The sequence below is a fragment of the Uloborus diversus genome, chromosome 8 (genome assembly GCF_026930045.1).
Source record: "Uloborus diversus isolate 005 chromosome 8, Udiv.v.3.1, whole genome shotgun sequence".
NCBI classification, from domain to species: domain Eukaryota; kingdom Metazoa; phylum Arthropoda; class Arachnida; order Araneae; family Uloboridae; genus Uloborus; species Uloborus diversus.
Window position 1 is genome coordinate 85,631,593 of NC_072738.1, and position 60,170 is coordinate 85,691,762.

Below are 60,170 nucleotides of genomic sequence, written 5' to 3' on the forward strand. Positions count from 1 at the left end.
ATATCTGAAAAGCAACGGGATCCAGTGGCAAAACTGCACAAGTGTTGCACCAACTGAGCTGCTGCAATAACAGGACATATCCTAGGGTTCCTGTCGAATATGAAAAGTCGTAACCCAAGTGTTCAAACCATACACCGTTTCTTGATTGAAAAGCGATAGCTCTGTGCAGGTAAATTGGATAAAAGTGAAACGTTTAAAAGCACAGAAAAGACAAAAACTTTATAAAAACGCAGACATGTTTCGGAGGCAATAGCCTCCTTCCTCAGTGCGAAATGTACCAATGGATGAATCAATGTCAGTGGGAAAGTTTAAATTGCGTAACCGGAAAAACATTGACCAGTCAGCTATCAGCGAGTGCTGAGGCAAAATATGACGTATTCTAACATGTAAGATTGAATAAGATTGGAGAAAAATGCGGAACAGCAAAAGACTCATTGCAAAGATTATTTAAGTTTTTATGAATGTAAAAGGATTCTAGAAAATCTAATTCACCTACTGTTGTAGGTCTGCAAATGATCTTGGCTTCCGAAAAGAGAAAATTGTGCCCTGTGTCCCAACAATGTTTAGCAATTGAAGATTTGTTCAGTTCCTGTTTTTTGACATGGTTTTCATGTTCTTTCAAACGAAATTTAAGTGAAAGCCTTGTCTGTCCCACGTAACCGATATTACATTGACAAGGAATGTGATATATGCCCCACTGATCAAGTGGTTGGATTGGGTCCTTCAGTTTGGAAAAAGAAAGTTTATTTATGGGTCTGTAAATTACGCGAAAGTCAAATTTACTAAGAATTCTAGAAATACGAAAAGAAATATGTGGATAAAACGGTAAAACCACAAAATTTGTTGAAGAAAAACTATGTATGTTGGAGGTTTTATTCCGGGTTGAAAGTTTGCAAAAAGCTCTGTCGATGACCTGAAGAGGATAACATTTTTTCTTCTTACATTGACAGTATGACTGGATTCACGATTGATTCCCTTCATTTGCGGATACATCAGTTAAAGGCCGTTCGTTGAAGGAATTTATAGACCTCAAGAGCAACCGCACTCTTAAACTTAAGTTGAGCAAAGTGCCTCTGAATGAGTTTCGGTTGCTGGTTAAAAATGAGTATCCCACCATTTCTTGTCTTGCTATTGATGTACTGCTACCATTTTCAACTATATATCTTCACAAACTCAGCTTCTCAGCCCTCCACACTTAAAAAAAACAGCAAAAGATCATATGTAAGGAGCCTGGATCAAGAACTTCATGTAGCTCTTTACAGCTTAGAGCCGAACATCAAGCGTCTTTGCTCCTCAAGACAGGCTCAAGTATCTCATTACTGTCAAACAGAAGTCAGGTAGTACTTGGTTTTAATTTCTTGCTTGCTTCTTTCTTAAAACATTTTTTGATAATTCGTTTAACTGCAGTGTGCACTTAAATGACATGTTTGACAGAAATGCTTTGAAACATATGAAGCATAATTTTCTTGATATAGGTAGTTTTGTTGTTCATTATCAACCTCAATACATTCAAAATATTTCTACTTTCTAAATAACTTCAAATATACTACGTTAGTTATAGTTGTTTTATTCACATGAAAAAAGTCCCCCCCCCTCTCTTTTTACTAGTGAATAATAAAAACATTTCTATATTACCATTGCAAAATTAAGTTCAGTATGCCCCGTTGATCTAAAAATTTCTTATGTGTGCTGCAAAGTAAAAAAGATTGAGAAGCACTAATTTTTTTGACCCATGATGTCAAGTGCATATGATGCATTGATGTCATAACTAACTTCCTGTCTGTATAGGAGGGGGAGAAGATGCCAGGAAACAATTGCCCCGGGTGAAAGCAGCTCTTCAGACGATTTTGCTACAAGGTATAGTTGCAATTGCAAAGAGAAGACACTAGAGAGCAGATGTTCTGTATGGGTTTGGCTAGGTTTTTTTTTTAAATAAAATTGCATGAATGAAGGTGTTTAAAGAAATAACAATGTAAACAAGAATAAATAAATATATTTAATTAATTTTAAATAAATACATCAAATAACAAATATATCACAGCAAAATAAATAAGTACTACAGGGAAACTCCTATGAGCAATCATCTCCATCAACCTACTTTTTGAGGCACTGATTTTTCATCTACTCAAAGTTAAATGCCCTGGAAGAGACCATCGGAACCTCTTCTAACCACTAGCAAATTGCATAACTCAGACGAGGTAAGATGAGAAAACAAAAAGAGAGATAAGAAAAGGAAAGCAATAAAACATTTTGGTCGGGACGTACACCTGTCTTCTCTTGCTCATAAAAGTGTAACCCTTTTGCCTCAAAATGTTACAAAAAGGGCAGGGCCGGATTTAGGGGAGGGCAGGTGGGGCTACTGCTCCTGGGCCTCCACAACAAAGGAGCCCCCACAATAAAATTTTTACAAAATATCTTAACTTTCACGGGTCAAAAAAAAAAATCGAAAATATCAGATATATACATATATATCAAAATATTCGGATATATATCAAAGTATCAGTTATTTTCGAAAATATGATGATCTTTTCGAACCCTGATTAGGGGCCTCTACACTTCCAAATCCGGCCCCGAAAAAGGGTGTACTTTTTTGCATCTTTGGGAAGCTAAAGTGACACTTCAATATCTCACGTCGGGTCAGGCGTGCGTCGGTCATTGTGAGAACTTGGACAAGAACAAATAGGTTTTCAAAAGGTTGTTCGAGAAAGTTAGTTACTGCTTATGAATAGAACGGGGGCATTCCTAGATCATTTTAGTGATCAGAATCTATTTTTAGCTAATTTGAACAGGTAATAAATAGATAGGCTCATGTTGTATTCAGATTGCACTAATGAAAAGGACATTAATATTTCATTTTTGCGCTAGAAACAAACTTTGTTGAGAAAAAAGAATCTGTAGCAGACAAAGCTCTTTTTATATTTTTAACGAACCCGTTCCTAAATTCTAATCAATTTATCCTTTACATACTGTAAACAGAGCATTAATAATTTCTGATGTTACTTTTACTGTTTTTTGCTTTTTCAAGAGCGATCAACCTCCATTAAATACCTTCTTTTTTCAAGAATGGAGAGTGGTTGCTTCAAAGAAGTTTCACTGTATTTCGTCAGAAAAATTTTTTTTGGTTTTGAAAAAAAATTGTTTTAACCTTGTCAGGAGCCATATTTTGTGAAAATTAAAATCAAACTTTCATTCCTTATGCTAATTCTAGGCACAAAATTTAAGCACTGCATCTTTTTGTTGTTTTCTTTTGGCATATCAATCTTATGTGCTTCACAAGTAGCAAGGCTGTAAAAACTTAATAAATTCCGAATTTGATTAATCTATGTAAATGCTCTTAGAATAAAATATTAGTTTCCCTATATGGTTTATTTTGGAAAAAGGAGAGTCCTAGTTTTAATTAACACCAAGCCTACAATGTATTGGCATTAAAATCAAGTCAACAATAACTTGCTGGCTTAATTTCAACAAGTTATCTCCATACTGCCGTGCAAAGTACAAAAGTCGCATCTGCACTTTTTATCAAAACTGAGTGATGGTCACCAGGTAGTTCTTAATCACATAAATTACCTAAATACAATGTTTTATTGTCATTTGTCAATGGGAAATGTTTTTTAAAAAAATATCAAAAAGGTGCATCTGAATCAAATACACAGAGACAACTTTAAACAGTGTATGTTTGTGATTTCTCCATTTGAACTCGCCTACAGGTAAGGCTTTTGTGCTTAGTAAGGCAGCACAGGACAATTTTTTAAACTGGTTGAATTTCAAAATAGTAGAATGCATTTTGGACTGCATGCTGGGTGCAAGAAATAGACTGGTCATCACTACAATTGTTGCTTGCATCCTTCAGTTCAAACTTTTTCGCATGGGGAAAAAAATCTTTGTAACCCTCAAAGTGTATGTATGTACTATATTTTGCAATTTTATGCCTCACAACATTGTTCTCTCACATTCAGTTTCCACCCAGAAGTAAAATTTACCACCCCTTTAACATTTTAAAATTTTTCTTTGGGGGGGGGGGGGGCATAAGTTATGATTAACATTTGAAATTGGGAGAAAAATAAGTCAGGTAACGGCACCAGTAACACAGTCGAAAGTTTGGGTTTAAATAATAATTTTAGGCTGGTAAAACTGATCTTGCTGTGACGCATGAATACACAGTGCAACCATCTTACGTTATCAGAGTGAATTTTATGAGCCAGTTGGCATTTACAAGGCAGTGGTGGAAAATATGAACAGCCACCATGAGGCCTGCATGTGTTTCATGTTCATTTGAATTTAAAAAGGTTTTAGACCTAAAAATAAAGAACTTGTGCACATTTTGAAGAGAAAAATGGAATTCTGTCCATTACCCATCCTTTCCTCATCCTATCTGTTACTGGGTGTCGGTCCATTTTTCGAAATTGAGCAAATAAAAATATAATTTAGTAATTCAGAGGATCCAGAAGCAGGCAAATGTTACATGAGATGTAGTTGCATGAGAGAAAAATAGTTTTAAAAGTCTAAAATACATTAAAAGGCTCAGAAAATTGAGTTAACTCGAGAGCAATGTCTTAAGCATGTCTGTTACTGGTGCCATTATCCTAGACATAGAGTTTAATAAATAGTACAAACAACTACGAAAACTACTCAAAATACAGGAGTAGAATTCTTCTCCATTCTGCAGTATACTGGAAAACAACTGTAAACGTTTAAGTAAGTTTTAGTAATTGTTTGACATTTTGCAGTTCATTTTGTTACCGAAATTCAAATTCATAGTAAATATAGATTTGTGTTAATTGTATTTAAATGTTATAAGGGTGAGTGTCGACTGCTGTTGAGCATTCCATGTAGCAGAGGAATTACTTTGATTGCAGAAATGTCAGCCAGGATATTCTATAAGGTGAAAAAAATAGAAAGTGAACAACATTATTTATTTTGATGAGGTTATGTATAAGAAAAGATGAGTTATTTCTAAAATAAATAATAATAAATACAGTAAAGTCCCGATTATCCATGCCATAGGGTGGCACCATAACCCTGGATAAGCAAATACCGCAAATAATCCCAAAAGTACATAAGAATCTGTGAGTGTATATAATAGCTAAAAAATATGAATAAAACTCACACATACATTTAAATTATAGCTAAAAACGATAACATTGAATATAAAATCTAACAACAAACAATAACACAATCATAAGTTTAAAAAACATTTGATGACTATAATGTTAGTACATATCTTTAATGTTTACAAAAATGTCGGTTGGTTGTAAGTCATCACTGTTAAAAAAAGTATGAAAAGAGCCGCGCGTGCAGATAATCCGACCTCCTATAATTGGTAGTTTACTGTATGTATTTTAGTTTGAAATTTATCACTATTTCAGACTTGCCAACTTTTACGGATTTTCCGTAAAACTTACGGATGTCACTTAAACTTTACAGGCTTACGGATCTACTGCTGATTTTTATGGATTTTATCTACGGTTCACTTTGGAACTGTTTTTTTTTTATCAAATCATAACTATTTGTTCAAAAAAAACTTCCAAAAAATGAAAAAACTCAGATTTACTTGATGAGTAGCTAAATAAAGCATTTGTTCCGTTCCCCCAAGCTACTTCCTAAACACAACTGGCAATTCCTTAGCCGGGCTGATGAGTGCTAATAATATATGTATATATATATTAGGGTGGTCCTTATTTTTGAAGTTGTAGATATTTTACACGATGCCCCCTCAATTTGTTCCATTATACAAATAAATGATCCATGCAAAATTTTAAGTCAATCCATGAATATTAACACGTGCCCCTAGGACCCCATTTTTTGAGTTTTGAAGAAAAATTTACGGATTTTCTCATTTTTATGTAAAAATATTCCTAGGTTTCATATTTAAAGTAATTTTGAACCTCAATAGATGTTGCTACTTCCAGACCAACTATTCTCTCACTTTCATTCTGTAAAATTTTACATATTACATAGGGTACACCAATGGCCTTGGGACAGGCATACCGCTATTCGCGCTCGTTTCAAACCAAGCAGCAGAGGAACACTTCTTTCCACCAAGATGGACGCAAGAGATTCTAAAGGCTATTGATGAATGGCCTAGGCCATTAATGAATGATTTTTGACAACAACAAAGTGTCTCCTTCATGCTTTGGGGGTGTTGATTTAGAAAATTTTCTGTGTATGTAATAGGTGGGGCAACTAGGGTCACTAGGTTTCCATGCTATAAATATAAGTAATGACAATTATATTTTAATTCGCTGTTCTTTAGTTATGTACTTAAATGTTTATGCATTCTTATAATTTAAATTTTGAAAAATCCTTGATTACCCTACCATAAAAATAAATAATATCTAAAATATAAATTTAAAAAAATTCCCAATCGGAATAATGTAAAAATCTGTACTTTAAACTGTCTTCTATTTCAGTACATAGTCCTTTATTATCATCAAATTCCTCTTGCAATTCACAAGATTTAGAATCCGAAATGGGTATCTATCCCAACCTGTTGAACCTTTTTTCTATATCTGGTCTACCACAACGCAAAAAAGCTTGACAACTATTGAGATCTGCTAGCATTTCATCAATGTTAGACAAATGTCATATTAGGGACAAAAATGCTGCTCATTTAGTAACAGCCTATGTAGATGCAGTAAATTTAAATCCAAATAACCTTATGATCAATTGTACATCCCTTAAGAGAGCAAGAGAAAATCTTCGAGAGTTAAAATCAGATTTCATGAATTTAAATTTAGGTTTTTTATTTATTCCCTGGGATACAACGCTACATCCAGATGTAACTGGGAAAAAACGCCCGATAGGCTTACCATGATAGCTTCAGGTTCCAATGTGGAACAACTACCCATAATTTCTGAGATTTTTCTTCAGTTGTATACATATCTTAGATGATTGCTCTTTATTGCTAACTGTTCAAGCTGTAGTGTTTTATACAGCGGCTTACAATACCGGCCGTATGAATTGTAATTTTTTAAAACAAAAGCTGAACGGTGATATATTGCATTTGTATTGCTATCATCATGCACTTGAAATCGTACTGCAGAGTGTCTTTAAAGAAGTTCTTGCCTTTCTTAGTTCTAGACTCGATATTCCATTTTTTAAGCGCTTCAAAATTCAAAAATTACACATACCACTTAAATTCTAAAAGAAGAATTTGATGACATATTATTGTTCATATAAAGCGGAATTAAGAAATATTACAGAGAATTCTCATAACGTGTAATAATATTTCTTGGTGAAGTCCTCCCTCCTACAGGGATATGTTTTCGGCAACCTGGAGCTTATCTGTGAACCAGATAGGTGGCAAAAGGAATTTATTGTTTGAATATTTATATATTTAGGAAACACGTTAAATTGACCTTACATGAAGAGATTGCCCGTAAATGCTGTTTTACAGTTAAATGTTGTATGAAGATTAATGTGACCAGATTTTTCAAGCTAAAAATCAGGACACATAACGGGGGGGGGGGGGGATAGAGTAGTTTTTTTTTCACAGGCTTAATATTTTACGTATCAGAAAATTAACAGCTCCTCCTCTTCAATCCAAAGCATGGTGAAGGTAGTTCAGCGTATTAAACATTAAAGAATAACATTTTACATGGCATTCTTACGTTTACTGACAGCAAAAAATCGAAAAAAGTGTTTAAAAAATCTAGATTGTATGTTATATTTCTTGTGTGACGGAATTTAAACAAAAAAAGCGGGACTTTTTCGACAAAGCGGGACAATTTGGCGGGACAGTAAGACAAAAAAGCGTTACTGTCCCGCCAAAAGTGGGACGTCTGGTCACATTAATGAAGATATAGTTTTTTGCAGCAATCCATTCCAGGCCTTTTAAATTAATATAAAGTCTAGTGTCTAAAAAACCTGCAGCGTACAAAATGATGACAAACATGCAGCAGAAGAGGTGATTGAAAAATTTATAAATCACTAATGGTACTTAGGGGATGAACTAGTAGCTTTGTCCGTATTGGATGAAGGAATTAACTTTGAAGATAGGAAAAGACTACTTCAAAAAATGCTTGTTGAATAGGAAGACGTGTCTGATGACTGTATAAAAAATTTCAAATTACAGTAGATGATTTGATGGAATACTTTCTTAGTAAAGATCTTCCTCTTTATAGAATCAATTACAAGTCAATAAAACTGTTTGATAAGTTACAAACACCAAAAGATGTTTTCCTATTTGATCCTGATTCATGGCAAAATGAAGGAAGCTATTTAAAGGGAAGACATCGTTAAAATGCCGAAAGTTGTGAATGATACAACTGAAAGAGGAGCACAATTAATCGAAGAATTTCACAATCAATTTGCCAAATATGAGTCACAAAAGCAATTTAGTATTTTGCAGACACTCCAAGACTATCGGGGAAAAAAATGCACACAATTGAGATACATTGAGAAAAGCATATGATTAAGGTAAAGTTTCTAAAGAAATATTTCATTCTTATTCAATGTAAAATCTTCAGACAATATGAAGTAATTAAAAAGATTAATTTTAGTGCTACTTCGCTGTAAAAATATTTTGCAAACATAGGAGAAACGATGTACGTGGTCTGAAGTAAAAACTCGAAGATTTGTGGGAAAATTATCAAAAGTGTTCAAGTTCAACGTCCTAGGGGCACATGTTATTATTGACCGATCGAGTTCAAATTTTGCACCGATTACTTTTTATTATAGTGTCACAAAACTAGGGAGCGTCACTTGTTGAATTCTGAAAAAAAAATTTTCCCATATAAATAAGGACCACCCTAATATATATATATATATATATATATATATACAGGGGCAGACTGGCTGACTTGGCCCAGTCGGCAAAATAGTACTTTGGCCCACCTCCGTAAATTAAAAAAGTTAAATTAACCAGTACCGGATCTCGATTTTTCCGAGTCAAGCAAATATATTAAACTACCGCTCGTTCCTATTTTCCGTTAAGTTTCTAAATCAAGTTTTAAAGTTCTAAAAAAAGAAAAGTGTGAAACGTAAAATAAAGCTAACACTGACACATTTTTTATGTGCCTTCAAAGAAGGATACTAATGATTTTAAGTCTGAAAAGGCACATCTTTAGACTTCTATACTAATAACATAGGAAAGACGAGAGGAAAGGGAGGAACCAGGTTAATTCCCCCGGAATTTTTTCGAAATTGGTTGATCTAAAAAGGTCTAAGGAGAAAAGAATCAGGAGAAGGGGTTCTAGTTCTCTTCCAAGCGTTATTTTCAAAGTTGATGTCAAAAATCGCAATTTTACAATTTTCGGTAAAGTTGAGGAGAGTGAAAAGGAGTTCCCCATAATTTTGTTTTCTAAACTTTTTCTTTTTTCAGATTTGAAGTCTATTTCAGTTTATCTTTGTTTACAATAGAATGTGGAGGGCTCTTCTCAGACATTGTCCGAAATGAGAAGTTTTAGAAATGCAATTTTAGGTTACCCTAGGTAAAACTAATGGAACAGGAAAGCATCGGGCAAGGCCGTAGCCAGGATTTTGTTTCGGGGGGGGGGGGGGGGGCAAAAATTTTTGACAAAAAGACGAAGAAGTCACCTGCTGATATGATTTTTGAAGCATTGCGCATTGGTAGACATATGGCAGTAAGGGGGGGGGGCACACAGCAAAGTGAAAAATTTTTTGGAAGCAGACGTTGGAGACTGATGGCGGCGATATTATTGGTTGTTTTTTGGAATTTTTCCTTTTGAACAGTAATTTTACTGAATTACCAAGAGTTAAAGTTACTTTATCAAAATGTGAACAAATGTTTTCTCAGACAATTTAAATTTATTATTGTAATATCATTTAATCAAAATTTAATAATGTACAAGTTTTTTTGGTTCAGAAAAAGATGTGTGGTGTCATAAATGTCGCAATTGCGAAAGATATCAATGACATAAGGACCTTTAATTCGCGCTCAAGTTGGACATGAAATTGTAATGTATACCACCAATCACTTTTCATGAGCTCTGAGAATCAGGAGCGCCCAAATGATTATTTGTAAGGGAGGAGCAGACCTAGGAGTATTTTTAATATTTTGAAATTCATGCCTAACTGACCCTTGGTTTAGTATCTCATTTTAGACGCAATTTCAAAAAAAAATTTTAAACGCAATTCAAGCTACATTTGGTAGTAACGTAAGGGAAATGATTTGGCTTGCAGATAGTCCCTTGGAAATTTTTGAAACCTTAAAAACGAAATTGGGACTGTCCCCGGAAATTTTTGTTATTGAAGCTGTAAAAACGCATTTTGGGATACATGTTGACATGTTAGAAGAGGAGGTGGTTGCTCTAACTTGGAATTTTTTTTTTTAAGTTATAAGACTTACACTTATGACGCTGGGGGTTCTCAAAGTAGAAGATGATTCGGGAGTTCTGAAATTTTTTACAATAAGACTAAAAACGTCACTACAAATTTTCTTTGGATGAGTTTACGGGAAGGAGAACATTTAGAAGTTTTCCCTTCTTAAAACACATTCTAAAGTTCTCTTTGGCAACATTAGACAAGGAAAAGAGGTTTCCCAAGGAAAACTGTTTGCAATTGAAGTCTAAGAAACATGATTTTCTATTTTGTTTGGTAGGACGACATAAGGAGCGGGTAAGTGGCTGCTGTCCTCCCGTGAATTTTCGAAACCAATATTCTGAAAATGAACTCTGAAACTTTGCCTCCCCTTCCCCCTCCCTCAGAATTCAGTCCTAAATCCGCCTATGTTCAGGAGCTCTTTCTTCTAAATCGAAGTTTTGTCCTGCTTCAGATTCAGTTAATCCTAGTTCAGACTTGCTTTCCCGTTTGCGATTCTGAGATAAAAATACTCGTATAGCGATAATTAACTATAGATCAATGAAATATATTGCCAACTGACAGCATTTAGTTGAATCTGTCACAACCAGTGACCTATGAGCGTGCTCAGAAATTTTGGGGGCCATCACAAATGACTTTTATGGGCCCACCTTTATATCTTGTTTATCCCTACGTCCCTACATATATTTCACCCCTCATTTAAAAAATCTCGGATCGGACCTCCTTCCGGCTCAGAACCGAGTCAACGGATGCTCCCTCTCCCCCCCCCCCAAAGCATGGCCGACGCATTTATAGCTGGGCTGGGGTCGTTTTGTCTAATGGTGCAGGCCCCTTCAATTTTTGTTAATAGACGTACAAGTATAAGTTTTTAACGCTCTTTATTCGTCCCAGGCCCTCTTTCAGGCCTCCTCGGACACCAATTTTTCTGGCCTCCTCTCGTTTCCTCAACGAGGAAGCCATGGCCCACAGAGCTCTTAAAACTAGAGAGAATGTTGATAAGAGAGGAAAGCATTCGCACGTGTGGACTTCGGCTATTTACACTTTGGTCCTTGGGCTCAGGATGGAAAAAAATAAAAAATAAACCTGTTTCCAAACACTTTTTTCACATAGAAAGTATGTGCATTACATGTTTTTTTTTTTTTAATTATTATGATACTTTAAAAAATGTTATGTGAATTTAAAATGTATTAAGTTCAATAAGAAAAATTGCTTGATGTGCCCCACTCGGTGGTTGGCCCAGTCGGGGATCCCCAACTAGCCACCTGGCCAGTCCGCCCCTGTATATATATATATTATATAAAGACAAATATTTGTTAAAACGTGTTTCGGGGTTACAAGAAACCCCTTTCTTCTTTCAAAAAAGATGTGAGCTTGCGGATTTAAAAACTCCACCGGAGTCAATTATCTCTGCTCACATCTTTTCTGTAAGTCTCTTAAAAGGAAACAGTTCTTCGTGACTTCAAAACACAGATCTGGGAGGTTTTTCAAATTGATTATTTTATACTTATTTATTTATTAATTTTCATTTTTACTTTCAGGAAAAAATTTCAAACTTTATACATTTTATGATATTTACATTATTAAAAACTATGTAATAAAACTTATTTGTTTTTATATTTTCACTGCATTTTCCTTGTAGTGTTATTAATACTTTTTAATTAATCTTGAGAAAATTTTATATTATCACGAAATAAATTCTTTTTGTGTTATGAATTTTTGTTGATCATTTTACAACGTCTGATATTTTTCATAATTACGAACAATCTAAAATGTAATTGTTTTATCCTAATGATTTATTTCTTTTTTATTCATTGTGCAAGAAAGTGAGAAGTGAAAAATAAAAGTTCATTTTCCGTTTTGATTACTTTTAAAATTTTATAAATACAGGGTGTCCCAAAAGGTCGTTTACAAACTTAACATGCTGGCCTGTCATATCATGATGAACAAGATTAACATAGTAACATACATTCGCAAACACAATGCTGGCGCACTAAATGCACACAAAGTCAGACACTAACGGATGCACAACATGTCGCATATTTATCACACAAAGCCGATTTTACACAACATTTTAGTTTTGAAGGAAGATTTATAACTGTTGTTGAAATTTGCTGCCTTTAGCTGTCATACACGCATCGCAACGACTAAATACCGACCGTCGTAATAATGATCCATTCTGACAAGATTTCACCGATGCTGCGTTGTCGTTGCAACGTGGTTATGAGAGCTGGCAGGCCGCAAATTTTAGCAACTGTTTTAAGCTTTGCTTAAATTCTAAAATGTTGTGTATAAAACCGTCTTTATGTAATAGATATGCAACATGTTGTGCATCCGTTAGTGTCTGACTTTGTGTGCATGTAGTGCGCCAGCATTGCGTTTGCGAATACATGTTCCTATGTAAATCTTGTTCATCATAATATGACAGACCGGCATGTTAAGTTTGTAAACGACCTTTTGGGACACCCTGTATAAAATACCTTGTAAATTTTAAAACATGAAAAAGTCATATGAAACCATATGTTTTCTTTTTCTTTTTTTTTTTGTGAAATATAAAATATTTATATGTATTTTAGAATTATTATTTTTTTTACATTTCTATTTATTTCAATTAAATAACTTAAGCATTAGCTGCTTTACTCATTTTTCTTTGCCTGACTACCATTACCAATTATATACAGGTCAGAAATAAAAAATATTCACTAGTCAGTGCACATTCATAGACATATTTTCCTTTTTTCTGTGCAACTTTTACTGTTCAACTAGACAGCTTTAATCTATATTAAGATTGTTTTACTAATAATTTTATAAATATAAAATAGAGAAGGAATATTATATTATTTACATTACATAAATGATATTTTAATATGCTTTATAAATATGTAACATTACTTCTGATTATTTTTAATTATAAATGAGTAAAAAATATGATTAATACATATAATTTTAAATTGCAAATGTGGTACTTCAAAAAATAAATATCAAAATATCATGATATTTGCAAAATAAATATCGGATATATATCATGATATACATCGGAGAACCCCGATGTTTAATATGTAAAACATTCATTTACTTTGAGCCCAAGTGATTGCATTACCTCAACTGTTGCTTGATTTTCCGCCTGCAGAAGAATCCTTTTTCTCAGAGACATAATACCAACCGCCAAAACTGTAAAGAGAGGATAACTGTCAGAAAGATAAATTACAGGCTCAGTGTTAAAACAAGATGTTCATTCAGAACTCACCGAGTAACCATTTCATGTGTATCAACATTACTTTTGTCATTATTCATGTCTCAAACAAATGAAAAAAAAGGGGGGTTCAACCGAACCAAGTACTGCGACCTGAGTCTCAAAGATTTCAACATTTTCCAAAGGCAGTCAAAGATTACATACTCAATGAAATAAAACCAAAAAAAAAAACATGCTCACTTATAAACACATTAATTTATCAAAGGTGGTGGGAGGGTATTCAATTGACCCCTCCTGAACAGCCTAAATGAAGGGCCTGTATTTCAATAAATAAATTTCAATTTGTTGATTCTATGTTGAATTTACTAGAAAATTCTTTTTTTTTTTACTATAGCCCGAGCAAACCTAACCTGGCAGCATTGTGAAGGCTACGCAGATCCTAATCTCAATATTACATCACTGCCAGGTTAGGTTTGCCTCACATAATGTAGCATTTGTTTTTTAGATTGCTTATAACAAAAACTAAAAATATATTAAGATTTTTTTTTCATGAAAAAATTATTTTTAGTAAACCTTACTTTTGTTTAAGATCAAAAATAAAATTTGGGTGCTTACCAACAATTATTTCTGTTGAATCATATGCCAAAATACAATCCCACAGTTGCAGAATTTGGTCTGTTGCTAACCAACCAGAGAAGGCTTTTATAATCCATTTCATAGCAATTTTTAAACTGGAAAGAAAAGAATATGATATCTTCAACTTCCTTCTGGATTTATGAAATATTATTTTTTGTGACCGAAACATTAGTGATCTGAAAACTGAAAGATTTTGCAATTATAAAAACTTGATTACCTCAAGTGACTCAGTTGTATTTTCCACTAGATGTGACTTTTTAAAAAGAGGCTTATTTGCTTTAATTTCAGAAAAAAAACTCATAACATGAAAGTTCTGCATCAGTTTTAACATTTACCTTAGGTTTAACTGTAGGAAATAAAAGACTTACCTCTTTCAGGAATCCATATGTTCCCCATAATTCAAAAAACCCTCTCAATTAGAGCAAATGTTCTCAGTAAACACAATGCAAAACTCAATTCTTCTAGAGATATTGACACAAAAAAGTACCAGTGTTTTAAAACACTAAAAAATTACTTGCTACTTCTCTTCAGTTTTTCTGGTACTGTGGTACTTTTTCAAAACCTAATCCACATCCTAGCTTTTGTTTTTAAATTTACTAGTTCACTTACTTAGGTTCATCGAATAGGTCCTCAATATTATGAAATATTTCATAACTTCAATAACAAACTGTACAAACATTCTTTTTTAAACTAGACCAGGCAATTTCAGTCCAACATATAGTAGAAAATAAAATCCTTGCCAGTCATAAACTCTCCAAAGTACTTAAAAACTCTGAGCTGTTTGAGTTGATCCCCAACATACTGTAAGCCTATTTATAGACCTCTAGAAGGCCAGATGACAGCAATCAAAGAAGGAACACTAGATGTTGTACAAGTTGACCATATGTGGGATCCTGACAAAAAAACTAGTTGAAACTGATTCACGGCTGATCAAAATAAAAAATTTGATCAAAATTTGAGTGGGAAATTTTTCCTAAATCATAAAATTTCCATAAAAGCATCAAATTTTAAGCCTTTTTTTAATCAAACAAATTGACATGAATTACAGATCGTTACAAAACGAAGAAACTGAATATTTTCAAAAGCACAATAGATTCTGAAGATATGGGGGAGGGGAGGCTGAAAATATGCACATTTTCAGGGTGCAACAAATGGTTTTACAAATGCTGCAACATTTTCAGGGATTGGCCTGTCAACAGTTCACTAAATTAGATCCCTTTAATGGATTTTGTTCTGATTCAAACAAAATTTTCAGAAGAAGTTAGTGTACTGCCACTTGTGTGGTGCAATCTGATTTGGTATGGCAAAAATGATTAAAAATTATGAAATTTTTTATGATTTTTAGACAATTAATGCTGGTCTAGTAGATGAATTATTTAATCATCCTGCTAATGGTTTTGAAATTTAACAAAAGAATAGAGAACTTCCAGGATCAGGACCAGGGTTGTAGCAGTTGGGGGCCGGGCTTTTCCTAGTCATATTAAGTTAATAATTGCAAAAAACAATACAACTTTAATGTAAGCTAGCTGCCATAGTGATGATTTGGCACTTGTAGTGCCTCACATAGTGAAGACATTACACCTGCTTTGTGAGAAATTGAAGATATCACCAAGTTGGCATCATTTTTGCAGATAAATTTACTCAAAAATCGCCAAATATTGCCAAATTTGGAAAAATTTCAAACTTTGTACAGCATGACAGTCATGTTATGATCATCAAGGTCATGTGACACCCAACAGCCAATCAGAAACTACCTTTAGTCAAACATAGATAGATAGACAAAATCAGATTTTAGTGGTATAGATCGGTATCAAAGCACCTTTTTTCTAAAAGAAGTGTTTGTAAATTGTAATCGATGTTGAAATTATAAACTAGTTTTTTTTTTTTTTGACCAAGTAATGTCTCCTAACTGCTCATGTTTTAAATGCAACAGAAAAGAATAGCAGGAAAAAAACTCCCTTCTTACATAAAATATCTTATTGCATTTTAAATATACATGTAATTTGAATGAATAGAGCACTGTGTAGTCCATCTCTCTCAAAAGTTTTATTACATATTTATCAAAATATAAGTGTAGCTTAAGATGTGGGCAAGGGGGGAGACGGAGATTTTGCAGCTAACTTTTAAAAATAATATTCAGTAGAAATTTCATGGCAAAAAATGTTTTACTTACGGATAAATGTCATGTGTTGCAAAATGGTAAGCTAGTTGTGGTTCAATTTCTTCCAAAAGTGTTTCAAATGATGATGCTAATGATAAAACACCCTGTAAGAAAAGTAATTTTCTTATTTTGAAAAACAAAAAATGTATTTTTTGTTTCTACAAAAAAATTCTCATTCACTCGGAAAGATGCAATAAAATGAAAACTAGTATGTTGTGGCCATCATGAAACTTTCTTCAAAATCTTTCTTATGAATTACGATCCCTTCCTATGCTTAATAAAGAAGCAATATTCCCAGCAAAAAAAATTATGATCAACAAACAACTATTTACAAAAAATTGACGACCATCCCAATTTCCGAGACGACCATTCCAAAGCAAAGAGCGAAACTTGAAAATTATTTTTAAAACCTTGCTTGAATTAATAAGATATTTTATTTGTTAACAAACAATAAGATGGCAACAGTTTAAAATTTTAAATCATTGAGATAATAGTTCCGATTATTTCCCAGCAAATAAAATCACATGAAATATACAGACGACAGTCTATTGCGATTTATCTTTCTTATCGTTGCATTTATAAAGCTATTTTTATTCACACACAAAAAAAAAAAAGAAATCAGCCCCTCTTGGAGCGATTGGCGCCAAAATTGAACTAATACCTATTTACATATAAGTTCACATTTATTCCAAATTTCATCCAGAAGGAGCATTACTTCTTGAGATATAGCACTCACAATGAAAAAGAAAGAACATTTGATTGCACCACCCCCTTTTAAGCTATTGACGCCAAAATAAAATCAATTCTTGTACCCTCTAAGGGCTACTTGGTGATAAATTTGTGTTGGATTCCGCTCATTGTTTCTTGAGATATAACAGTCACAAGTGGCTACAAAAAATGTTCTCTAGCTCAGCCTTCGTTCGAGCTATTAACACAAAAATTGAATCAGGACCTGTACATGTCAGGGGCAACATATGGACCAAATTTCGTTCAATTCTGTGAGTTACTTCTGGGGGAACAGCAGGCATGCATGACTAAAGAAACATTCTATTGTCCGCCCTCCTTGGAGGAATTCATGCCAAAACCAATGGGCACAAGTTCACATAGGGACACATATTTGTGCTAAATTCCATTCAATTTCATGCCGTTGTTTTTGCTGTACAGTAGCCACAAAAAAAAAAAAAAAAAAAAACGGTCACATAGATATGTTCCAAAAATGGTTGAAATGGATTCAGCAGACCTCAAAACGTTCAAATCCGTTGAAATTCGAAAATATATAGAAGAAAGTAAAAAGAGAGGGAAAGTGTTTATAACAATATATCTCACTGGAAGCCTGGATGTTTAAAAATCTATTGATAACCATGGTTTATTTCAAAATAACAAGATAAAGTAGCTATTATGTCTTTGTGACTCGTGTGATTTTGTACTGCTCTACCCATAACATTGGGGTATATATTTAGTGCTACCTTCTTCCCTTGGTGAGTAATCTAGACCTCTATAAATACCTCAATTGAGAATAGTTGACATGTCCTTCATCCTATGTTACTAACAATTAAATAGTTTTTCATTATTAAAACAGCATGAAGTGGATTAAATGTATTAAACTTAATAAGTAAATTTATAATTCTTAACAAGCATTTGTGTTAAGAAAAATCATGATCCGAGACATTTCTTTGAAGTTTTTTGACATTTTGAAGTGACATATCAACGGTGCTTCACTGTATTCAGGGTTCATACACTTTTGGTTAAAAAAAGTTCCCTGACTTTTCCAGGTTTTCCAGGTTGTTTTTTTAGAAAATTCCAGGTTACTTGCTTCATTCAAAATTTAAGTTTAAATAGTAATATTTTCAAAATAATTAAAATTGTTTAAAGTAGCAATGCAGAAGAACTGAAACTTTTCCCCTTAGATTTAAAAAAAAAAAAAACTTGGAATTTTTTTTCCTTTGTTTTCTCTGTCAAAATTTTAAGTTTTTTTAAACATTTTGTTCAAAATTGTTTTAATTTGTTTACTATTTGTTGAAAACAGAGTACTTTCAACTTATTTTTGCGTTTCTTTGATGTCACGTATAATATTATAGCGTTTTGCTGTAGTCCTGCAGCAACCTTTTAGCATCCGCTTTTGGTTTACACTTCTTTTTATTTTCTTATTAGTAGGTTACACAAAACATATTGAGCAAAATGCAAAGCTAAATTTCAGTATAAATATGATTAACTTGTTGCATCAATCGGCATACCATGTAATGCATAGTAACAAAAATCAACATCCGCCAATCATAGGTCAATGCCAATAATCTTTTCTTTTTTTTTTTCACAAATTAAAGGACGCTTACATTAAAATTTCAAATTTTCTTTTCCAGAAAGTAATAGTTAATTTTCAAAAATTCATAACTTTTTGCACATTTAAGGTTATTTTCAATAGTACACATTGATATAAACATCCAATTCTGTTTCTGGAAGTTTAAGTCTACTTCTATTGTGCAAACGATCAAATATGGCGACAGAGTGAAAAATTTAAAATAATAAGTAGATTTTTGGATTTGTAGTATAAAAGTAGTAATAAATAATTAATAACCCTTAAAAAACTACAATAAAAGCAAAATAGTCAGTATTTAGCACAGAAGAGTCTAAATCAATTAGAACAAAAAAATGTTATGAAGATTAAATTTTGCATTTTTCCAGAAAATAATTACAAATTATCCGGAAAAAAAGGGCATAATTTGTGTTGTTTTCAATAGTTTGCATTGCAATTAACATCCAATGCCGTTTTCGGGAACTTAGGCACTTAAAAAGTCTTGTGTACTTCCATCTTGGGAATGACCAAATATGGCGGCTATGCCCCAAAATATGAAATAACTTTTTCAATTTGTCGCATGAAGACAATTAAAAAATAATAAATCTTCATCAAACTGCAATTCATTGAAAAGTTTTTATCACATTTGCGTCCGAGGCAATGAGGATAAGATTAAGTTTTAAGTACAAAATTTTTCATTTCTCAAGGAAATTATTTTAAATAATAATAATAATAGAAAAACAATTTGCAGACCATTTTTTGTTATCTTCATCAGTTTTCAATTAAAGAAAACATCCAATTCTGCTTTGTTTTTAGAAACTTAGGCATTTTAGGATCGTATCTACTTCCATCTTGTGAATGACCAAAGATGGCGACTACGTTTCACACGTAGCTGAAATGATTTTCCGATAAAAAAAAAACGATTTTCCCCGATCGACCCTCCCATCTACAGGTTGTGCTTCCGAAGCAGTAAATTGTCTTCTCTCCAATTGAGTTTGTGCATAATTCCTGTTCACTTTATTTTTTTTTCTTTGGGACACTAACTACTCAGAGCCAAAAATGGCGGCTGCTGAAGATTTTTTGGGATCGCCACTTTTTTCATTGCTTTAAAATTGTTACAATTTTTTTTTATATACATTGGTAAAAATGAAGATTAGATCTCATAAAACAAAATTCCCTGGGAAAAAATTGGCAAAAGAAAAATTTTGGGGACACGTTTGGAAAATTCCCTGACATTTTTGACTATGTCATTTTCAATGATAATTTCAGGTTTTCCCGGAGCGTACGAACCCTGAAACGAACAGAATGTTGTGGCAATCCATCTAAAACTTCAGGCAGTAGAAAGAAATGCGTTCCCCTCACTAACTCCATGCAAGAAAATCTTCGCTCTTTTGGCGCATTTTTCGTTGTGAAAAAAAAAAGCGTTCATTTTTCGATTGCAGTTTTTAAGTGCCAGCGTTGGTTTAGATAAAAATTTACAATTTTTTTCGTGAAATCACAATAAAAACGAAGACTAGATCTCATGGTACTTAATTCCTTGGGAAAAAACTGGAAAAAAATTTTTTGGAGGACAAAATTTGAAAACTCCCTGACTTTTCCCTGACATTTTTGACAGTGTCATTTTCCCTGACAATTCCCGGTTTTCCCGGAATTCCCGGAGCGTACGAACCCTGCTGTATTAATGAAAGGTCTTAATAGTGCTATTTGATCAACTTAATAATAATTCTTAGAGAGAAAAAAAGGTGTTGGAAATACCACAACTTAAATTATGTAAGAGAAAAATTACAACAGGAATCCATGGGACAATATTAATTAATCAAAAAAAAAAATAATAAAATAAAATAATTCTTTTAACACAATCCAACTGAAAAACAAAATTATATTTATTATTTTTTGGTTTATTTTACACAGTTTTGATTATACACAGTTTAAGATTTGACACCATTATTTTATTTTACGCGGATGAGTTTCAATTTTATGCAGATGCAGCAATGCAAACGGATAAAATTTTCCTCTCTTTCAAAATCCAAACTCCTAAAGATTGCAGATTACATGTATTAAACTGCATTTTTTCGTGCTAATAATCAAGCTTGGGCCACCGGAGACATTTTAAGCATTTGGTTCCAAAGCTCTTTCCAGAAGTAAAGTTATTAAACTCACAGTTCAGAACTCACTGGAAGAAGAGCTTTTAGAAGTGACAAGGGATTCCAAAACCAACGAGGATACCGACACCGGTGACACACAACCAAAAACGTTCACATTGAAAATTTTGAGCCATTCCTAGAAAATAGAAATGATCTTTCTGATTTGTTAGTGAAGGAAGATTCTAGCATGGAAATGACGAAAGTGGTTATGGATGTGTTAATGCTCAGCAAAGAATTACAGAGAAAAATTCTTAAAGACTGTCGAAAGACTATCATTGCCAGCTCCTCTTTATAAACAGAACACGAAATTAATTTATGTTTTCTTTGTGCATGTTATGCATAAAAATTGATATAAGTATATATTAAACTTATTATACAATTAGTCATCACTAGAATGAAGGAGTTTTTTTATCTACGGAACCTAACTCCTATTTTAACACTACTATTAAGTCTCAATATTACGCGGTTTCAATTTACGCGGCAATTGTGAGGAACATAACTTCCACGTAAAACGAGGGTTTACTGTAGTGAGTATTGTATTTAAGGACATCCGGTCAGGGCCAAATTTAGCTTCATGCCGCCCATAGGCATATTTGAAATCTGCCGCCCTCTCCACTTAAGTGATTCATACAATGTCAATTTAAATACTGAAAAGCATTTATTTTCACGAGGCTGTAATTTTCACGAACCTGTTGAAAAAAAGAAAATTTAAGACTCGTGAAATATTTCAACTTTATATATTATAATCAAAATTTTGATTCTGTTAGTAGTAAATTCACAATGTATTCAAAATGCAAAATCACTGATAGCTTTATTTTTCCCTTTTAAATATTGCAAGTATTTTGATTGCTAATAAAATTCACAATCAAAAACTTTTCAAGCAATTTGAAAGGCATGCAGAATCTCTATGGGCTTTAAATCTACACAAGGCTTAGAGTTTTTTTTTTATTCCTTTTAGTTCGTTTCAAAAGCGTGATGATTTCAAAAACTATTTTTTACAATTATATTCTGCCTTTTAGTATTTGTGTGTCTGAAATTTTGCATTCGATTTTAAACACTTTCAAAATACAGTGACAACGGCATTTAAATTGACAAAAACAGAATTTAGTTCACTTTTTTGTTTACAAAGTAGCCGCACAAAATTAACTGAGCAATAAAAAACACTATAATTTCAAATCATTTGGTTCACTTACTTTGTCTTTTCAATATTGAAATAAATTCCGTAAAATCCCTGAAAGTGCCCCCCCCCCCCATTTTCAAAACAAAACTTGTTAATTTCAAAAGGGGGGGGGGGGGGTTGTAATCGAGATTTTTTTGAAAAATTAGCCAAAATAATTGTTTTTAGTAGTATTAATTTTAGAGTACAGAAAAGAAATAAGTAAATAAGAGTTGATGTTAATGAAGAATGAGATATTAATTAATAAAACCTGTCATAATTTTCTAGTAGTAATAAATTGCATGTGGACGCCATTTTTTTTCGAAAGAAAGGATTTTGCACCTTAAGTTGGCAAAACCCCTATAATTTATCGCTTGAAAATTCATCATGTACTGAATGTAATAAGGTTGCAGTAAAAGAAGCAAAATCTTAATGTTCTTGTTTTAGAATAGAAGCAAAAATCGCAATCAAGGCCTCAAATTCGTTACGAAGATCGTAATTTCGAAAACTGAGTTTAGTAAGTCTGCGAGTGTAAACACAGACAAATCTCTTATTTGATTTTGTAAAATATGCATTTCTGATGATCGTAAACTCGTTCTATTACTTTATTTCTCCTTTAAAAAAGTTTTTTTTTAAAGTTTCACACTACTTTTTAAGCAATGCATTTCCAAAATGGCATTGTGTTGAAGATTGTTTATTTTCACAAGTCAGAACAAAAACGCTCCTTCCAAAATGAATAAAAAGCAGTACAATCATATAAATTTTATTTTGTAATATTATATATATGAACAAAAAAGAAGGTGCCCTTGCATCAAAAAGAGTCTAGACATTTTGGAAGGAATAAACCATGGAGATCATTTTTTTTTTCTTTTTTGTTCAAATCATTGTGTTTTCTTCTTTTTCTTTTATTTTCTTTTAGAAAAGAAAACCTGCACATGGAAGGGAGAAACTAAACCTCTGTAAATGCTTTCCAAATAAAGCAAAAAATGTTTAAAAAATGAGATTGAAGCAAAATTTGCTGCCGTGCCTACTCTGCCTATTGGGAAATTGGGCTCTGCATCCGGTAAAAGCAATAGAAGGGACTTGTTCTTTTGAATAAATTCCTGTGAGCATCATAATGCATTTTTTTTTCTTTTACCTGGTTAAAAAATGACTCGATGAATAAGAACATCTAGAACTGAAAAATGATGCAAGTTAGTAAAATACAAGATTTTCTGCATCAAAGGGGAACTATGTTTATTCATTCAAGGGCATGAAAAAAACGTAATAAATATTTCTGTGTACATTGGAGATTTGATAGGGTCTGGTAGGGGAAAGTGGTCAATGGGGTAAAGTGGTCACACGTCGAATAACTGGCTATAGCTTGGAAATAAATGTTCGAATGAATGTGAAAATTTTATTTTAGAGTAGGGCGGTTAGAAACTACATTTTGAATACAAAATTTCACAACTGGCAAATTTTTATTTGAAGAAAAAAAAATATTTTGGGTGAATATGAAACATTTTAAAATCTAAACACCTCTTTTAACTTACGTGGGAAATTTTGTTTGTTAGAATTATAAAGAGATTGACTGCACAGGAAGCTTCCTACATGTCTCAAGAACTCTTACTGATTAGCAGTTAGCTGAATCTATTTCAGATATTTTTTTATAACAATTTAAGTAAGATGGGGTAAAGTGGTCATAATATTAGGCTTAACGAATATTGTTCTTCTAATGTCACTTAATCTTTAAGTAGAAGGCAGACACAAATTAAATATTAATTTTACTTAATATGTATTGTTTTTACAGTAAACGGGGTTAAATATATGAGTATATGCGTATATATATACGCATATATGCTCGTGTAGGCACGTACATAGACGTATTCACACATATGCACAAATAAATACGTATGTGGGTAGTTTGCAAGTATTTTTTTTTTATCCATATAGCTATATATTCTACTATACACGTATATGCTCGCTTATACTCGTATACATATGAGCACTTATATACTCAGGTAGACACTTACACACAAGCATAAGAAATACAAGCATACAGGGCGAGTTTAAACTCTTGAACAAATCATTAAAAAGTGATAGAGGGGAGGATAAGAAGCAAGAATCATAAGGAACATATGGTCACAAACACAATGCTGACGCGCTACATGCACGCAAAGCCAGAAACTAATGGATGCAAAAAAAGGTCACAAATTTATTACACAAAGACAATTGTACAGAACATTTTAGGTCTTAAGAAAGTTTTTAAAGCGATTGATGAAATTTGCGGCCTGCAGCTGTAATACATGCATCGCATTCTTGCATTCACAGATCACTCACTGTTGCAATAACGAGACTTTTGAAAAACTTTCATCAGCCGCTGCGCCTTTTTTGCGATGCGGTGAATTAGAGCAACTACAGGCGGTAACTTTTAACAACTGCTCTAAATATTTTTTAAAAACTAAAATGTTAAGTAAAATCATCTTTGTGCAACAAATTTGTGCCCTGTTCTGCATCCATTAGTTTCTAGCTTTGTGTGCATGTAGCGCGTCAGTGATTATAACTTCCTTTTGATTCTTTGCTTCCTATCCTCCCCTCTCACGGCACTTTGATTTTTGCCCAAGAGCTTACATTCACACTGTAGGCTGACAAGTATATAAGCGTATATTCTAGTGTATACATACATGTACTGGTGTGTACACGTAAATGTACGTATATACGTCTCTACAGGTATATTATCGTGTTTACAAGTATATATTCTCGAGCTTCCATATTATATTTCCGTGAGTAGACACGTACAAAGACTCACTGGATATATCCACAAATTAAGTCGTGTATACCAGTATATGTATGTATGTACACTTATAAATGCGCATATACATCTACTATATACGTATATACTCAATTATGCACGTAAGTTCTCGAGATGCAAGTGCATACGTGCATATGATGTTCGTTTATACGCGTATATACTCGTGTAGTATATATACGTGAAACGTATATACACGTGACACGTATGTACTCGTGTAGACACGTATACAATCCTGTAGGTAATTACGTATACATGCTTATATACTCGTATATACACGTATATACTTGAGTAGGCACGTGCATGCATGTATCTGATGTACACATGTATCTACTCATATAGGAACGTGTTTACTCGTGTATAACACGATACGTAAATATTCGTGTGTACACACATGTGCTAGTGAATATACTTGTAATTACAAAAACAACCAAAATTTACAAGTATTAGGGTTATTTGTAACGGTTTTGCATCTATTTTTAACTATGACCACTTTACCCCATGCTATGACCACTTTCCCCCACCCCATGGGGTAAAGTGGTCATAAAAACATAGGGAAAAGAATGTGCTATAAAATTACTAAAATCAATATTTTTCTTCCTAAAATTCAATGTACCGTGTTCTTGAATAATGCAATGCAAAATAACAACAAAAAAAGTTGAAGTGTTTAAAGAATTTATTGTATTTATTATCCACCTAATTTGAAAACCTACGATTTTATGTCCACTTTACCCCACCAGACCCTACTCAATATGGATACGGGTGTGTGATACGGTGTATGATAGAGTCCTAAGTACCCACTGTCCAAGTCTCAACTATCAAGCCACTTTCTTAATTATCTCTTTCTTCTGAAAACTCATTAACAAAATAAAAAAAATTACCATGCAGACACTTGACAAAAAAATCCAAGAATTTTCATTTTGACTGCTTGCCGTGCATGAATTTTTGTGAATTCCCATGACATTTCATGAGAAATATTTCTATAATGAGTATAATTGAATTTAATAAGTTCTCCCAGGAAACACTTTCATAACCAGAGTTTCAGCTCCCCCATCCAAGCATTTTAAACAAGAGTATATCTCTCCCCCCCCCCCCAAATAATTCGCCAATACTTTAAAAGTATGTTTCAATGTGGTTCCACTTTTTTGGCTTGAGGCATGATTATGATCAGGTCTCTAACTAATTATAAGTAATGTTATTTAGTTTTCTAAATATAAATATTTTACCAGAAAATCCAATTTAAAAGATGATTTTTAATAACACAGACCTGTGGATGCGATGAAAGGCTATGCAACCTAAAAAAGTATCTAACGTATAATTCACGGAAAACGTGATACAAGGTAATGGGATCTTCATAGATATAGCACAAAGGAGCCACTGAAAAGAAATGAAAACACATACAATACTAGAAGTAACAAATTTATACCTCAAAAAACAAGGAATATTTACTCTGGCAACAATTTTCATATGTTTAATATAGCAATAAATAAAACAAAATAACGGTAAACTGTAAAAAAAAAAAAACATGTTCCTAAATTTATTGATATTTTACATCTGGCCCATTATTAGATGTGCAACATGCATACCATAATTGGCTACTTCATTGTATATAGTACAGGGCAAGTTAAATTCTATAAAACTTGTTAAATCTTAATTTAAAAAAAAATCATATTAAAGTAGTTTTCATGCTATACTTTGAGTGTACATAGATTTTTCCTCATAGGAAAAAATACTTATTAGTTTATAGGAACTCTGTAGAGATGTGATATCAATGACAAAACATTGATTTTCAAAATTAAAAAATGGATAGTATCAATATATTGACCAAAAAACATCAATGTTCTGAAACATTGCACTTTTTAACATACAGATTTATACACAGTCAACTCTTAAAATGCTTTGACAATAGAAGTGAGTTCACAAGCTCTATTTGTTGATTAAAATCTAAGATTTTTGAGCTGTCAATGAAAAGTCAATGATAATAATAACATACCATATTTTCTGCATATAATCCGTGGGATTATCTGTTAAACAAGAAGTTCCGCCTAGAACTAAACGAGCCTACTTTCCCGTACACCCATACTACTTTCTAGTACCTGATCAATATTCTCAAAAATAGCTAAAATCGCAAATTGTTTCTAACATATTTTTTTTAATATTTTAAGCTGATTTTGAGGAATAAAATTTTCCTCACTCATCTAAAAAATTAGATGCATAAAAATAAATAAATAAACAAATAAAATAGTAGCACCTTTTAAAAAAAGCAGCTAATAAACATTTTTCCAGTAAAAAAAAATTCTTTAACAGCTTTCAAAATGAAAAAAATAATTAAAATTAATAAGCTCATTAAAATAAATACATCATATCAAAAAAAAAATCATTTCTTTTTTTCCCCTGCTGCCAAAAATAATTTTTTAAATGAATTAATGCACTTACCAAAATAAATAAAAACAGTAAAATGTCAACTTAAAGAAATAATTTTCACTGTCAAAATAAAAAAAAAAAAATCGTCTGCGCATATCTTTATGTAGAAACATAAATGACTTCAAGTTTATCCGCCGAAAACTGAATACCTAAATTAAAACTTTAGCGTGAAAATAAAAACAAGTCATATTAACAATAATTATTTCAAGGTTAAAACCATAGCTGTGGAGTCAGTCAATCTCATTTTGGGATAAAGGAGTGGAGTTGAATATCCAAGATTCAGAATCAGTCATTTGTCCTCCGTGCATAAATTTTTGCCAAAGCTACGAAGTCAAAGTCGAAGTCGGGGAGTCAGAGTCCAACTAATTATAGGGCACAAGAGTTAGAGTCGGAGTAAGGTGCCCCTAAATTCTTGGAGTCGGAGTCTGGAGTTTGTCGTCAAGAGCTATTTCCAACAAAATTTGAAGTAAATCCGCCTTCAAGTACGGAATCTGACTTTCAGTTTCCCCGTAGGCGCTAATGTTAAAGGATTTGAACCGTTCAAAGTTGAACGGAAAATTGTTCAAATCAAAAAGATAGATATTTTATATACAAGTTTTTCACCAAAAGCTTTTTCCTACAAAGTTTGAAGCAAATTCGTCTCACGGTTCGGAATTGCTTTGAATTTCCCCATAGGCGCTAATGTTAAGTTTTTTTGACCTGTTCAAAATTGAACAAAAAATAGTTCAAATCAAAAAAATGAAATATAGGAATGAGGTGTCCTTGCAGAGATCTTTCCAACAAAAAAAAATTTGTTCAAATCGGACGATTCACTCAAAAGTTATTAGGGGGGGGGGGGGGGGACAACCAGACAGACCGACAGACATATTTCCCCATCTCAATACAGTACTTTCCAATTTTTAATTTTTCGATATTTATTTAATTATTTTTATATTTTTGACCTTTTTTTGGTTTTTTGTAATATTTCCAAGATGCATTAAGCCTTCTTTCATGCTTTTTATCGTCTTTCTCCGACTTTTACTGGGAAAGTAAGCTAAAAAGGCAAAGTTTATTAGGTGCAGATTTTACGCTGCCGTGGATTATCTGTGATTTTTTTTCCCTTAACACCAACACATTGAACCTTAATATTTACAGTAGGATTCATTGATATAGACTGGACGCCTTGTTCATTTTACAAAGCTTGCATGTTCTTTCTTGCTGCCTGCCTGTATGTTTGTTACTTTACGTTGCTTGAATGTTCCTCTTACGTGATTCAGGCCATGTAAAATAAGCAAGAATACAGTGAATTAGGAAGTAATTTGCACAAGATTAGACCGTTTGCTCCTTTGTCTTGACTCTTTGTTTTTCAAGTAATTAGCCTACTATAATCATGATTTCAAGAAGGAATCATTATATTTTAGATTATATTTCAGATTAATTTTAATTATTCCTTCAAAGTAATTACCTTTTCACGTTTTTAGTTTAGTTGCTCAAATTGTATGTTAAATTCAAACATTATTTTTATATCATATTAACTGCAGATTTTACAAAGCTTTTTTTTTTCAAAGTACGCAGGAAAGTAGGTAAATGACTTATTTAAAACAACCCATTTTCAAAGTAAGTAATCAAAGGAATAAGTAACTGATGAGTATATTTAAAATACAAAACAATAAAACATCAAAATAAGTAAAAATGAACAAGTTCACACTTTAATGTTTCTTTTGGACTATGGGAGTAGCCAGGATTCCCATTAGTGAAGGGCAAACAAAGGCACAACAAGATACAGTGGAATCTGCTTAATTGGACCACAGGATAATCTGACCAGCTGCTTTTTCAGACAAAATTTTAAGGAACCAAAACAAATCCGATTACACAAGCCTAATATTATTCACTTATTGGGACCAAAAATTCGCTTAATTGGACCAAGGAACATGAAAACAAATAGGAAAAAAATCTAGAAATTGCCTGCTTGAACCAAGTTTTAAGTGGGTCAACAAATTTAATAGTTAGTGCAATAAAAATTAATATTGGTTCCTTGTAACTTTCAATTAAACTCAGCAATATCAACAGGAAACTAGTAGGTTGTGGCCATCACGAAACTTTCTTCTATATCTTTCGTATAATTATAATCCCTCCCCATGCTTGACGAGGTAGCAATATTCCCAGTAAACACAAAATTACACACACCAAAACTTATCGACCATGCCAATTCCCGATTTATCTCAAAAACAAAGCAAAGAATGAAAATTGATAATTATTTTAAAAGCCTTGCTTAAAATAATTACAAAGATTTATTTGTTAACAAACAAAAGATGGCAACAATTAAAAAGTTTAAATCATCACGATTTTCTTGTAGTTTTCCAACAATTAAAATCATGCGAATTACGCAGACGACAGTTTATTATTGTTTCAATTATAAAGCTATTTTTATTCACACAAAAAAATAATCAGCCCCCCCCCCCCATGGAGCAATTGGCACCAAAATTGAACCAACGCCTGTTTACATTTGGATTGACATTCATTCCGAATTTCATTCAAAATGTAGCATTACTTCTTAAGATATGGCACTCACAATGGAAAACAAAGAACGTTCAATTACGCCACCCCCCTTTTCAGTTGTTGACGCCAAAATAGAATCAGCTCTTATACCTTCTAAGGGCTACTTGTCGATAAATTTGTTTAATTCCGTTCATTATTTCTTGAGATATAGCAGTCACAATTGAAAACAAAAAACGTTCTATAGCTCAACCCCTGTTTGAGCTATTGACACCAAAATTGAATCAGCACCTGTATCTGTTAGGGGCAACATATGAACCAAATTTTGTCTGATTCCGCCAGTTACTTTTTGGGGAATAGCAGGCACACATAACTCAAAAAAATATCCCATTGCTCCACTCCTTTTGGAGGAATTCGTGCCAAAAACCAATGGGCACAAATTCACATAGGGGCACATATGTGTACCAAATTTCGTTTGATTTCATGCGGTAGTTTTAGCTATAGAGCAGCCACAAAAAACTGGTCACACACAGACATTTTCCAAAAATGGTCGAAATGGACTCAGCACACCTCAAAACGTTTGAATCATTCAAAATTCGAAAATTTGCACAAATCCAATACTTTCTTCTATACATTAGATATAGAAGAAAGTAAAAATGGTAATGAAACTCCTGTTGCATGGCGGCACTGTTCCAGTAGGCTAAAATAATTCAGCAAAATTTCAAATATCTTCAGTTTAGTTAGCACCTTAAAAAATATGTAAATTTCTTCTTCTTTTTTTTTGTAACTTTATTTCATTGAAATTTTTAATGGCTGGTTAGTACTTTTTAACACTTTTTTTTTCACTCTCACATTTTTAGTTACTTCTAGTTATTAAATTGAATCGTACTGACTGGAAGCAATGTTACATGCTGTTGAATGAGTGTAAAAAGATTCTTCGCCTAATTTTAATTTTTTTCAACTGAAAAATTTTCATAAACTGCACTTTTTTTCTTCTTTGCATGCTCTCCATACAAAGTACAAATGTAACTAATACCATATGATTTGGAAGCGTGTAAAAAGATTCTTTGCCTAATTTTAATTTTTTTTTAACTGAAAAATTTTCATAAACTGCATTTTTTTTCTTCTTTGCATGCTCTCCATACAAAGTACAAACGTAACTAATACCATATGATTTGGAAGCGTGTAAAAAGATTCTTCGCTGTATTTGAACTAATTTTTAACAGAAAATGTTTAGTAAACAAGAATTTTTCTTTTTTGTACCCTCACCATACATGTGAGGCTCACAATAATTATAATGGCATTAAAATGTTTTGTGTATACACATGGTTAGTCAAGCAAGGCAGGTCCTGTTCGCTCAATCAAACTAGCCAGTTATTAGGACCAAAATCGTCCTATTAACCGGAATCAACTGTGATTTTTATCCCCCCCCCCCCAGCCGGATCTTCAATTTTGCTTAGACGATGCAAAAACTTGAAATTTCCATTTAAAGAAAAAACTGAATTAATAAAACAAAAGGCAAGTTTAATGCTCAGAAATACTGTTCTTACAGATTATTGCTGTGAAAGAAAGGTAAATACCATAAGGTACAAGTTCTAAACGTCTAAAGGCAAGTCCTTAATGACTTAGAATTCTACATGGGTAACATCAGAGGAAGGATGGAGGTGTGGGGACTGTGAGACCTTTCACATGAGTTTTCCAAATTGAACATTTTAGAAAAGCTCTGATGATGTTAGAAGATTGGTCAGAATTCAAAAACTTATTGCCAAATGCAATATATTTTTAATTTTATTTAAAATATGGTCACTTTGTTGCAATAAAAGGGCTTAGAAAATTCTTGTCACTCCACCGCAACATATAAACTTCAATTACTTTAATCCAATGTGTGAAAAATTATTCAAACTAAGTTTCTTACTGTTACTTCAGTACTTTAAAAGTACACATCCGTTGAAAAAATACGAGTTATTTATATAATTCACAAAAATTTGGTTTTGTATTAAGAAGTCATAAGGTTTGGTGGTTAACAAAAATGTCATTCCACCACAAAGCAAAAATATAGCATAAAAATTGAAAAATGAATCACTAAAAAATATTCTGCTTTGTTTTTCATAATTTAATTGTTAACGATGAAATGTAAGGAAGTCGGTTTTAATGAAAATAATTTTACAATAATAACTTCTTTTTTTTGATCAGAAATGTTATCTCACATATCAAACTGCCTCCGAACATAGATTCTCGCCATCTGCTCTTTTCATTCATGTAAACAGTTTCTTTACATTATTTATCCATTTTAATACATTTACACATAGGGTGTATTACATTATGAAAATTTTACATCATATTGAATAGGACAAAAAGAATGGCAAAGTACTAATTCTGCAGTCAATTTTTTTTAGCCAAAACCAAATTGATTCTGAAGTTACATTCATGCAAGTTTTATACAGCAACAGCAAAAAATCTCTCGGTTTTGAAATCGCTACTGAGGCTTCAAAATGGCATCATCCTGTCAGCAGAAAAGGAAGAAAGTGGACTTTTGGAATATGCCAAACCATCACCATTTATCCTTGCTGAAAAAACCTTTTAGTTCAAAATTTGATAAAGAATCACTGCATAGAACAGAGGGTGAAGAAATTTCAGGTCCACAGTGCATCCTATTGCTCAAACAGATCACTGTTGTGTTGGCCACCAACATCACCAGATCTAACCCCTCTTGACTTTTTTCCTTTGGAATTTTGTTAAAGACATACACTTTAGTGACTCTATTTTTCTGCACTTACTTCTGTTAATCTTTGGGAAATGGATGCTAAAAACCTGAAGGTACAGATAACTGAAGTTCTCGAATCATTAACTAAGTATACTCCACCATCAGTATGGTACAAACTAAAATATCATAGATATTAATCTTGTCACCAGAAGGGTAAAAAGAAAATACTAAAGAAATTTAGTTAACTGTGGCTTCACAATGAGCTTGATATATTAAAATTAAGACATTACAACAGTCACATTTGAGGCAGCAAGAAGCAAAGGGACGTAATTGGAAATTTTCAAGTGTTGAGTAAAACACGTTTAAAGTTGCAAGGTAAGCTTTCATTGAAACTTTTTCTTCATCATGCTGTAGAGTAGCACCTACCAGCGTTACTAGTACTATCTCTGGCCCCAAGACAGAGGAGAGGATCTCCAAATTTTTAATTTCGGCACTTACATCCCTTTGCTTCTCACTGCCTCATTTGAGCTTCCTTTTTGACCCATTCAATATGAGATACTCTTATATAACAGATAAGTAGAAATTAATGTATTTTGAATTAAAAGCTCACCATACATGGAGAAGCCATGGAAAGGTATTACACCATTTGGTGGATAGGTGACAGTAGTATGAGAGCCTCGTAAAACAGCCTTGAAAGGATTGGCAGTGCTCATCTCAAAATGAGAAGCGACCGAGGAGTCTCTTGAAAACACCAACAGTATCTACAAGAAACATTACATCTTTATTAAAATTTCCATCATGTCACAAAAAATTTCCACATCTTTAATTGACACACTCGGTTCCCAAAATGCAGAGTAGCCTGCCATTTATATTTGTTGTGGTGCAGTTCATGACTATAATTAGATAGCGTGGAATGTTTGCAATTTCTTCAATTTTCTTTTCCAATCAAGAAAAGGTATCATTGATGATAAATTTTGTCAACTCAAAAATTTTAGCACTATTGAACTGTTCAATAATCCTTTATACACAGTGGCGCACACAAGGGTGGGGTTCAAGGGGTCCAAACCCCTCCCATAGGTCTTGCTTTTTTCCCCCCGATTGATTACCGCATTTTCCTGCATATTATCCGCGGGCGGCCTATAATCCGCAGGTCCTAAAATCGTCCTGAAGGAAAAAAAGCTTCGTATAATCCGCGGATAATACAATGTAAAAAGATCAAGTTTGAATTTAACATACCATTTGAGCAACTAAACTAAAAACGTGAAAAAGTAATTACTTTGAAGGCATAATCAAAATTAATCTGAAATATAATCTAAAATATAATGATTCCTTCTTGAAATCATGATTATAGTAGGCTAATTACTTGAAAAACAAAGAGTCAAGACAAAGGAGCAAACGGTCTAATCTTGTGCAAATTACTTCCTAATTCACTGTATTCTTGCTTATTTTACATGGCCTGAATCACGTAAGAGGAACATTCAAGCAGCGTAAAGTAACAAACATACAGGCAGGCAGCGAGGAAGAACATGCATGCTTCGTAAAATAAACAACATTCAGTCGGCGTACGGTCGCGATCGGTGAATCCTACTGTAAAAATATTGAGGTTCAATGCGTTGGTGTTAAGTGAAAAAAAAATCACAGATAATACGCGGCTGCGTATAATCCGCACCTCATAAACTTTGAATTTTTTAGCAGATAATCCGCGGATTATACGCAGGAAAATACGGTACGATTCTATGTATTTTTAACGTAGGATAATTTCAAACAAAGTTAACAATAATTTCAATTCTAATAAATGAAAAAAAATCCTAATGTTAAAATATTTTTTTTAATATTGTGCATTTTTCCTATCACGAATCGCCTATAAGAAGCAGAATGGCGATTATAAATTGATACACTGTAATAACTATGTTTTTAGTTTTGTAATTACTGATAAAAATGAGATTCTATGAACTTGAATCCACTTTTTAATTATGAGGAAAGTAAAAACATGAATTATTTTGCTTTCTGGTTATCTATTGAAGATATTTCATCACATAATGCTAATTATTTATTCAATAGTTTATTTTTTACGGTTTTTCGTTCTCGGGAAACAATAAAATCAAGTGAATATATTTTACAGCTTATTGGGGTATGATATGAGAATGAGGCTTTCGACTTTTGACCCTGCCCTTGCAAAATTCCTGCGTGCGCCACTGTTTATACATGTTGTATTTGTTTAATATTATAATCCAAAAATTTATAAACAAACATTTTTCTATCACACACAATCATAGAAAATTAATGGAAAAAACAATAATGATATATATATATATATATATATATATATATATATATATATATATATATATATATATATGTTAAATTATGTTAATTTATGTTAAATTTTCTATCATGATATTTCTTTTCTGTACTTTTAGATTTATCTAGATAAAGCTAATAAATCATCTGTAAGCTCTTGTTTACAGCATACTTCGCTTATGTTTCAGAAACAATAGAGCTTTAATGACTTTCCTATTACAAATGAATAAGTAAAATGTATCTGTCTTCAGTTTCATACAATATTAAACAGCTAAGAAAGTATGTGCTACAAAACTGAAATAAAAGCACAAACATTAAAGCAAAGAAATATCTTATACATTTTCTATGTATCAAGTTTAAAAGAAAAACTTCTTGTGTACCTGAAATACAAATACAAAAAAAAAAAAAGATTTATTATTAAAATGGAATAAATGTAACTGCTGCCATTTAATTTTCATTCTAAATGTTTGTATGCATAGTAACCTAGGAAACACCTTAACACTAAGACATAATGTAAAATAATTTTTCATACTTGATACAGTAAATCTTCAAATACAAAATATTGATCATCATTTGAAGCTGTCAGATGTATATCCTAAAAGAAAAAATCAAAAAGAATGTTAAAAAAATAGAAAGAAAAAAAAACTCATGAAAATATGAAATATAATAATCAGGAACAATGTTACTAATACAATAATCGATTTTTTTTACATTGAAAAAAATAATAAAATATTGAATGAACATAAAGCATGCATAAAAGATTTAATACATTCATATATATAACATTATAAAACATTAAAATAAAAAAAAACTATTAAAAATTCTTACCTTAAATATTAATTTATCAATTAAAAGGTCATGTTGGAAAACAGATGATTTAAGGTGCTTGAAGTTGAGTTTATGCTATTGGGGGGGGGGAAATGATTAGAATAATATTAATCAAAACAAAAGCTACTAAATGCTTGTGATACAGTAATATCTTATTACAGCAAATACCAATAAAATGAAAGATACATTTCAACGAAATAACCGTTCAGTATTGCTTGAATTCCATGGCAACGATATTCCTGTTACAGCCCTTAAAATTTGTTGTAATTGGATTTTACTGTAATACTTCTAAGAATAGGTGAAAAATGTATACATATGACTTAAAACCATACAATAAGCAATGATACTCTTAATTAGTCAATAATATCAAAATGAAAAATATTTTACATTAAAAGTTTTAAATTGACTGTTTACCTGTCCACTAAAACTATTAATAGTGATTTTTATGACAAAAGAACTCACATGAAATACATACATTTACAAAATTCAGATATTTTATGCACCTCTAGGTGTCTACAACCCCATTTTAACAGGTTCCATCACTATTATTTAATTTTCCTTTAACCAAATGAGCATGACATCTGGTTACATAAATAAGATTTAGTCCATTTTACCAAATGAGATCTGGTAAAATGACCCTACATAACCCGAAATACTGTGTAATGATGCATTTGAATATTGCGTATTCAAAGGATACAATATTTTACAGTATTTTTTCTCTCTGAAATAAAAATGTATAATACGTTCCTCTTTTGGGGCAACTACTGTTAAAAGAAAAAAAATATTTTGGCTTTGAGGTATTTTTATTTTTAAATTCATCTCTAGCTTTTTTCTTATGAAAAAAACAACTAAAAATGGAATTTTATTACACAATCTTTAATTTTAATAAAAGGAAAAGATTCTTCATGCAACAGAAAAATAAATATAAAATAATTACTGCTCCACTGATGTCAACACCTAAGACAAGAGACCAAAGCTCTGCTCGTAATGTGGCCGGACAACCCCTTTTGCAATATTCCCTAGCAACAGCAGCTTGATTGGCTTCTAAAACTGTGGAGGTAAAAACAAAACAAAATACAATATTTAGAAGGAATGAGCCGAACAAATAAATTATTTTAAACAACTGCTTTTAAGAAAAAGGGGTCAAATACATTCAATAAATACTATTGACTAGCTGACAATTACGGTGCATTCACACTAGAGGAAAAGAATTTTAAAAACTGGTGTATACTCAATGCAAATTTTGTCCACAAACAACAAAAGCCACTCTCACTAAAAATAGATACATTAATTTCTTAAAGGGGGGGGGGCGCAATTTAACCCCCTAAATGAAAGGTCTGATTGAGAGTTTTAAAATGTGGCAAATTACAGCCTTTTCAAGAGAATTTTGTTGAAAAATACAAGTGAATAATCAATTTATGTGAACTAATAAATGAGACAGTATATCGATATGTTTCTCTCAAATTGTGTTCCATTGAGTACATTGTTTCTTGAAGCTTACTTCAGGGTTCTGCGAAACTTACAATTGTTTTTATAATTCAAATTAGTCAGTAAAAATTCAATGAAACGAAGGTTTCCGTGAAGCTTATGAGAAGTGTTTTCTGAATGAACAACAGAGGAAATATCAAAATGAATAGTGGATCAAAACTCATTTATAGTCAATGTACATAGGCTGCTATTTATATTTCTGGCCTAATAGTGAAAAAACAAATTTTTATCATGAAAATTGGATTTATTGTTTTTCAAAATATTCTCCATGAAGTTCTATAGACTTCTGCATACGTTTGAACCAATTTTCGAAGCAATTTTTCCACACTGATTTAGGTAACTCCAAAACATGCATTTTGAATGCATTAACTGCTTCTTCAGGTGTGGAAATCGTTGTCCACGTAATTTATTTTTGATGTAAGGGAACGAAAAAAAGTCATTGGGAGCTAAGTCAGGGCTGTACCGCGGATGACCCATTAAATCAATGTTTCCGCCTTTCAGAAATTCCTTCGTTTGAGCCGATGTGTGAGAGCGCTCATTGTCATGATGCAGAATGATTCGCCTTTTCTTCTGCTTTTTTCGAATTTCTCCGATGACTTCTGGCAAACAAATGGACGTGTACCATTCAGAATTGACTGTCCTGTGTTGCTCTAATACCACTGTTGCCACGTGACCGGTAATTCCGAAGAAACAGGCAACCATTTGTTTTGATGTGCTTCTCTGTCGAACAATTTTGTTGGATTTGACTCGTCTTGGAAGACCCATACAGTCGATTGCTGTTTCCTTTCCAGCTCATATGCATAGATCCATGATTTGTCACCTGTGCAGATACTATAAACAGCCTTTGATACCCCTTTAACACATTTTGTCAACATTTCTTTGCACCAATTGGCACGAGCCTTCTTTTGAACGTTTGTCAGATAACATGGGATCTAACGCGAACAAATTTGTCTTACGGCCAAATGTTCATGTAAGATTTTGTTGATGCTTGTCATACTAATGTCCAGAGCCCCCTCAATCTCACAGTATGTCACATGACGATCTTGCTTTATCAGTTCACGCACAGCGTCGATAGTTTCTGGCACAACAACCGTTTTAGGACGACCTGCACGGAATTTGTCCTGGATTGAACTTCGACCATGATTAAATTCGTTATACCAGTTTTTTACAGTGCTGTAGGATAGTGCTTTACCGCTGTATAAAGAATTAAGTTCATCAAAGCAATCTTGTCTTGACAATCCACGTCGAAAGTTATGAAAAATGATCGAACGAAAATGTTCACGAGTCAATTCCATTTCTTTAGCAAGATGAATTTTTACTTTTACTGTTAACAACACAAATCAAGCAAAAATGGCAAATATTTCAGAAGAATTTATGTTTAAAAACATCAAACTTCCTATTTAAATCGTCTGCTGTTGCCTAGCAACGATTTCTGTCGCCAAGACCAGAAATATAAATAGCAGCTCTCGTACGACCTTCAATTACGTCAGTACATGAATAGGAAACTGCCATTGATACACTATTTTATTCATTCTTGCAACAGAAATTAAAATTAACGCCAATAATTGAATTTTGGTACTATGTAAAAGCTGAATGTTCTCAATTGTCATGATATTCGATGTTGACACTTTTATGATTTGCAACTTCATATGTGTGTAAAATGAGGTACTCAACTTAGGTATCAACAAAAAGTAAATACCACAAAAGATTTTGTGCAAAACCTTACATGAAAATTCAACTTTTATCCATAAAGCTTTAATATTTAAATCTTGAAATTGTATTTGAATGGATAGTTTGAAGTTATTTAAAGAAATTTTGTGTTATTTTTTCATCTTGCTTTTTACTGCAGCAAATGATTTGAAATAACTGTCACTTTTATTGCAAATAAACTATTTTCCGGAATTTGCATTCAGACTATTTTATTGAAGAAGAATTAGGGGTTTCACTAAAGAAATTGCACACTAAAATGGGTTCTCCTTGTCAAAAAAAAGAAGAAGAAAGTTGGAACAAAACAATTAGCGCAGTAGCAAACAGAACAGAAGAATTTATAAAGGAAATCAAATTACCATGCTTTCCTAATGATACTCTCTCTTTTAAACGTTTCTGGTAACATTCAGAATTAGAACTATAAAAAACAGTGAGACCCAAATGGTCAATATTTCCAGAGAGATCTTCAAACTGCATTCGCTGAAAGACATAAATATTAAGTATTGCTAATGCATTGAAAACAAAAGAGTCTCAAGGAAAAGATAAAATAATATCACAATTAAATTCATAACTGCAGGCATCAATTATGTTAAAAGCAATCAATTCACAAAACACAAAACTACTAATAAAAAATGACCTTACCAGTTCACTAAGGCTCTTAACTTTGAAAGGCACTTTCAGGAGGCCCCAATTAATAGACGGTCTGAAAGTAATAAAATGAATGGGTTTATTTTCAAAACTGAAAAAAAAAAAGAAGAAATTTGAAAATTAATGGGTTTATTGTTTAAAAATAACCATTTAGCCATTTTGAGTGGAGCCTAATTGAGGTATAAGTTTTTTGGGAAAATTATTTAGTTCTAGATAAAATAAAAATACAAAACCTTAAGTACATTTGCTTGGTAAAAGATTATGGCCAATCATTTCTTAACACAAATTTTGTATCTACAGAATCAGTCAGGAGTACATTGTGCTTGTAATCTCAAACATACGTAATAAATAACTGATTATCCTTAAAACAAAAGCCAAAAAAAAAAAAAAAAAACCATAGATATCTATATAGTAGGGTGGAGCGAAAAAAAGCGATTTTTTTTTTGTGCAAGTTGCTATAGAGCGAAAAAGTTGCGATTGGTGAAGACTTAAAAAACAAAAAAAAATATTTTGTTATCAGACAATATCTTTCAATCGCACAACGAGCTTGAAAATTCGGAAAAATGGAAAATTTAATGTTTTTTTTACGGATTTTCTAAAAACGTTGTGATAATGTTTTTTTAATGCTCTATGACGGAAATGTTGTGCTTGGTAAAGCCTTGAGAAATGAAAAAAAGTTTAAAATCAAATAATACCTTCTAACTCAAGAACAAGCCTAAAAAAATTGCAAAAATTGAGAATTTTAGCCTTTCTTTAAAATTTAAAAAAACTTTTTTTTTTCCCAGTTACATAGGAAGAACTCTTAAAAAGCACTTTATTACACAAAAACATTTATTTATTTCCTGATTTTGATGGTAACTTCTAACCATGCAGATGTCCCATTCTTTACAGTAATTAGCCATTCTCAAATAATAGAAGGCTATAAAATATTTAGAAACATTTCTACTATTCAGTGCAGAAGTCTTATTGCTTTAAGTGTGACTTGTTGATTCTAACCATCCGATTTTTTGGAAAACTCGGACATAATTGATCTGGATTTCAATGTCGCTCTTATGTAGCCATTTATTGATTTAAAATCGCAAACTTTAAGTGAAGATACGTGTCTCCTTCAAACTCTGGATAAGCCAAAGACATACATAGTCAATGGCATTGCTTCATCCTCATATAAATAATAGGCGATGATCGAGTAACCCGGGTGTTTCAACAATGAAATTCGCGCCATGGCATGATAAGTTGTTATGTTTTGGTAATGTTTAACATGCAAAGAAAGGCTTTATTGTGACAAGGCTTAACTCGATCCAGTCACTTAACTGTTTTACGGGTAAGATAGTCATTTCAAGGGAATGAAGAATCAAAAAAAGTGGTCGAAAATTAACGCTATCCACTGGAGTTTAAGGTTAATCCTTTGGAGTTAGGGTTAAAATTTCAATTGGCAGTTTCTTCGATAAAATGTAGAAGAGTAGAAGCAATTTTCACCCGTCATACCTTGACGGGCGTCTTTCTAGTGCCTAAATCAACAACCAATTTCAATAGATAATTGTACTAAAATTTATACGAGATGGAAAAGTGAAATGATTTGTGGATTCAAAATTTTTGTCGGACGACCATTGCAATGGGCTAGTTGTTAATTCCATATCATCAAATTGTATTTTCGTCACTTTTCGGCATTTGAATGGTGAAACAACTGGTTCAAGTTTATTTTTTGGACCAATAGGAGAACGTCTCAAGTTGTAAAAACTGCAGGCAATAAATTTTCAAGTAACTGACTGGAACAACTACAAAAGAGAACAGAAAATGCTTGAGTGATGATCAAATGTATCTTTTGGATATATCTCAAGCAATAAAGAGTCGCTATTGTGCAAATGATTGGTCAAACCTTAAACCCCGGCCTACTCTCACATTCAAGATGACCCATTTGTTCAAATAGAGTTCTCAGACTTACAACGAATCCCATCAGATATGTTAAGACATTGTTGCTTTTATCTTGAAGTGTTACATGTCAGCCTGGTTTAAAATAAAGAACTGCAAAAACTTCACGAACGGTTCCATTCATGTTAACAAAACAATCAGAGCCCGATCGTTCTGATATTGGACATGGGGCACATTTCTGTTTCAGGTCCCCCCCCCCCTAAGATTTTTGAAGACACTGGGCATGAAATTCATTTTGAGTCTCCCCCCCTCCCCCCTATTCCCGCTTATTCTGAAGCTAGAAAATATTTCGATACTTATTGACACAACCATGCTAAATTTAGTGGTACCTCATATCACAACATTTAAAAAGTAGAAGAGATATAGTATATGATAATTATATAAGATGTGGTTAAACTTTGCCTGTTTACCGTAAGTATCAAAGTTATCTATGATATAACTTTTAATAGTAAATACAGACTAAACTTGGAGTGGTTTTGAGATCTACAAAGAGATCAAATTTTTAAGGGGAATTTTTATGAAATAATAAGATTTTTTCTTAATTTCCTCGTCTTGGCACTTGCAAAAATATCAATGACATCATTGTACTCTAGATTCTGAGTGAAATCATCATTTATTTTTAATTAGCACGATAAATTAAGGGGATTTTGGGCCCCCTGAAATTTAAGAGGATGGCCCTGTACCCCGCATGCCCCTGAGGTAATCAGGCTCTAAAATCAATTTAAACCTGTGGATACTCGCCTGGGAAGTTGAAACAAGTTGTTTTATCCAGTCATTGAAAGAAACTCCTTCTTTGCGCATTATGAAAACTTATTAATGGTTTTTGCTGAAAAGAGGTACATACAAGGGCGCCCATATGCAAAATTTTAAGGGGCGCTCAAAAATTTCCCCCATGGTTTAGCAGAATGTTTTCTCCATGGAAAGCGATTTCAGTACATATTAGAGATATTAAAATTTGACATTTTAAATAACTTATTCATTAATGGCTGGAAAAGAAATTTTTATACATTTTTGCAAAGAAAAAAGCACTAAAAAGCAAGGAAGTTCTCATTTCCAAGGGGGGGGGGCTTGAGCCCCTCCTTGCCCCCTATATGGACGCCCTTGGGTACATATGAGAACTAGAGTTTTTAAGAGGTAAAAAAATCTAACTTTGTTATTCCATCCCTAAATTTTAAAACTGCTGATTACCCAGAGATTCTTACTTGGAGATGACAAAGTTATCTCCGCCACTTTTTCTTCGAGAAGTTACTAACGAAGACGGTAAATACTTGTATTTTATCACAACAGGTACAACAGACTTGAATGTAAAATTATTCCCCCGCCATTACGCAAGCCATCTAAAGATGCATGAAGCCAGTAACGGAGGCTTCGCTTAAAGTAGCTAATTAAAATCAAGAGATAGCTATATAAGAGAAACATTGAAATCCAGATCAATTTAAGCCCTAGTATTCAAAAACTCTGATTATAAATAAGGTTCAACAAATAACACTTAAAAAAACAAGACTTGTGTACTGGATGGTAGAAAATTTGCAAAAATGTTTTATAACCTTCTATTATTTAAAAATGGCTAAGTATTGTAAAGAATGGGTCTTCTGCATGGTTAGAAGATACCTTCAAAATCAAGAAATAAATTAATGTTTTTGTCCAATATAGTGCTTTATAAAAGTTTTTCCTATATTACTGAAGAAAAAAAAACAAAAAAAGTTAGACCATTGTTTTAAATCTCAAAGAAAAGCTGAAATTCTAAATTTTTTAGGCTTGTTCCTGAGTTAGAAGGTAATATTCGATTTCAACATTTCTATTTAATTTCTCAAGGCTTCACCAATCGCAACATTTCCATCATAGAGCATTAAAAAAAAATCATTGACACAATATTTTTAAAAAATCCGTGAAAAAAACACACAATTTTCCATTTTTTCCGAATTTTCAGGCTTGTTGCGCGATTGGAACACATTATCCGATTTCAAAAAATTTTTTTTGTGTTTTAAGTCTTCACTAATTGCAACTTTTACGCACTATAGCAACTCGCAAAAAAAAAATTTCGTTTTTTTCGCTCCAGCCTACTATATAGGTAGTTACAAAAATGTAAACCAAGTGGAATTTTATGCTCTACTATATACTTAAAAATGACAAAAAATAAAAGTCTGAATTGAAGAAACAGTTTTACTACTTGCATAAAAGCTTCGAGTCTTAAGTAAAACATGTTTTTGCCTTAAAGTTTCATTTGTTCTGCAAATATGGGGGGAGGGGGGACTCTGTTGTACTGTTTAACTTTTTAACTATTACAAATCAGTTAAAATGTAGCAATTTTTTCGGAATAAAATTTTAAAACAAATATTAAAAGAAATGATTGGTATGTATTTACTAAAAATTTTGTTTGAAATAAATTAACAAAAAACCTCATTAATTTTCAAAATTTTATCTCTTTTACAAAATTTTTAAAGGCACTTGATCTTCTTACAATCATATTCAAAATGTGGCTGAAATGGAATATTAGGTAACAATTTGAGAAATGAATAAATGCATAAGAGGTGACAAAGAAGTTTGCACAAAAACATATTTTGTAAAAGAGTAACTGTCAAAAATATTTTCATTTACTAAAATTTAGGTCAAAAACTATATATTTATTCTTAGGTTTTTTTTTTTTTTTTTTTTTTTTGAAAAATATTAAGAAATAAAATATAATAATGTGTCCATAAATAAAAAAGCTGATAACCAAGATTAAAACAGTAAAAGAAATTTAAAAAAGTATTCAAAAATAACACAAATGATGATACATCATGATTTAAGATAAAAATAAAAATTTATTTGCCTGCATGTCAAAAAGAAGGGATATGGAAAAGTAAAATGCTGCAAAAAGACATGAGCATCATTTGCACTTTTCTTTTGTTATTGTTGTTTTAGTTTTGGGACAGAATTGAGAATATAAAAAACTGAATGATAGTTGTCAAGTAATGTCATTAAAAATGCTTTATCAGAACAGTCAGTCATTTACTGCTTAATGTGATGAGTGTAACACAGTATAAATCAAACAGTCTGCTTACACTTGAGAGATTCAAAAATAACTTGATTTTAAACTTGAGATTCAAAAATTGTATAGAAACACTGAGTAAAAAACTATCTGAGTAACAAGTAACAAGATATCAAATCTAGACTTTAATGAGAAATAATCTATAGCAGTGACAGAAAAAACATTGCATTAAATGTTTTGTTGTAGCAAAAATGATAGTCTTTTGATTAAAAAGACTACCAGCACTATTATTTATTTAAGCTAAAGTACTTCTTAAAAAATCAGTGGTCAAAGTTAAATTACCCTGCATCAGAAAATGTATTAGAACTAATATTTGGACTTTTGACATTTACAAGAACTTCAAGTAAGTCTTTTGGTGAATACACAGGTCTGAACCGACTCAAATCTGAAAAAGAAAAAAATACAAAATGAATAGTAACCCAAAGCACGCTTCTTGCAAAACAGCATAAATATGGAAGAAGTAACAGTTTTCAACATGTTATAAATAATGCGCAAACACACAGTATTTAACAAAGGTTTATACACTTCATGCAAGCTTCAAGGTGGACAGAAAGTAAAAACTTCCTCTTATGAGATAGAAATGATTTAAAAGAAATGGTACAATTCATTTGCTTCAGTGTATGAAATGGTGAATATTACATTAAAGATCAAGATTGGTAAATTGTTCTGTTGGCCAGGGGCAAGTTGAAATCAATTTATTAAGAATTCTTTTTTTTTCTCCCTTGTCCCCACTCAAGGGTCAGGCAGAGGGAATTTGGGTCCATTAAAGTCCCTTCAGAAAATTTGACGAAATCAGACTTTTATTAAAATAATTTATTATTAATAAACCAGTACGAAAATCAGAAAGCGAGGCTGTATAGATATATTACTTTTGGTTTATGTTTCGAAATTTCACAAAAAAAAAATTGACTTTTCAAAAAAAAAAAAGTAAACCTCACAGAAATAGGACTTTATGAAAAATACTGGACATATCGCAGCCAATTATATGCAAGTCAAAAAAAAAAACTAAATAACAAACTAGCTTTTAAATTACCACTAAATATTATCCATTATAATAAAGGTTAAGACAAGTAACTAATGGCATTACTGGAAATTGTTTAATCAAGTGTCAATTATGCAACCAGGAAATGAAATTATTTCTTTTTCAAGACTAATGTTTTTCCAGACATAGAAGGGACATAACATGAAGAGGATTTGAGGAGAGTGGCAATTGGTTGGAAAATAATGTTAATGCTTTTAGTTGCTTTTTTTTTAAATTAACTGTTATGTGACAAGTGGCACCAGCTAATTGTGGCTTTTGTTTTACACATTGACTTAAAATCAGCAAAAGATAAGCCTTTAACTTACAAGAAATTCTCTATACTCTGAGAATTTCCACCTCTGAAGCAGGACCTGATTACGGAATTGGCCAATTCAGCTGTGGCTTAGGGCCTGCCTTTTAGAGGCCTGAAATGGATAAAACTGTTTTTGCCAATGGCTAAAATTAAAAGGTTTGACAACAGGGAACACCCACTCGGGCCCTACTCTGAAGTCTAGTCATTTTACAAAAGAATGATTCAGCTTTTCAGTAGAGTCATATCAAGCCAAGCAAGCTGTAGGTTATGACCAGTCACATAAAAAAGGACACTTAAATGCGTTTCATACAGTCAACTCTCCAAATATACTGACCTAAAAGCTATAGTTGTCTACAATCCATACAAGATTTGAAATGTAAACAGTGAAATTTATAATCAAAAGTTAAGTAGGAATTCAAGATGGAAACAACATTATAAACACTGAATATGAAAAAGAGATACCAGTTTTTATTTTAGCTCTCATTTTGAGGTTCAATTTGCGTTATTATTTAAATTAAAATCTATCATAATTAATTTTGTGCCTTGCTATACTGTAGCCACATGACAAGTTTTCTTCTTTTGTGCCAACTTTTTGGTAAATATTTTTTATTTGTTGATGAGATTCAAAAAACTTCTTTTACCATTCAGACTTGATCTGGTCATATGTGCATTACAAGCCTGGAATTACATTAAAATGGCATAAAAGAATAAGAACATAATTAAAGTGAATATCAAGCAAACAAGATCTAAACTTGATTTTAAAAAAAGTTTTAAAAAATAATAATAACATTAAAAAAAAAACTGGCATAAAAAAAATATACAAAATAAATTTGTTTTTTAAAATATTTTTAATGGGAATGACAATATCCCTTTCTTTATTACATGTGAGTGATGTCTTCTTTGAAAATGATAGTAATAGTTTTGCAGTAAAAGTGTAAACAAATTAATGATAAGAAATCCACAAATTCTAAAATATGAAAATTACTTTGTCTCAAACTGAAGATTTGAGAGAGTTGACTACTTATTATTTTGACTTTTAACACCAGCACTTTTTGGGAACCCCCATTTTACTAATTCATATAATTTCTTATAGTTAAGAAGAGCACCGACAAAAAATAACGGTGACATACACTTTGTAGGGCAAAATTTTCAAAGCATCATTTTAATTATTCATTAACTCTTAGAAAAATTTCTACATAAATTTTTCTAAGCATCATGTTTTCGGAGATTTTCGGACAATTTTGTTGTTAAAGTAACTGGGAATGGCTGAGTACTCAAGAGATCAAAGCTATGGCATAATAGCGTGATGAACACAATTAACCTTGACTTTGATCTTGGTACTTGTCATCAATTCACTCATCATCATTTCTGTACAAGGCACAAAAAATCAAATGAAAAAAAAAAAAAAAAAAAAAAAAGAACATTGGTGGTCAATATTTTTGTACAAAATGGTTAATAAAAGGAAAACAAAACTCTTTTGCTGGTACTGTGAATAAAACAATTTTCAATATTAATTAATCATCATAAAAATGTTAAAAGTAACATTTAATGTAGTATAATAAAACATAAAATATTTTTAATCAGGATATAAAATTCAGCTTTTTAAATCAAGGCGGAAACTTTCACCTTGGTTTATAAGTAGAAAAAAAAACATTCTAAAGAGAGAAAATAATAAAAATATTATTAAAATAGTTCAATCTTTTATGCAGTTCAACATCCTAACAGTTTTAGTTGAATGTCTTTTTCCCCAACTTTATCTAAATTCTTCACTACTACTGAATAAGCAATGGTCTGATGAATCTTCGCCATTGTTTCAGTCTTAATGACAGCTTGATATCAGTCATTAGACAGTTCAGAGGGTGGGTGTTTTCTATCAAGACTTCTAACAAGAAGGGGATCTGAGAAATTTCAATAAATCTTGCCCAATACCCTGAATTTTAGCCTTTGTAAGCATAAATTTAATATTTTTAAATTTTAACTACTACATGAATCCTAAAGAAAAAGTAACAAAGCAAAATGGTACAAAATTTTAAACAATGTGTTATTGTTAAGAAGCAAATTAAACAGCTATGTAGCATTAAGTATACGCTAGAAAAGGCAAATTGTCATGTCATGTTAAAATTAAACATAGAGAAAAGAAAATATCTTAAGATTTATAATTTTCCAATTTAGTATTCATTCATTTATTAGTAAAAGGTTCAACTACACTGAAAACAAGCTGTAGTTTTACTTTAAAAAATTCAGTTAAATCTGTAGATTAATTATGTTAAAAATATAAAAATTGGAAAAATAAATTAAAAATATTAACATTACTAGTTAAACATATTGATAAAACTCAAAAAAAAAAAAAAAAAAAAATTCAGCTTTATTTATTTATTAATTTTTTGTATCAACATACTGGCAGCCAAAAAACAACACAACATACAAAACAGCATAATGTTAAAAATAAAAGTACTCTTTATTGTATGAACAAAAAGAATAACTTGAAATATGATACCATATTTTAAAATAGAAAATTCTCCGAGTTCAGTAAACAATGATTGAGCTACATAAGGTAACCGAATGCTAACTTGTTTTATACAAAAATGCCTTCTAAGATATGCATAATTATATATTTTATTTTAAATAAAAAGTTTGTGCCTACTTTTTACTTTCATGCCAGTTTTCAGCACAGCATTTTCAAAATAAAAAAAAAAATGGAAAGAAAAAAGCATGCAATAGAAGGGGAAACAAATTTACCCATATCTTCAGAGCCTAATTCAGACCATTTAGCCTCAAATTCAATTTGCTCTGAAACAGGACGCTTTTAGAAAGCAAAAAATGCATTAGCTTTATCGAAGCTGTTATTGAATAAGAAATAATTATTGAGGCATTTAGAATTAAATTTCAAAAAGTAATTGAATAAACCTTACTCAATTACACAGCCACTAGCAAAATTTTAAGATCACTTGCAGTTTTTCCTGTATTTTAATATTTTACTAGTTTTGTTGATTAACAACATCTCATCTGTTAGTGACATTGTATAACTATTGACCTAATTAGAGTGGAACAGCCATAGAACACAAAAGAATAAGAATTTTGAAATTATTAGCTTCCACAGAACCATGGGTGCAAATTTTGTGATGTGTTCAAGACAGAAAATATTTTAAGGCAATGTTTTTTTCAAAAAAAAAAGTTCCAGAGGAAATGTTGAGTCTGATTAGTACCAGATCCTTGTTTACTGGAAGTGATATATTAAAATACTTTTCAGATTAAGACTAGTTTAAAAACATAAATTCATTTACAGGGGCTGAAATACAAAAATTTAAGTGGCAGAAGACTAATTTCTGAAATTCATGTATAGTGGGTATCACTCATTTTGGCAAAGGTAAAACAATCAATGATATTTTATTGTTTCAGTTTATTGTATATTCCCCCATTCTAGAAAAAATTTGATGATTGCATTTGATGTCAAACTAAAAATTTCTGAAACTCCAAAATTGAATAAATTTGGCAACATAAATCATCCAACAATTAAAATTGCGGCACAAGTGATGTCACACACTCAGTCTGATTAAAGTTAGGTGAGCATTTTGTACATAGGAAGCACTTTCCTCACACAATTTTCACAAAAGTGTCCGATAAATTTTGGCTGAAATCACACCATCCGTCCCAGAATTTAGGTCAACCTACTACTCAGATGATATGAGGTGAAATATTTGTGAAAGTTGATCTTGCTCTATTCTTTCTTCAATCCAAAAACACCATGAAGGGAAATTGTACTGTCCGACCATTGATTACATGGAAAGGCTAATATACGGTTTATAATCGGAAATGGACGTATCTATTAGTTTATAGGTATGGCAGTTGGTTTGTTACAGATGTGCACTTTTGCCTCTCTATTTTTTGGCCTTAGTTTTGTAAAAAATAAAAATTTGCTCTCAACAACATTTTTTAAATCTAAAGTACGTTTGATCTATATTCTCATGGCAAAAACCGATTTATTTATTCACAACAAAGTTTTGAGCTTACCATTTTGCTTTTACATTCCTGTACGAAATTGAAATATTTTCTTTTCTTTTTGTTGTTTCCATGGTAACTATTTTTGGTTTTCCTTATTTTAATTTAGAGAATGCAATAAATGAATAAGGCACACTAGTGACATAAAATGCATACATCAAAATCCCATCCTAATTTTCCCTTTCCCCTGCTAGATTCATTCAGGTGGAATAGTCTTTACTTGGCAGATTGCCCAATTACATAACAGTACAACAGTACAAACAGTAATGTGAGAAGGTGAAAATACACAGGTAGATTTATAGGTATTGTTTTGATGCGAAATAGTGCTTCATACTACAGATCAAGGAGTGCCGAGGAGAATCTTGTGGCTGTGAGAATCAATGTTTGACTAGATGAGTAACAGATATGATCCAAATTTCACTAGGAGTCTGAGGGATGAATTTTGACTGAAAATAGATCACAGAAAAGTCAGCACTATGGATTCTCATAAAGCAATGTAGAGCAGAAATTTCGAAAATTACTCTAAGTCTCCTATTCATAGTATGCATAGAAATATTTAAGAAATAAAAAACTGCATTTGGCTCTAAAACTCCATAATCTCTAACTTATCTACAGGTGATCTAAAATTTTTGCAAATGACTAATTTGACTTATTTTACAACACATTTTTTGAATTGAAATACAATAAAAACAAAGAAAATGTATTAATTGTTTCTTAATTATAAATAACCCAACAATAGAAAGGTAAGTAATATGCTTGAATTAACTTCAATTTCTAGACAGACAATTTTAAAATATCTAACATGAAATCAATATATACAAGCTAATTTCATCATTATTTTATTTATTATTTTGCATTGAGGGCAGGTAACATTTGAGTAAATGATGAATAAAAAACAGAAAGAGAAAATAGATATTTTTATAAGGGATGGTATTTGAGGGAAAATAGATGTTTAGTCAAGACTTTTTCCAGATATCTTTAGATCAAAAAGTTCAGTTTTGCATTGAAAAGGGGTTCCTTGAAACCCAGGTGTACACAGTAATCTGTATATTTTTTGATAAAAAACGTTGGTTATTTCCTGTTCCTTCTTAGCACAATGGTATTTATTTATTCCTTAATAGATCAATTTGTTTTAAAGAAATGATGTGAAAAATTAAATTTATACTGTTTAATCTTGAAAACAATTCCATGTAATTCTTTTTATAAAACCTTGTCTTTTATTATAATAAGCAAACCGTTTGATTGTTTAAGGATTTGTTTTCCTTTTTCCTATATTAACAATTCGCTGTATTGCCTTTTATCCAGAGTCTGGACACAAGAAGTTGGACTGTACATGCTATCCAATGTAACTTTTTAAAACATATTGATGATCAATCAGGATTAAAGATAAAAAAATTTTGTAGCACACAAAATTAACTTTACATTTTAACAAAATAATATAATAAATAAATGTTCAAAAAAAACTTATAAACAACAAATCAATTGACATAAAATATATTAAAATGAAACACTTAGAGAATGATTGCACTCATTATCGCCCAATTTTTAACTATGAAAATGGTTATAAAAAAATGTTGTTTTGCTCTTGAGGATTTGAAAAAGATTTTTTTTTTTGTTTTGTTTTTAATAGTAGATTTGGTTTCTTAAAAGGAAAATTATTTCCTCCTAATAATTATTTTAGCCCACGAAAATTTGCAAAAATGTGTTTTTGTCGATTTTCATGGAGATTAATAAAAATAATTTGTAGATAATTTTTAAAAAGCCTAATACTTATGAAATTTCAGATAAATAATAAATAAGGATCATGTTAATGAACATACATGACAGAAAAAAATGCATCAAAAATGTATTTTCTGTCAAGTCATCAAAGCTGTCAAACTTCTTCCTAATCGGGAACATTGGCATGTTTCAATAACAAAATCAGGCATTTTTTGCTGCTTTATTAGTTCTGTAATGTGAAAAGTAAGAGTTATAACTGATATGAGTCACCATTGACTCATGTAAAAACAAGTTGATGGTATTTTAATCTTCAAATAGTTCAACTGCCCCCCCCCCCATCTTAAGTACCTAGGTGGAGATGCAATCTGCTAGTAATAGATTTCTCTCCCAGTCACTTGAAAATGTATTTTGAATTTGAAAATGTTTTCTTACAGCACATATTGCGGTCAACAAAAAATAAGTATTGGACAAAGAAAAGAACATTTTTAGTACGGTAATTTGCTTTTTATACAACTATTATACATGGTCCTATGCGGTCATTGTTTGTACCGACAAATTGCTAATTTAGAAGATTATTTTACATTTTGCTCTTTATGATTTCATATAGTTTGTTATTGAATAAATAAATATTTTAACTTGTTCCCGTTTATATTTATTTTTAACTACATATCATTCAAAATTCATGTAAATCTAACCAAGAGCACGAATTTATCAACTTTTTTCGCATGAATATAAAATGATAGCAAAACCGTAAAACATAATCCATTAGTTGCCTCAGTAAAAAAACTTCATGCAACATGCCAATGTTCCCAAATGGGAACAAGCCCAAAATATAAGATAAAAAAAAATTCTTTTTGAAACTTTCTTCTTCCATCAATTGTAGGGATGCCTACTAAACATTACCAAATCCAAATTTAAAAAGACAATGGGTAAATTGTTTGAAGGCTCAAAATGTTGTATCGAGTTAAATGAATCCTATTTTGAATAAATATTAGCTTTAAACATATTACCATGCATTATGTTATTATATCAATAAACAGTTTGGTTAGTTTTTAGATCACTGTGTATGGTAATGTAAAGAAATAAAAAAAAAATAAAAAGAATAGTTACCTTTCTTGAAAATACCATGCTCAACTCATTTGACATATTGTTTAAACTTTTAGTGATTCTATGTTCCCAATTTATCTGAAAACAAGCCAACAATAAAATTAATTCAGTTCCTCAAGACTTCGTACCAACCAAATATCAAAGGACAAAATTTTCAAGGCCAAAAAATTACCTGTGCTTTTTGAATATAATCAAGGGCTTCCTTTTTTTGACGAATCCCATGCCTCAAGTTTGGCATTTTCACAATATGCTGATAGACTTGATTGCGAATTTTCTGTTTGTAACCTGTTAGTAGATGAAAGGACCAAAAATGTGATAAGTTGCAATAAATCTAAAGTTGATATCACAATTTTTATGCATTCAAGAGCTTTCAATTTATGCCCCCTTTACAGTTCCCCCCCCCCCCCCCCCCGGGTTGGGAACCACTGGTTTAGAGAAAAATTCTAAGCTGGTTTAATGATGTGTGATGTACACCATGTTTTTCAATGCGTCTATTCAATGCATCACTCAGTCCTAATGCCAACAGATTTTTTTTTTTTTTTTTGAGGAAAGGAGGGGGGGGGGAGGTGATAGATGTCAGTCAACGTCTAGAGTGTGAATGGGCCGAAAAAGGATGAGAGCCACTGAACTAAACTGGTGCTGCTAACTAAATTACTTTAGAAAAATAAACGGGAAAAACTAATATGTGAGCAATTAAAAAAAACAGAAAGGGAACTATTCTAAAACTTTATTTATTTTATTGTGCTAAAAATCATAACAATGAACTGAGAACAATACAACCCAAATTCAAAATAACAGAATACTTCCCACTTTTTGGAAAAAAAGTTTATTCTCACCAAATATAAGTGCAAATAAGGTATTTAAATGAACATGGCACCTTTCTTAGACCTTAAAGTGTGCATTTCATTTCAAATATGCCCAATTAAAAATAATCCGAGACAGAATAATCCCAAAGTTTATAGTAATGAAGATTTACAGTGAGTCAAAAAATTTGAATATTCAAATTGAAGGAGAAAAACATTTTCAAAAAAAAAAACAATTTCCATACTAGAATGTATCATTTTTTGATGGATTCAATGCTTCGTTTTACACTACCATGAGAAGTCTTTTTTTTTTTTTTTTTTTTGAGTGAAAAAAAATATGGAAATAAATTATTAATGTTTGACACTTAACAAACGAGAAGGGATGTTTATTCTTTTTCCACTCTTTTGTCTGCTGTTTGTTTATTTATGTTGTGATAGGGATAGGGTGGCTTTAAATATGGTATCTATCTAGTTGTAAACTCAGACAAAGCAATGGTGAGGTCCTGTTGATGTGGTCCGCTTTGGGATCTTAGGACATGCTACAATCTGGTTGGAAATAAAAAATATAGTGGGAAACAAACATTGTATGGAGTGGGAGGTAAAAGTAAGCTGTTATGAATCATCTTAGATGGGCTGTAACGGAAATGCCTATGTTCGTTTCTCTTTTGTTTGAAGGGATAAAATTATTCAGAGTGAGTAATTTTGAATTTTATTTCTTAGAAGGGGAGGTGGTACATTTCTCCTTAAATACACCCTTGACCCCCTTTGAACACAAAATGTGTCCTGCCCCTTTAAATATGCCTTTACCCTCCCAAGCTTTTATCCCCCCCCCCCCCGAGTTAAAGGTCTGAAAAGAAAAACACTGCTAGTTTATGCTTATAACTTTAAAATTATACTGAAAAATGGGAGAGGGAAATAGCATAATAGAAAATTGAAGACTACAGTAACTATTCAATTATTGGGCATAGATTACCAGATTCTGACACCAAGTTACGCATTTGATCTTCTAGAGCATCACAGGAAACATCTGGATTTGTGATCAGATTCTGAAAAGAAATCAATAAGGGAAACATTAGGATAGTAATTATATATCTTTTTTAGTTTCAAAATTTTTGTTTATCCAATCTTAGTATTCCTGTAGTAGCATTGGTAGGACAACTCTTTGTGGGTCCTACGCTCTTTCAGAAGCATCTCCCTCTCTATCCTCTTGCCAGAACTTGATCTATGGTTTTTAACTTTTAAAATGGCAAAATTTTCATCCAGCAGTCACCATTATACAAAACTACTAATAAACAATACTATTTCAAAATAAGAAATGGTTGTTAATCAGCTACCTACTACCTTTAAATAAATATAAAATTTTTATTACCTTAAATTTAATTAAATTTTAACAGTTAGAATTTTTTTGTTTGCATTAACATAAAATATTGTGTTAATTTTAAAACAATCCCCCCCCCCCCCTCCCTCTCTCTCTTTTTTAATTCTTTAAAACATGGCAGTTGATTTTGCTAGAGTGGATCACCAGTAAGCAATAATAGAAAGCATTTTATGCTCAACAGCAGGGATAAAATTGTAAGAGATAATCCTACAGAGCTAAGTAAAAAATTGATAACTGAAAGGAATGCATGCAATTTTAAAGTTAAAGTAGAGACTTAATCTACTTGAGCAGTTTTATCTTCATCTAAATTAATTAAACTCATTATGATTTAATGAAAGATCATTTATAACTTTAAATAGTATTAAGGACAACCCAATTTTAAACAAGGATATCACCTAAGTTTTAGTCAGACCAGTCTATAACGTTTATGGCTAAATGTCATTGCAAGAGTTTGGGGCTATGCAATAGGAAAAGAACACTAAGACATGACATTAAGTCTCATATGGCACAGTGTAGTCACACCCTTGACCAATGAGCTGATATAGCACAATGATGTCACAAATGAAATGTAAAGTTTAAAATTCCTTCTTTCAATTGCTGATATGATGAATTTAAGCAGGCCATACAGATGATTCTACATATTATTTTTAAAATATAAATGGAGAAAGATTTTTATGATAGTTATTTGATCATGAAAATTTATGCAACAAGTTTTAAATACATACAGAATCTTTGAATACTCACACCAGACTCCAGTCAAAGCCTCCCCCTCCCTTTATATTTCAGAGTCATCCTTCCAAAGCAAGTGCCTAAAAATTGCAATTGTCTAACCATGTTTTTAGGAGTAGAATTTCGAAAATGTTTCCCGGGGAGAAGCCCTGGCCCCCTCTATTTCCAAACCCCTTTCCAAAACCAGAAGTTTTATCACCTCATTCTCTCCATATACAATGTATACATTAGATTTGATTGAAAAAATTGCTGGGAAAGAGAGAGAGATATGGAATGACTGACGTCCATTTCAAATGAGGAAATCTTTTTGAAGTTACCATATTACTTTTAATGTACCAGTCTATCTGGAGTATTTGATCCCGGAAAACAGTTTTAAGGCTGGGATATAAGTCAGGATTTTATTTCTTTGTTTATTACTGATTTGTCATTTGAATAACTTACGTTAGAAAAAGCAATGGAGGGGGGGGGGGGGGCACTTGTCAACCTCGCCTAGGAGGCAAAACTACTAGAGCTGGCCCAGGTATAATCTGTAATTTTCAGAATTTAATTTACTCAGCGTGAACAATAATTCTATGCATGAAAGTATCAGTTATATTCACGAAAATATAAGCATTTCTTTCAAAAATATCAATTTTGTTTGCATGGTTTTGGCTCATGATATGCACAGTTTTCCATCCTGGCTTACTAAACTTTCAGAAAACTTAACAGTATACAAGAGAACCATTATACTAAAATCTGAAACCAAAATTTCGAAAATTTGATGAAATATGAACGTTTAAAGCAATTAAACTTTCACCACGCATGCACAAAAAGATAGCAATATAACCTTGGTAATTTTAAGTTAGATCCCAAACTCCTAATAAAATTCCAGCTCAATATCTTAAAATTTTAGAAACATATTAACAACCTTAATGAGCTGAATTTCAATATTTCATGGATAGGTAACGAATGTAATTGTTTTTATTAATGTTAAATATTATGAGTTTTTAATTATAGTTATGTATGATAAAATAATTGACCAAACAATAAACTTCAATGTAAAAAAAAGCGTGGGGTACTATTTACATTTTTGCAAGGACAGTCAATAGAAGATTTAAGACAACTGACATGAAGTCCCCACATCAATTATTTTATCATACTTAAAATGCAAAGATTATTTGTTACTTTTTAGTTTGTGTGTGTTTTTTTTCTACTATCATTTTATTTACTTCTTTACAGTTCCATTATTATTTTTTAAATTTTTACATCCACTGTATTTTTACACTTTAGTCGCTGTTAGACTGAAATAATAGCATGTTTTTACACAATAGTAGTTTTTGTGTTAATTTACACTAAAATAGTTGGCATAGTCTGCAACTCTTCAAAACAGTCCACCAGTGGCAGCCCTGTACTTACAAGGCATCGGAATTTCACATGTAAAGTTGGAAATAATTTTTTACCTGTAATTTCATCAAAAGCTTGCGATAAACTTCAGTTTTTTCTATTTCATATGCAATATAATTCACAGAAGATTCTGGCCAATACAATGGATTTGCCATGCTTGAAACAAGGAGCCTGGATAAAAAAAGTGTTTCATTGATTGAAATAACAATAGTAAAAGAAACAAAAATATTAAACAAGATAGTAAACTTTTGCCCTAGATTTGTAATCGTAATTATGAAACTTCACCGGCCCAAAAAGTTCATTTTGTAAAGACTTTTAAAACATAAACTTCATCTGTCAAACAATAAATTATCAGCTATTGCACATTAATTAATTTTGAAATGCATACAAAAGTTGTTTTTTTCTTGAAAAAACAGGTTAGTTACAAAAAACCTAATACCAACAAAAGAGCAGAGTTAAGACTTGCTATTTTATGAAAGGTAATCTTGCACATGCATAGTTATAGTTTACTAATTGACGGAAGGAAAACTCATTCATTTTTTATTATGCTAGCATGGATTTGGCATAAATGCTTTTTAACTAAATATCTAATTCTATGCACAGTCTTAATTAAAAGTGAAGAGGTATAAGTCTTCTGTTTTGTTTTAGGATTCATGTAAAAAAATTGAACCATAAATTAGGAGTAATTACATTCAAAGAAAATCAATGTCTGTGTAAGCCATTCACAGGATTAAAATTAAGTCCTCATTTATTCTTTTATAACTTTTTAGCACAATAAAAAAAAAGTTGGAGCTAATTTGTAACTTTAAAACAAAATAAAATGTGGCTTTCCTCTCAACTCACCAGCTATATTAACCTCTTACTTCAATATTTCATTTTAAAATATAGAACGAGAAATAGAAGCTCTCTGATGTGCATGCAAAATCTCCTTTCATAATGAAACATTGCTTCATTTCCATTAATGTACAAAAATGTGAGCTCCATGCATGCAAGGAAAAATTTTCATGAGCCTAAACTTTGTATTCATTATTTTCTAAAGGTTACAAATCATTGCTAATTAGTAATTTTTAAAGCTGTATATGTTTCATTTGTATTCAACACGACTCCCAGACTCAACCAGAAACAGAAACAGACGATTTCAACAAGATGTTGCCAAACTAAACTCGAAAACTTAATAAAATCTTAAATATAGCTCTTCTCGATCCTTTGCAGTTTTTTTTTTTTTTTTTTTTTTGAGCAATCACGATTGCTTATTGCTTTCATTTCATCGTCCTTGGCGTTGTGGTTCCTTTTTCAGCTTGGATCAGGGACACCAGCACCACTGCCCACCGACCTCTGCAGACGCGGCTCCGAGCACTGCCTCCTGGAATCCGTTTCTCCTGGTCGATGGCAGCCATGTCCTACACACACACGTGCTCATACACACACACACACGCGCGCGCTCATACACACAAGCCTTTACACACATACACACACGCCTCCGTGAATACACACAGGTCTACGCACACACACAAGCCTACACATGCACCCACGCGTGCCTACAAAAACACACATGCCTGCACACACATACACACAACTATACACACGTAACCGCCCGGGTGGAGGGGTAGGCTTGGGGGGGACAGGAGCTGTTTCTAGAAACAATAGCCCCTAATGAGTAGGGCCCTGTCGCAACTCGTGATTGCGAAAAACGTAATTTGAATTCAAAGTTTGAGAATTCAAGTTTTTTTTTTTTTTTTTTTTTTTTTTTTTTTTTTTTTTTTTTTTACAGCGTAGCGTCCGCGAAACCCAAGGTTCCCCTGAGAGTACTCAGCATTTACTTGTTTCCCAAATGGGTGAAGGAGATGATTGAAGTGTAACTTCGAAGCAATGCTGTTGGTTCCCGATAACCGTTGCTAAAATGTTTCAATACTTTTTCCTAATATAATTATAGCAAAAAGCATGGATACCGACCCCGGCGAGGGGGGGGGGGGGTGATGATTCACGGAGGAAACTACACTGTTGAAATATTTACAGAAGGTGTTTCAAAATGATTTTAGTCTCATTCTCGGGAAACTATTGGGCACTACTAGGGTGCCGAGTAAAAATGGGGAGGGGGGGGAGGATACTCTGCGTCATATCATTCTTATCAGCGTATTTTTTCTGTTATGTAGAAAATCAGTCTGCCATCTCGGTAAGTAAATATTTTCAGCAATTTAATTCTAATTATTTTACTAAAGAGGGATGGGGGGAGGGGGTAAGGCTCTGTTTATGCCATTCAAATTTTTACTAAAGATGCTATAAAAAGATAAAAGTTTTATTTTGGTTGATAGCATTTCTGAGGGGTGGGGTGCTTCGTAAAATTTGGGGATCTGGATGGGTTGCGCGTTCGCTCTTAAGGGGGGGGGGTCATCCATAACTAAACCATCTGCATTTTTCAAAACCTATTGGGCCATCTTGAAAAGTAAATTTTCCAGTAAATAATTTTAATCATTCAAGTAGTGGCGTAGCTAAGGGGGGGGCGGAGGGGGGGGGGCACCCCGGGCGGCACTTTTTTAGAGGCGGCATGTTGACCCTTTTGATATGGAAAAAATAAATGTATTTTCTAAATAAGGAAGTTATGGTTTTAATCTGTTACTGCAGTTAAAAAGAAAATTTTTTCTTAAAATACTCAAAAGGACAAAATATAACTTTTCTGGGGCATAATGGACAATTTAAGTATTCCTTTTGTTTTCAATAATTCCAAGAAAGTGACACCACAAACGAAGAAAAGTGCGGCTCAAGTCATTTCAAACCAAACTTTCTCAGAAAAATATGCGTGTAAACATTCAACTTTATGAATGAAAGCTTGATAATAATAAGAAATTCTCTACCTGGTGTCATTTTATTGGAGGAATTGAAAACTAAAAGAATACTTAAATAATCCATTCTAACCCAGAAAATTTATTTTGTCTCTTTTGAGTGCATTATGATATACCTCTACAACAGTCTAAGTATATTTTAAAAATCTGTTACTTAGACTGTTGTAGAGGTTAACTTCAAGAAGACGAAAACAATGAACTTTTCCAATGTTTGTTATAAGAAAAAGCTAAAACAGGATTTTAAGAGCGTTTCTTGAAAGCCTACTCGTAAAACAAAAACTTTTTTTTAACTTCAGAAAAATGGTGAGAGTCAGAGGCGTAGCTAGACCCGACTTTCGGGGGGGGGGGAGTGTTACTTAGTATTTTATATATATATATATACAGTGGCGGATACAAAGGGAGGGTCATAGGGGTCATGACCCCCCCCCCCCCCTCCAACCGTCAACAATATTATCCATCCACATTGTGATCAAACAGTTTTTGAATAAAATGCAAACGATTTCAGTAGTCTTTTCAATTCATTAAGTATTTTTTAAAAGTAAATATTTGAAATATTGATTCCTTTCATTGCTTATGAAATTAATTAGTAGCTTTATGCTTTACTAACTGCTTTATTGGCTGATTTGTGGCTTTTTTTTTTTTTTTTTTTGCCTCCCAAGCAATTTCGGAAATTTTCGTACCCAAAACCACAGGTTCA

General features: G+C 32.1%; 1 protein-coding gene across 1 annotated transcript; it reads right to left on the bottom strand.

Annotated features, from left to right (window-relative positions):
* Positions 1-4,746: 4,746 nt before the first annotated feature.
* LOC129227491 (TBC1 domain family member 19-like) lies at positions 4,747-57,588 on the bottom strand. Its single transcript, XM_054862064.1, has 18 exons — positions 57,477-57,588; positions 56,690-56,804; positions 54,117-54,189; positions 52,513-52,625; positions 52,344-52,418; positions 48,255-48,318; positions 44,464-44,566; positions 39,216-39,276; positions 38,933-39,053; positions 36,316-36,428; positions 35,379-35,453; positions 35,083-35,145; positions 32,860-33,010; positions 25,914-26,023; positions 16,281-16,372; positions 14,087-14,202; positions 13,379-13,449; positions 4,747-4,875 (listed from the first exon to the last, which is right to left on the bottom strand). Exons 2-18 carry the CDS (start codon positions 56,786-56,788, stop codon positions 4,792-4,794), a joined length of 1,584 nt encoding a protein of 527 aa, XP_054718039.1. The 5' UTR covers positions 56,789-56,804; positions 57,477-57,588; the 3' UTR covers positions 4,747-4,791.
* Between the last annotated feature and the right edge of the window lie 2,582 nt (positions 57,589-60,170).

Bases quoted from the DNA above. Each gene is read 5' to 3' on its own strand.
- LOC129227491 (XM_054862064.1), bottom strand. From the start codon at position 56,788: ATGGCAAATCCATTGTATTGGCCAGAATCTTCTGTGAATTATATTGCA. The intron at 52,626-54,116 runs GTAATCTATGCC...ATCTACTAACAG, and splicing joins TAACTTGGTGTCAGAATCTG to GTTACAAACAGAAAATTCGC. The intron at 16,373-25,913 runs GTCTGTGTTATT...CTTTTCTTACAG, and splicing joins GCCTTTCATCGCATCCACAG to GGTGTTTTATCATTAGCATC.